The sequence below is a fragment of the Molossus molossus genome, unplaced genomic scaffold, assembly GCF_014108415.1.
Source record: "Molossus molossus isolate mMolMol1 unplaced genomic scaffold, mMolMol1.p scaffold_m16_p_22, whole genome shotgun sequence".
Classification (NCBI taxonomy): Eukaryota; Metazoa; Chordata; class Mammalia; order Chiroptera; family Molossidae; genus Molossus; species Molossus molossus.
In genome coordinates, this window is record NW_023425358.1 from 11,023,298 (window position 1) to 11,093,091 (window position 69,794).

The window sequence follows — 69,794 nt, forward strand, 5'->3', positions numbered from 1 at the left end:
AGAGGCAAGGCCTCTGCGCCTCTCAGGGTGCGCCCACAGACTCAGGGGCACCACGCTGGGGAAGGTCGCTTCCTCCTCCTCCTCCAGCTGCTGCGCTCACGCATTCCGCTCCATGCAGGTGTGCTACCTAATCACCGCCTGCGAGGAGGCCCAGCAGCAAGAGTGGCTTTTGCAGAGGACAGGAGACTGTCTGCGCGACCCCTCTCTGGGGGACAGTGAGAGGGAGACCAGAACACGCTGGGGAGGACGGCAGCTCCGTGCTTTGGCGGGATGTGCTGTGCCAGGGGTGCTGGTGCTGCTCTAATACCCGACGCCATTGTAGTAATTCATCAGCCTCCTAATTAATGGACAGAGTCTGACAAGGAGCAAACACTTGATAAATGCCCACCTCTCCCAATTCCTTTCAAGGGAAAAGAATATTCTTTTTTTTCTAGCCTTAGGTTGTAAGTCCCTGCCCTGTGAACTTAGTTTCAGAGAGTTAGGGTACAGGATGCTGGAGGGGGTCGGGATGAGGCGAGGTAGAGGGAGGAGTAATGGGAAAAGAAAACATCCCATCACACAGACCAAATGCCTAAGGTCACATAGTAAGCATTCAATAAGTGACAATTCCTCGCTCCAGATTCTTGCCAAGAAGCACACAGCCTGGCCCTCGTACCCCACCGAAGGCGCTGCCTCTCGCCTGTAAGTGGTGACGCCATGACAGGTGACACCATGACAGGCCACCGCACTGTCGACCCAGCTCTGCGTGTCAGGGCCCCACCGAGGCCCTTTCCAACCCTCCCGTCACTGCCTCCGCTGGTTCTTCCCCAGACTCTAGCAAGCCCCAGGCCCTGGTTCAGCCAGCAGGCGGGTGACACCTGGGTCTGAGGGAAAGGCACACATGCCAGGGCCAGGGTCTGATAGTGGGAAGACTCCGGGCTTGAAGTAAGAGGACAGAGTTTAGAAGTTAATAGCTCTGCCACTTACTAGTGCTCAGAGCTCTCTAAGTTCGGAGTCATCCACAAAGCTGCTGAAAGAACCCACCTCTACCTCAGGACGGTGTCCAGATTAAGTCACATGAATGTGTCCAGCTCGGTACTCGGCGCTATAAATAGCTTCTCCCACCGCCTCTGTCCGACCAGGAAAGTGCTTCGGGAATCAGAAAGCCCTATGATGCTCAGCTTAGTGACGGAAAACGGTCTGGTGTGGAGTCAGACACTTGTGGGTTGTGTGCATCCAAAAGTTACACAGCCCCGCTCAGCTGCGGTTTCTCCCCTGGGGACTGGCGGTGATAACATCTGTTCCATTAAAAGGATCAAAAGCGAGCAAAGGACTTGGCAGAGTCCACGCAAATCAAACATCCACGTGCCCACTGACCTTCCCGTGTTGCAGGACTGGTCTCACTTGTCCTGAAATTAGGGGTAGACCCTGGATCGTTGAGCGTCAGACACAGCCTGGGGAGCCCGCACTACAGAAGGCCCGGAGAGCCCTGCTTGAGGGAGGGCGCAGATCCCTCTCCGGGGAAATCCGGGGGTTTGGGAAAATGGGAATAATGGTCCTGCCTTTCCTATTCCCTATCCCTGCACTTGGAGCCCTCACTCCTGGTCTTTCTGAACAATTTGAAAGATGTTTAAAATGACAGAGGGAGGCATGCAGGAAGTGACCGGCCGCAAGAAGGCACAAACAGCAAGGCCACACAATCAGTTTGGCAAGACTTAAAAGAAAGCAAGATTAAGCTGATGATCTAAGGCTGATGGAGCTGGCCGCCCCACCCCAGCCTTCTACACCCCCTCCTGAGGGCAGGGCCACTTTCCAGGGGGACGATGCCCCCTCCCCACTGCCCTGGCCTCTCACCACTGAGGGGGCTTTGGGTTGGTGGGGGTGGGGGTGGGGGGCAGGAATCCTGCTCTAGTACCAGCACAGAGAGGTTCACAGCCTCGCAGACCTCTGGGGCCAGCTCCCCGGCCGGATCTCCTGGCTGAACTTTGGACCCACCCTAAAGCCTTCTGTTCCCACGGCCGAACAGGCTGGTTCCTGGTCCAAGCCAGTTGCTAGGGCACCAGGCGCCAGGCAGTGCCGCCCTGCCTTCCAGAGCCGGCGAGCTGGCGGGGGAATGGAGGAGGAAAAGAAGACAACTTACTTGTTGCGGTGGTAGCTTCCAAGTGCTACTGATGCTAACTTCTGGGGTGTCCCTTAGAGGCGGGGCAGGGGGCGCTCAGAGCCCTTCAGGGGACTCTGCAGCCCCAGCCATTACCTCAGCCTCAAACCCTGCCTAGAGCCTCTCCCTGTCGTAGGTCCTGTTGGCAGAAGCTTCCAAGCCATCCTGTCCCTGCCTGGCCAGCCCCTCAGTCACTCCCTTCCAACGAGGGCGACGGGGAGGCTGCTCTCCGCCCCCCCTCCTCCCTCTCCTCCTCCCTCCCCTCCGCCCTCCCTCCGCCCTTCTCTCTCCCTGTTCTCCTCCCCTCCTGCCCCCAGTACAAACGGTCTCTGAGTAATAATGTGTAATAACCGATTTAAAGGGCCACGGGCAAAGGCGGGGGGGTGGGGAGTGGAGGATGGGGACGGGGTTCCCACGTGATCAGGGGATACCGTCAGTTCGGAATGACTCGGATCCTGCAAGGTGGAGAGAGAACCCGCGGGGAGGGCGGGCGGATCAGCGCTCCCTCCCCGGGGCTCCCGCCAGCTCCCTCCGCGCTGGGCGGCGGTCCTGGGGGTGCCTCCCGCCCCGCACAGGCAGAGGCCAGAGGTCCCCGCGCGCGCGGGTGCAGGTGTGAGCGTGCGTGCATGAGTGCGCGCGCGTGGCTAGGGGTGCGGTGGAGCCGACCCAAAGAGGGAAGGAACCAGGCGGGCACAAATCTTGGGCCGGCCCTGGGAGGCGCTGCTCGGTCACTCCGCGTGCACGGGAAAAGGCTGGCAAATCTGAGTTGCCGGCGCCGAGCAGGTGGGGGAATTGCCTTGGGAAGTTGGGGCAGCCACAGTCTGGATGCTCTCCCTCCTGGGGGCGGAGGGAGGGTCTGGGGCGCCCCGGGCTGGAGGGGGCGGGTCGGGGACAGGGAACAGGTCTGCTGCTCCTGGGGCTCGGGCTCTCAGCGGACCCCCTGGCGGCTCTCTCCAGGGACATGTGGCCCGTGGCTGGGTTGGAATAGCGGGAAATGCTCCCTGCACTTAAATCTCTGCGCCGCGCAGGGGCAGAGCCCGCGCCGAAGGCACAGGGCGAGGGGGAGCCACTCCCTTCCCTTTCGGATTCTTGCCTGCCCAGAGGAAAGATGGTGGCATGCATTTATTCATCAATTCCAGGGGCTGGTAGGAAGGGCAGCTGCCCTCTCACAGCCCCAGCAATGAAGGGCTGCTGTCTGTGGGGGCTGCCAGGCTTCTCTGGGGCGCTCCCTTCACAGTGGCCTTCCTGGCTGGTAGTGTTCCCTAGAGCCCCTCTCTGTCTGTTGCCCAAACTTCTGGGTTCAACACCCCTGCCCTAGGCTCTGAGTGTGTCTCCCCTTGGGGGGTGGGGGCAGACACAGCTGACCCAGCCTGTGAGACCAGTGTCCACCGGACTGTAGGCTCCTCCAGGCAGGGACTATGACTGTCTCATTCTCTGCTGTGTCCCCAGAACCTAGCACAGGTGCTCACTGAATATTTATCAAGTGAACACTGTCAACAACATGAACAAGGTTTATTAAATTACAAGGGGACAATGTTTGTCGCCAGGACTGGGGTGCACCAAGCTTGTCATCTCCTGTAAGCACAGCAGCATGACAGCTACATGGAAACAGTCTCATGCAACCTGGGGACCCCTCTGACTTCGCAGACCAGTGTGGAGAAAAGGGGGCCACACACAAACCTGACAGGCTCAGGGGAGGCCTTTGTGGTGGGCCCTGCAAACTCAGAGACTGAAAATAGCCACGTAAACGGTCTGAACATAAAAATTCCTAACTGAAATCAGACCATGGCGGGTAGTCACGTCCTCGGCCTGTAGCTTCCTTGACAAAAGGTCAATCTGTACCTGAACTGAGCCTGTCTATTGTCCTTGTGCATCTCAGATGACAGACCTTTGGATTGTCAGAGAAATCCCCTTCCCGGACCCCTCAGGGCACAGCCGCTGGCCCAGAGCAGACCCACAGCCCCTCCCTGTCACTGTCCCCCGTGCCATCTCCACGGGCTGTGAATGTTCACCACTGCACCCCCAGTGTGAACGAGGCACGGCGGTCTCTGTCTGTGCTTTGCCTCGTTCTCTGAGCCCAGGGACTTCCCTGCTCTGCTTTCTCCTGCCCCCCAGTGCACCCCCGATGGATTCCGTGTCGCCCTCCTATGTCTCCTCCTTGGATTCTAATGTATAAAATAAGCTGCAAAACTGCCCTTCTCCACAGCGTGTTTTTGATCCGTTGAGATTTTGTTTTGTAGCAATTGTCAGTTTGGCTCAAATAAACTCACAAGAATTCTCTAAGCGTTTGGACACTTGGTCTGCTGACACCAGCCTGCACACAGCCCACAGCGCCCTCCCCAGGAACAGTGGCAGTGAGGCGGTGGGGTTTTGCCTCTTAGACCCCCCTGCCCTCTCTGTGGAGGGTTGGATTGTTCAGTGTGGCGCAGTTGGCCCTGGTTAACCAGGAAGTCTATTAGTCCCCTCAGGGGATTTGGCCTGTCTTCCTGCTCATCTGTCACAGGTTGATCCGGTTTCTTTTCTCCTAGTCCTTGGGACAGGCTGTGGCTGTGCAGCTCCCCCGTCTGGGAGACGCACACTGCACACATTTCTGGGCCTGTGACTTGGGCTTTAGCAAAGACCGCGGGATTTCTTCTGTCCTGATGGGGGCTGACTCTGAAGCAAAATGTCGGGTGGCCTGTAAATGTCATTTTGTAAATATTCTCTCAGTGATGGGACCTTGCACCGGGAGACAGAATACCTGGGTCCAGTTCTTGGCCTAGACCTGAAGAGTGAGAACTATGGAGGTTCTAGTCCTGACTGGTTTTTGCACATTTAGATGAGTCTAGCTTTTTCATGCTCAAGTTTCCCAAAGAGCACAGGTGACATCTGAGGGTAAGGGACATGGTGAAGAACTACTTGGGGCTTGGAGGATGCGCCTCATCCTTCACTGTCAGGAAATTGACAGGCGGTGCTGAAAAGCACAGAGGATTTGTGGGTTCTCGTGTCAGTTACAGCACAGAGCCCGGGCTCCGCCCATCTCGCCTGCTTCCCTTCCCTTCCTTCACCAAGCACGACATGAATTCACAATTAAGTTTCCTCTGTAGCAGGACACATAGGGAATCATTTTCTCCTATTTATAGAAATTCCATTTGCATTTATGAGGCTAGTAAGGTCTCATAAATATTTTCAGCCGGATAAAATATTAATTAAAAGAGTTTGTTGAGTTATACTCTGAAGTCCTAACTAAAGCTCTTCAAAGACAAATAGTTTAAGTATGTTCTCTCCCTGTCAGGAGGGTTCCTCATCCATTACTTGTGTATGTTAATAAGTCTAGGTGCAAACAGCAGATGTGAGTCAATTAATAAATAGTAATTTGCAACATTTAAGAACCCAAAAAGATGTGAGAACAGTATAACAAATAATCACTCAGCTTGAAAAACACACCACGCCATTGAGCACCGGGGACTCCACCCCGGATCACCTCCTCTTCTTCAAGAGAAAATCGGTAAGTTACCTGAATTTGATGTTTCTCTTTTTCATGATTTCTTTATACTAAAACCACACACACACACACACACACACACACACACTCCCATTCATTCAGTGAAAATTGACCATGTGTAAGTATTCTTATGTTCACAAACTCTTTTCATCGAGGAATGAGGCCCGCTATATTTGAGACACTTTGATAGGCGCCGTGAGAAAAACTAATGAGTATAACGGGCTTTGATCTCAGATGCCTTGCACCTAGCTGGGGGGTCAGCCTGTGAGCAGGAAGAGTGAGCCGACAAAGTCACAACTTGGGGTTTTGTTCTGTAGGTGGTAATTGAACGCCTGATGGTGTGGAACCGATAACTATGCCAACAGAGTTTGGCGAGTAGGAGCTGGGGGCTGGCATCCGACTACAGAGAGAAGGCATCTGGAGTGAGCCAGGATGGAGTATGAGGGGTTGGTGTGTGAGGAGAAGCCCGGAGAGGCGAGGCCCAAGTGCATTCAGGAGCTGGAAGTGAAGAGCTTGGCGCTGGGAGCAAGGGCAGGGGAAGTGCTGGTAGGCGGCTCTGATGAGCTGAGGGCCTACTGTGTGCTGAGCTCTGCTAAGTGCTTTGCATAAGGGAAGGCTTGTCCTCTTCCCAAGAACCTGGAGAGGGCGGTGGTATTATCACGGTGTCTCAGATAAGGAAACCGAGGCTCACACGAGTAAAGAATCCTCTCACTAGCACATAGTGCATTTCAGAACCCAGTTCTGTTAGATGCCAGTTATATTTCTAATTGTTGTAGGCTGAACGGTGTCTCCACCCCCACCTCCAGCCACTCCTTACATTCGTATGTCGGAGCCTTAATTGCTGTAGCTGGGACTATAGTTGTATTTAGAGACGGGGCCTTTAAAGAGGCGATTAAGTTAAAACATGGCTGTTCCGATAGGCCCTCAACCAATTTGACTGGTGTTTGTTTTTAAGAAAAAGAAATTTGGACACAGAAAGACATGGGGGATGTGTGTACATAGAGGAAAGACCACGTCAAGACACAGTGGGAAGGTGGCCGAGGAGAGAGGTCTCAGGAGAAACTAGACTTGCCAACACCTTGATCTTGGACTTGTAGCCGTTACAACTGCCAGAAATAAATGCCTGTAGTTTCAGGCCTCTGGTCTGTGGCGTTTTGTGAGGACAGCCTAGCAGACCAGTGCACTGACCGTGACGGACACACCTTTGCCCCGGAAGGACCTTTCTTCCCAGGCCACCGAATGTGAACTTGACTTTGCACGTGGGCAGTGCCTACTGAGGATTTATGAGTTGGGAGAATTTTGAAAGTCCTTTTTGTGAAGGTTTCCTTGGAGGAGGTTTGTGTATTCTTTATTTCAATGAATAATTACTGAGCATCAATGTTGCGACCTCTGCAGCTGTAGGAACCGTGTTTGTGCTGTTCGTGTCTGGACACCACTCACTCCCAGTGCTGAGAGCAGTTTTCGGACATAGTAGTTGATCAGTAAATATTGACAAACGGAGGAAAAGTCGTGGGCTAGAGGCAACGGCAGGACAGACAGAGGCTGCCTTTAAGGAGCGAGGGTAGTCAGTGTAGAAGTAATCCACAAAGTAGTCAGTTTAAGTGGAGCAGAGATTAAGCAATGCCATCCAAGAGAATGTTTGCAGTGCAGGACAGGTTCTATATCCGTTTTGTGTTGTGTGTCATGTGTAGCTATTGAACATGCAACATGCGACTACAGAGAATAAAAAAGTTAATTTTAAATCTTATTTTATGTTTTAAATCCTCACCTGATATTTTTAAATTTATGTTAGAGAGAGGAGGAGAGAGAGAAACACCGATCAGTTGCCTCCTGTATGCGCCCCAACCAGGGATCGGAACCTAGGCATGTGCCCTGACTGGGAATTGAACCCAAGACCCTTCAGTGCCAGGGATGATGCTCCAATCAACTGAGCGACAGCAGCCAGGTCTAGATCTTATCTCATTTTAATTTAATTAGGCACGGTGGTTGGTGGCTATCGTATTGCACCGTCCAGGGTTAGAGGCTGGGGCTGCACTTGTGGGCGACACACTGGCGCTGGCCTGAGCGGATGACAGGGCAGTGAAGACAGAACCTCACGACTCACAGTGTGGCCACGGTCCAGCAGCATCAGCACCAGCCCCTGGGTTCTTGTAAGAAAGAATCTGAGGCCCTGCCCTAATCCTTGTCAAAGGGAAGCTTCATTTTAACAAGATCCCTAAGTGAGCCCCATGCACACTGGGTTTGAGAGGTAGCACGATGTAGAAGACTCAACTGAGAAAGGCTCAATGGGGCCGAGAGGAGGACCGGCCGGCTTGCTGTTGAAGTGCACTGAGCTCCCAGGAAAAGGAGTGTCCATGTTGTCCCTTCCGCGTCCTCCCAGTCAGCTCTGGTCCCTGGGTACTGGGGGTTCCATTACCTGCCCCTCTACCTGCAACCTACAAGTTCCTTGAGGGTGGAATCCTGTTTTTAAAAATGCTTGAATTCCCAGTGTCTGCGATCATGCCTTTGATCCTACAATGCTTACTGACTGCACGCGTGCCTACTGGCAGAAATAAGAAAATCTGAAGGAGCGGTAGCTTGGAAAGGGCGATGCAGAATTTGATTTTAGACACGGTGCACCACCTAAAAGGAGTTGTCTGAGCAGAGGAGGGGATGGATGTCTGGAGTTGAGGGGAGCAGGGTAGATTTGGGAATGCCGTCTAGTGGGAGGAGAAGCCTGAGACAGGCTAGTTTAGATATCTGGAGGGTGGTGGAGAGGGAAGGGGGGCCAGGGCTGGGCCATGCTTACCTCCGGGGCTTGGCGGGAGGATCCAGAATGGGACGCAGAGTTGTGATCAGAATGGCCGGAGGATGGCCTGGCCCGTGTGGTGGGCTCACGATGGAAGGACAAAAGTGACAGGAAATCAGAGCGGTCAGCGGACCGGACTCGTTCATTAATAAATCTCGTTCAGTAGTAGTACTTACCTAGATGGAGACTTGTCTCATGAGCCCACAGTTCCTGCCGATCGCATCCAGACCAGTCACAGGGTAGAGCTCAGGAGAACACCCGAGGCACTGAGCAGGCTATCCGGAGGCCAGTGGTGATTGCCAGACGACTTAAACACGCCTGCGCCTCTGCTTCCCCAGTAGATAAGCATTGTCGCTTGAGGGTCCCCAAACCACTTGTCACTTAATTTCATTGATTTCTGGCATTGCCACCAACAAAAGCTTTGGCTTTCCTAAGACGTGCTTTCTATTCCTGCATTTCCTCGATTCCTGACTCCAGGCCCGGGTGCCCGAGAGAGACATTTACCGCGACCGACCGGCTGCGCAATCGATTTCCTGGAGTCAACAGCTGCTTGGAGAAGGCGGGGCCCTGCATTTTTGTCTCAGAGAGTTGAGCTTTCAATGACTGCACCACTAGGGGCAAATGATTTTTAATTCCCACTCCATGAAGAAAGACATTTATTAAAAAATAAACACCTTTATTCCTTCCTAACTTTATTGATAAAAATCGCATTTTTTTTCTGTTCTGTAGAACACTCCCTAGAAAGGCGGACCTGCCAGCAGGGGCCCTGCCCCGGCAGTTTCCACACGTGGCCAATAGCACCATCTAGTGGTTGAGATTTCTCATTAGGTAAATTGCTTTACAGGCGTTGGCAAAAGTAGGTTTACACTTGTGCTACAAATAAAGAATACAGTAATTAATAAATAATAATACAAGGATAAACTCTCTTTTTTGTGTACTCACAACGGTAAACCCCCTTTTCCCCACTCTTGTATTTATTCATTCATTTGTTTGTATCTTTAGTTTTGTTTTATTAAAGTAATGTATACATATATTCAAAGCATCACATTATTCTAACTAGTTTGATAGGAAAACAGGCCTCCTCTTTCCCCCCCTCCCAATCTCCAGGTCCACCACTTTCATCTCTTTGGGTTATTTTTTCCTCGTGGTTTTACCATTTATCTCTAAATGCCATGCTTGTAGTAATACATCTAGATGCTTCCGTTTTAGAGACTACTACTGAAGATGGGAACTTAGCTCTCCCCCCTCCCCACCACACAAGCCCCCTTCCCATTTCTCACTCTCCCAGTGGAGTTATGTCATCATTTTATAGGATAAATATTCAGGTTTAATATTATTTTGTCTACAAAATTCTACTCAAAGCTGATCCAGGTGGTAAACCAGACTACTTTTTCTGTCCTGCACAACTTTGTGTTTTCCCTGGAGTCACTCATTATCTTGGTTTTCTTTTCTTTGTTTTCTTTGCTCTCATCACCAACCTCAACAAAAGTTTTCTGACTGTTTCAAGGTCCTCTCAAGATGTCCACGTATGTCAGGTGTCCTATTCACTTCATGTCTTGGAGGAATTGCCCCTGGAACCTTCTGCTCCCTTTGGTCTGGAGAGGTGGCCCTCTCTGCTGGGGCACGGTCAGCCTCTCCTTCCCTTCTCCTCTCTCCTGTACTACATCCTGTTTCAGGTGTCTCCCGTGTGTTTCTTTCTTGGTTTACTCCCTCCCTTTGGAGGAACACATCGATAATTGTTTCTTGGAAAGGAGAGCATGCGAGGTAAATATTTTGAGACTTTGCATATCTGAAAACATCTCTATTCTACTTGATTGACAGCTTGGCTGGGTATAGAATTCTAAATTGGACACCATTTTCCTTCAGAGTGTTAAAGGGATGACCTCATTCCCCCCCACCCCACCTTTTGGAAGTGCTAGAGATGTCCAAAAGCCAGTTTTATTCCTCGCCATTTTATATGTCCTCTTTTTGTTTTCTGAAAATGAGCAGGATCTCATTGTTTTTGCCTGCAGTATTCTGGAATGTCATAGTGACGTGACTTTGTGAGGACTGTGTACGTCCCATCATTGCCTTTCATTCTGGAAAATTTTCTCACCATGTTTCTTTGATGATTTCCTTCCTCTTATTTTTCTCCCTTTGCTCGTTCTGGAATTCCCGTGACTTAGATGTTGAACCTCAGAAACCTCTCATTTTTTTACCTTGTTTCTCCCAGTTTCATCTCTTTTTGTTTTTGCTCTGTGTTCTGGAAGATTTTCTCAACTTTTCCTTTCATTTCTTCCATTGAAATGTTTGGTTTTGCTATTTATTTTAATTGCCAGAACCCCCATTTTTATTCCCTTAAAGTTCAATTATTATGAGTTTTGGAAACATTTTTTTCTATTTTAAGTTTTCATCTCCCTGCACGGCCTGTTTCCTCCAAGACACTTCTTCAAGTCTGTTTGTGTTAGCTGCTCAAATATTTGGTAACCTGCAAAGAGAGTGTTCTGGGCCAGAGGATGGGGCTTGGCAAATGTCAGGCCCCCTGGAGGATCCTCTGAGCCATTTCATTGCAGGAACCCCCAAGAGCAGTCTCTCCTTTTGGGGAGATAGTCAGATTCTCAGGAACACGTCTTTGAACTTCCTGCTTGGAGGGTCAAGTCCTGACTGCTCATCTCTGGAATCAAGTTGTGGAAGAGAATTCTGGTATGGATATGTTTACTTTGTCTTCCATTAGGAGGACTTAAAGGATAAGCTAATCCTTAATTGTGTCGTGTGTCCCTCCATCCAGAGGTCCTTTGCTGTATCCTTACCAGAGAATACATTTCCAGTCCTGCGCTATGAAGGGCCAGGAGAAGAGTCTTGCCTGGGCTGAGTCGAGAAGGGGGTCTGGAAATGGAACTACTGTCTTTCCCAAACAGACTCTCCGAACCCGCCTTCCTTCAGGTGCTCCGTTCAGCTCCGCTCGCAGAGGCGCACGGTCTGCAGACAGCCGAGCCCGTGGGCATTCTGAGGTGTAAACTGTGCTGGCCCCGGTTTTGTTTTTTCCTGTGCAAATGTAGACTTGATCTTCTGATTTTAAAAAACATTATTGTCTTGCCTGACCGGTGTGGCTCAGTGGTTGAGCGTCGACCCATGCACCGAGAGGTCACCAGTTTGATTCCCGGTCAGGGCACATGCCCAGGTTGTGGGCCAAATCCCCAGTGGGGGGCATGCAGGAGGCGGCCAGTCGATGTTCTCTCTCATCGATGTGTCTATCTCTCTTTTGCTCTCCCTTCCTCTTTCTCTAAAAATCGATAAAGAAAACAAAAACAAAAACAAAAAACCCACATTATTGTCTCCAGTCCAGTTCTTCTTACCTTGGATGGTTAATGCCTTTTTAAAAATGGTTATTTTACTGGGATTTCAGATGAGAGCAAAAGTAGAGGCATTTCTTTAATTCGTCCTCTTTCTACTCAAGTCATTCATTTTTAATCATCCATCTGCAGACGCGTGTTGACCCCTTGCTATGAGTAGGCTCTGTGCCAGATTCTAGATGTGCAGTGATGAATAAAACTGTGATCTCAGCTTGCAAGGACGCCTACCCTTGTGGCAGCAGTTAAATAAGCTTATCTAGAAAGGGCACGTAGCTAATGGTGATGCTAAGGTGTCTCCATTGAGGTCAAATCAGCTGTCTTTCAAGAGACCCCATGAAGGTGACACAGCCTAGAACATTTGCCAAGGTCCTCTTTGCAAATTCAGTCACCTGATTTCAAGCACTGATTCCCAAGAGCATGCATTAAAGTCTAGCTTCCTAACATCTGGAGTCGACTGCTAACTCGTTCATTTATAGTGAGCCCTGCGCCTGAGCTGAGAACCGGAATTCCCATGATGACATGGTCAGCATATTTCTCCCCATAGGGAGGGAGCTGGATGGGAAGTCATAGCATGATTAGAACATGGCTAGGTGAACCTGGAATCCAGCAAAGGGCATTAATTGTAGGTTGACTGGGTGGTTATTGGTCTTGGCGATTGAACAGAAGGAAGGTCATGTTCAATGGACTGAAATATTAGTCTGTCGAATGAGGCTTGCTTCTCCCTAGAAAGTGCCTGATTCACAGGGCGCCTGGGGCCATGTTTCCCTTCGGGTGCATCAGTTCAGTCTTTGAGTGGGGACCCAGAGGGGTTGGGTTTTGTCTAGAGAGAGTTCAGACTCTCTCCTCCCTGCCCACAGCCACCAATCCCTCCCCTGACACTTTGGCAATGTGAGATTTCACCGGGGCAAGGGATGGTGGGTTCTGAATGAGAGGCCCCAAATTTGTCTGGTGGTGAGCACGCCTGCTGGGGGAGGGGATTATCTGTGGTCTGTGGAGCTCTAGAGGGTTACAGGAAAAGACCACCTGCTTCCTGTGGTAGGACCATTAGAACATACTCACTGGGCTGTTGTCCCCGGAGAATAACCTTCCCCTGTCTCCAGAGAACCTGGCAGTCACTTGCCCCAGTGTCAAGAAATTGAGCCCCAGAACTGCTGGTGGAGTGGCCGGCTGGGTTTTCTCCTCTGCTGAGGCTGTGTGGTCACAGCTGGAGTGGACACAGGGACAGGCACTGGGGGCTGCAGCTGAGTGAGCCGAGCGGATGGGCAAGGGCAGGAGGGCAGCGAGGGCGCACAGACAGGGTGGGAGCAGGAACAGCCCATGCCCGGATCACTTCGGTTCTGATCACAGGGCAGCTGGGGTACTGAGGACAAGAATGAAGACCTGACCCAGAGTCGCGAGGCCAGGGCCATCACTAGCCCTTCTCTGCAGCTACTTGCTCTTGTTTAAATGACCTCATAAGAAAATGTTCATAAACGTGTTTTGCAAAGGATGAGGCAGGTAAAGGGAACTGTGATGGTTGTTTTATAAGCAACGCCAAGACCCCTTTGAAGAGGAGCTCTTGCTATCGGGGTTCTCTTGCCCGAGGTGGGCACAGCCCTGCCTCATAGCACCCAAGCCTACCTCAGGCCCCGTTGGTGCTCTCCAGTCTCCAAAGAGCACCCCAGCCACCCAACACCTCTGTATCCACATCCCCTGCGGTCCACTGGAGACAACTGTCTCTACTCCACCCCATGTCACAGTTGAGGAGAGCACGGCATGGCCTCTGCTGGGTATATCTGACCCTGGTATTACAATCCTCATCCTCATCCTCATCACCACCATCGTCACCCTCAGCAGCAGCAGCAGCAGCAGCAGCAGCAGCAGCAGCAGCAGCATCGTGGTGTTGGAATAGCACTTGGCAACAAGGCGATGCACACAGTGTGGTGTAAGGAGAATCTGATGGGTCCTTTCTCGGATGAGGAAGCTGAACCTCAGAGACGTCGTGTAACCACCGCAGCTGTAAAGTGGCAAAGGTGACCTCAAACCTAGATTTTCTGATTCCAAGTTCTGTATTTTTCCTACTACCCAAGGCTGTCACCTTCAAATTTGGGGCTCTTATTCAGGATCAGTTTCCTCCCCCAAATGAAATCCTCATTACCTAGCACCCAAAGTCACAGTAGGGTCCAAGAGACAAGTGGGGGTGTTGGCTGGGAGACCAGTGCTCTTTGGAACCCACATTTTCGATGTTCTGGTTTATCCTCTAGGGACTGTGGACCCTGCAGACTGTCCCACAGCATTAGGTCAGGGGGTCTTTGAGCAGCGTAGTGACATGCGAGGCTGGTCGCCAGGAAGCGGAAAGACCGTCCACATCAGTCAGTGAGGCTGAAAAGGCATCAAGTCCAAGGTCACCGCACTGGCCCAGGTACTAAGCTTTGTCATTGCAGAAGCTGGCAATTTCCAGAGCTGGGGTTTGGGTGCCCGAGTTGAGAAGTTGACCCTTGTAAATATGTGAGCCTGGGCCAAAGTCCCTGCCAAGTACCCACACGGGGAGGGGGGACTTGTTACCTGCCACCTCCCCCCTCGTCCCTTGAGTATTCAATGAGCACAGAGGGTGCCCAGGTGGGAACGTGGGAACATATTTGTCCTGACTTCTGATGTTGTGGGGACATGTGCGAGCAGCACACATCTAGGACGAAGTGTGTGAGGCACTGAGGTGAGAAACCCTGGCAACCCGCCGGCCAGGTGCTGGACGAAGAACAGGAGTCCGCAGGCCCTCCCTCCAGCTCTCCCGGGGCTCCCAGCAGGACTCTGGGCCTCCGCCCTGCCATGTCCCCCCTGTCCCCACCCCAGACCCGCCCCCCAACAGACCACCGTGAAGAGCAGTGCCCCTGACCATCCCTACCTCCTCTCTCAGCTGTCCTGTCTGTAACTGTATGCTCTGCAGGGTTCCGGGGGGTCGAGCATGACTGAGAGAGTGTGAGTCCCCGTTCCCCAAGGGAAGGAGTGTCCGGACTCTGCGACCAGGGCCGCCCTTGGTCTTCGGAGTGGAGGCAGGGTTTCGAGCCCCATGGTGGGGGCGCTCAGCACTGACCTCAGCCCAGGCCTCCGTGCACGTGTGTGTGCTGCTGGCAAGCTGTCTGGGTAACCTTCCAGCAAACAGAACCCCCCCTAAAGGAAAAGCACTTTGCAGGGCCGCAGGCACCCCTCTGAGCCGGCTGGGGAGGCAAAGGAGAGGGGAAACTTCCCTTCAGTCGTGTATTAGCTGGACAGGGAATCAGCTTTGTAGCTTTAGAGCTGGAGGAATTCCGGAGGAAGAGAAACTTATCTCCCGGGGCCTGGACTCAGCCAGGGCGAGAGCAATGCTCACGGGTACAGTAGGCAACAACGTGCCAACCAGCACTGCCAGCGTTAGGGGACAGAGACGTGGCTGCCGCTCGGGGGTCTGGGGTTCCCGGGGAGCAGCCCAGGCAGACAGCCTCGTGGAGGCAGCTCCACCGAGACCGGCCAGGAGGCAGTGAGGTGGAGACTTCGGAATGAACAGCAGGATTTCCGCGTGCAGCCACCCCTGGGGCTCTGTGTGTTCATCACTTCAGTCTCCCGGCCGCCCAGTCCGAAGTGCTAAGGTGACCTACATGTATTGTACCCTTTTCCAAAGATTTATTGTTATATATTTATGTGTTTTAAGTTTATAGTAAGTTACCCACGTTTGCTTTTTTGCAGGAGTTCTCAGGTTATAAAAAAAGCAAACATCTCGCCCTGGCCGGTTTGGCTCAGCGGTTAGAGCATGGGCCCGAGGACCAAAGAGTCGCGGGTTCGAGTGCAGTCAAGGGCACGGACTTCGGCTGCGGTTCGTCCTTGGCCCCGGTGGGGGTCGTGCGGGAGGCAACCAGTCGATGTGTCCCTCTCACGTCGATCTTTCTTTCCCCTGACTACTCTAAAGATAAATAGAAAAATATCCTCGGGTGAGGACTTTTTAAAAAGCAAACATTTCAAAGAGAGGAGATATGCAAAAAAATTAAAAAAATTTTTTAATGACCTACGCTTGTAATTTCCCTGCCCAGAGCCCTCACCCCCAGCACTGTGCAGAGACCTTGGGTCCTCCCTGAGGTTCACCAAGTTCCCTGCTCCGTTCCTGGATGTTCACAGGCCAGAAACGGTATTGGAGGCATTGTTTGTCTTTGAGATTTTCTCAATTGTTTACTCCTGTGTAGCAAAGTGGAACGGAGTCTGGGAGCTGAGTTCTGGGTCCTCTACTTACTACCTACGTGGCCTTGGGCAGGTCAGCTGAAAACAAGCCCTTGGTAGTGCAGACTGGGAGACAGATGGATTGTTTAACACTTGTAAACAAAACAAAAGTCACCTCCAGCTCCCTAAGAGTTCTAAGGGGGCATTAATAAAAGCATTATGTCTAGCCCTGGCCGGTTTGGCTCAGTGGTTGGAGCGTCGGCCTGCGGACCACAGAGTCCTGGGTTCGGCTCCCGCTAGGGGCACATACCAAAAAAAAAAAAAAAAGCATTATGTTTAGAATGAAAGAGGTGATGGTCCTGTTCCACTTTGGCTGGTTGGCGAGCACCTCGGAAGTACTGGGCTCCAAAGGCTGGGGTTCTAAGAAGGCTGGAGGCAGTCTGAAGTGTTTGGGTGGATAATATTAAGGGGGAAAGCACAGAAAATGTGGGCAGGGGTTCTGTGACTCTCTCTATCCATTCCTGGGGAGATGGGGGTACAGTGCTCCTCAGATTTCTGGTTTGGTATTTAGGGATCAGATACGCTGGTACAGCCGAGTTCACAGAGTACGTGAGCCCAGGCTCAACCCAGGCCTAACCGCCAACACCAGGGTTCCCAGGAAGGGCGTTCAGGCCCTGCAGGAATAGATCTGGCCAACTCTCTGTGTCCTCATCTCTAAAATGAAAATACACCTCTGCTCACGACCTTCACAGAGACACAGACGAAACAGCGAAGTGCCTGTGAACTGCGGAGCTGCGAAGAGATGCTGGTTTCTGCCTCGGACCTCACCTCCGTTCTCCCTCCTCTGTTTGTCACGAGTGAACCCCTCAGGGAGCAGCCCCAGCAGCAGAGGAGAGACCCAGGAGTCCGGACCCAGTTCCTTCTGAAAGAGCGCGTTCTTGTTTGTCACGAGTGAACCCCTCAGGGAGCGGCCCCAGCAGCAGAGGAGAGACCCAGGAGTCCGGACCCAGTCCCTTCTGAAAGAGCGCGTTCTTGCTGACAGCAGGCATCTGAGAACCCCCGGGGTTAAAAGTCCACAGGACAGGGGAGGGTTTTGTTCTGGGGGCGACATCAAAGCCAGTCCCGCTCCCTAACAGAGTCCCCGGGGGAAGCAGCCGCAGCGACCCTGCTGATCTCTCCGGAGGGATGTGGGAAGCTGACGCCTAGTACAGATGTAGCATTTGCTTCGGGGAACTGACTGACATCTGTTCAGTCTTCCAAGCACTTCTGAGCGTCAAGAAGGCCTCGGGCACTGCCGAAGGGCGGGGTCTCGTTCTATTTTTTTTAAATGTATTTATTTATTTTTGTACATGCTCCTAGCGGGAACCGAACCCGGGACTCTCTGGTCCGCAGGCCAGTGCTCCAACCGCTGAGCCAAACTGGCCAGGGCAGACGGGGTCTCTTTCTAGAAAAGCTGGCAGGACGAGGAATGGGCCCAGGTCTGCAGCCTCCTGGCACCTCGTCTTACCGGCACCCTGACTGGCACGCGTACCAGGGCTCCAGAGGCCACGCACGCATGTCTGCACGTGAGATCTGGGTTTACAGGACCTGCCCCCACAGGGTCAGAAACATGCCCACAATGGCAAAGTATGTAATAATATATGCAAATATGAAAATTGGGGGTAAACATGGCAAAATTCTTCCATATAGAAAATGCAAAAGAAAAACTGTCAGCATCATTCCAAGCGTCTGTCCCCTCCCCCAGAAGCATGTTAGTCCCACAGCTGGAGCAGATTAAAGAGCAGAACCCCACGCACAGCATGGCCTTCTACGGTGCTGCTTCTACCTACCTGTCTCCTGCCTCCTCCACCAACATGTCTTCCCTCAAACCAATGTGTTTTCCCTCGAGTATTTCCCATATCCCAAAGCTCTCCGGCCTTCAAGCCATTTCTCTCCTTCATCCACTCCCCACCTTCCAAAGCCACCCGGTGAAATTCTGCCCTTCTAATGAGCAACATTTCCAGGAAGCTTCCCAATTCTCCAGTTAGAAATAGCCTTTTCTGCAGTGAAGTCTTGCCTTTTGAGACAACATGGATGGGCTAAGAAGGTATCATGCTAAGTGAAATGAGTCAGACAGAGAAAGACAAATACGGTCTGATGTCACTTATATGTGGATCCTAAAGAACAGCATAAACAAACAAAATAGAAACAGACTCATCGGTACAAAGAACAGACTGTTGGTTGCCAGAGGGGAGGAGGGTTGGGGGCTGGGTGGAACAGGTGGAAAGGTTAAGGAGCACAAATTGGTCGTTACAAAATAGTCACAGAGATGTAAATTACTGCGTAGGGGATATAGTCAATAGTATTGTGATGACTGTGTGGGGCCAGGTGGTACTTGATATATTGGGGGACCACTCTGTAAAGTACAAGATTGTCTAACCACGATGCTGTACACCTGAAACTAAAACAGAAGAATACTGAATGCAAATTGTAATTGAAAAAAAGGAAATAACCTCTTCTATTTATAACACTTCCCAAACGTTTATGCCTTTTTGTACTTGAGATGGTCTTTTCCTCTACAAAATGTTAATCTTGCAGGGAGGGGCACGGGCCATGTTCTATTCTTGTCTGTAACTCCCTGAATGCCTGGCACGGAGCCTTTTATTTAGGAAGACCCACAACAAGCTTTCAATGAATTACACGGAATCATCAAAATCTCCCCTTTGTTCATTTCTACTGCTTTTCTCATAAAGCGCCTTGAGTTCTTTTCGGCCGGAACCTCCATCTTCCAGTAATTCGCGGAAATGACGAACACAGAGGGAAAGAGGAGAGGCGCTTGCTGTATGTGCTGTAGGCCTTTTAGAAAACATGGGGTTGTTCCTTTGGCTACATGCGAATCTGCAAGAAAGGTGATATTGTGGACATAAAGGGAATGGGCACTGTTCAAAAAGGAATGCCCCACCAATGTTACCAGGGCAAAACTGGAAGAGTCTACAATGTCACCCAGCATGCAGTGGGCCTTGTTGTGAACAAACAAGTCAAGGGCAAGATTCTTGCCAAGAGAATTAATGTGCGGATTGAGCATATTAAGCACGCGAAGAGCTGAGATAGCTTCCCGCAACGTGTGAAGGAAAATGATCAGAAAAAGAAGGAAGCCAAAGAGAAAGGGACCTGGGTTCCGCCTGCTCCACCCAGAGAAGCTCACTCTGTGAGCACCGGTGGGAAGGAGCCGGAGCTGCTGGAACCCATCCCTGTGAAGTCATGGCGTGATAAGTGTAAAGAGAAGACCTCTGGACTGATAAAAAAGGTTTCTCTTAATTGGGTAGAAGTGTGATGTCCCTTCCCCCCCAAAAATAAAGAAAACTTGGGGTCCTAAAAATAAATAATAAATAAATAAATAAATAAATAAATAAATAAAGCGCCTTGAGCTGGCGTCTCTCACAGGGCGGTCTGTTTCTCCTCGGGGCGCCGCCACGGAGGTTCCAGGGAAACAGCAGGACAGTGAAGATTCTGGGGAGCAGCAGGACAGCGGAGGTCCTGGGGAGCAGCAGGACAGCGGAGGTCCCGGGGAGCAGCAGGACAGCGGAGGTCCCGGGGAGCGGCAGGACAGCGGAGGTCCCGGGGACGACAGGACAGCGGAGGTCCCGGGGAGCAGCAGGACAGCAGAGGTCCCGGGGAACAGCACAGCCGCGGAGGTTCCGGGGGACAGCAGGACAGCAGAGGTCCCGGGGAGCAACAGGACAGCGGAGGTCCCGGGGAGCAGCAGGACAGCGGAGGTCCCGGGGAGCAGCAGGACAGCGGAGGTTCCGGGGAGCAGCAGGACAGCGGAGGTCCCGGGGAGCGGCAGGACAGCGGAGGTCCCGGGGAGCAGCAGGACAGCGGAGGTTCCGGGGAACAGCACAGCCGCGGAGGTCCCGGGGGACAGCAGGACAGCGGAGGTCCCGGGGAGCAGCAGGACAGCAAAGGTCCCGGGGAGCAGCAGGACAGCGGAGGTCCCGGGGAGCAGCACAGCCGCGGAGGTCCCGGGGGACAGCAGGACAGCAGAGGTCCTGGGGAACAGCACAGCCGCGGAGGTTCCGGGGGACAGCAGGACAGCGGAGGTCCCGGGGAGCAGCAGGACAGCGGAGGTCCCGGGGAGCAGCAGGACAGCGGAGGTCCCGGGGAGCAGCAGGACAGCGGAGGTTCCGGGGAACAGCACAGCCGCGGAGGTTCCGGGGGACAGCAGGACAGCGGAGGTCCCGGGGGAACAGTAGGACAGCGGAGGTCCCGGGGGAACAGCAGGACAGCGGAGGTCCCAGGGGAACAGTAGGACAGCGGAGGTCCCGGGGGAACAGCAGGACAGCGGAGGTCCCGGGGGAACAGCAGGGCAGCGGAGGTCCCAGGGGAACAGCAGGACAGCGGAGGTCCCGGGGAACAGCAGGACAGCGGAGGTTCCGGGGAACAGCACAGCCGCGGAGGTTCCGGGGGACAGCAGGACAGCGGAGGTTCTGGGGAACAGCACAGCCGCGGAGGTTCCGGGGGACAGCAGGACAGCGGAGGTCCCGGGGGAACAGCAGGATAGCGGAGGTCCCGGGGGAACAGCAGGACAGCGGAGGTCCCGGGGGAACAGCAGGACAGCGGAGGTCCCGGGGGAACAGCAGGGCAGCGGAGGTCCCGGGGGAACAGTAGGACAGCGGAGGTCCCGGGGGAACAGCAGGACAGCGGAGGTCCCGGGGGGACGGCAGGACAGCGGAGGCTCCGAGGAACGGCACGGCCGTGGAGGTTCCGGTGGACGGCACCGCGCGGCTGGCCCGCAGCCTCCCTGGTGGAAGCCACGCTACAGCGCTCTCTCCTTTCAGGCGCCCAGTGCGATTGTCCAGTTCTCCTGTGGAAGCAGGCAGGCTTACTACTCCTGGCCAGAGGAGGAGACCTCGCTCCTTGTCTTCTTAAAGGGAAGACTTCACTCAAGAGGCAACGTGGAGCAAAGCCAGCAAGAATTTACCGTCTGCAGCAGAAACGCACTCAGGACAGTGGAAGGAGGAAGGGCACAGGAGAAGCAGCAGGGGAGCCCGGGCTGGGCTGCTCTGGCCCCCTGGGAAGTCAGAGAAAAGGGGCCTTGGGGACATGTTCAGGGGTCAGCCTGGGACAAGCTGCCACCGCCCACTGCTACCCTGGTTGCAAGTCTCCTGGGGTCCCCTAAAGGGAAGAAGGGGGAAGGGACGGCAGGGTTGTGATCTGCTGGGGGAGAGTGCATCCTGGGTCCTTTGTGTTGAGGGTATTTATCTCTCTCTTGCAGGTGGGAATCTTTGGGGAGGTCCCAGGAGAGGGTCTTAACAGAATATTCATCGGCTTTCTAGGTGTGCTCTTTCAGGGCCGTGGTCTCCGATTGCTCGAGCCAGGGCAGGGGTCATTGGTCAATGCAGCTGGTCCGGAGGCAGCCATAGCTTCACTTGTCTGCTTTTGCTGCTGTTCTGGGCCTGGAGCTGAAATACAACTGAGGCCCAGATGTTACCTGTAGGGAGGAAAGGTCAGGGGGTCTGAGTCACATGCCCAGCGATAAGCTAAGGGAGGAAAGGTTCCCCGGGGGGTGAGGTTCTTGTTTCCCCAGTTTTGCCCCTTGCTAGCCATCCCGGGCTTTCTGCCCTGGTGAGTTCCTGCGCCTGGCCCATTGCCCTCGCTCTGCCCGTGTCTGTCTAACTGCCTGTCACGTTACTGTCACTCTTTCCCCAGACACGATGTCTCAAGACCATCAAGGCCCAGAGATGAAAGAGCATATTCCAGCCGAGAGCCCCTGTCCCGTCTCACTCAGGAGCTGAGGGGTGGTGTGTTTTGCTTGGAGAAGAATTACCATTGCTGCCCTTCCCGAGTGAAAGAGGGGCTGTCCTGGGAGTCACCATCGGAGGAGGGCAGTGGCCAGGGACCCAGGAAACCTCTGCCCTTCCCGACAGAAGGGAGACACCTGTGGGTTTGTGGCAAGAGAAGTAAAACTTCCACCTCCGTCTTCCTGCGTTTGAGGAACATGTGGAGGTATTTGTTTGGCCAAGAGCACTCGATTTCGGTGGTGAAGTCGCGTATCAGTAGGTCTTGAAGTGGCCACTGCTCGGCCCTTCCTGTCTGGGTGGGACACACAGGACTGCCAAGAGTGTTGTCCATGTGGCCAAACAGGACCCGCAGTCAGAGCCGGAGTCCAGGAGCGGGCAGTATGGCCCGGCAGGAATGAATCCCAACCATGTGGCCGGGATCTGGAGGGGTCCTCAGGCAGCGTCGAGAGGCACTGCGAACGAGAAGAGGCCATGGGGCCTCCAGGCCCACGTGCTGAGACAGTCCATGGAAGGTTCGGCCTCCTTTTCTTCCGCCCGAAAGATGCGAACACACCCGAGTTACAGGAGCCGCTTTCAGACCCTGCAGCTTTGATGAGAGATGTTCTCACGTGTGCCTCCTCTTTCCCGGTGAAGGGGTTACATGCTCACTGACGTCCTCATCTGGAAGGCGAGGAGTCGGCTCTCCCACACCCCGCTTCCCCTGCACACGCCCCCTCTCCGCCCTCTTTGCGAAGTTATATCAAAAGGTCATCACCTCAAACTCCACGTGTAGGTCATACGACTCTCTCTGCATCGCTCACAGCTGAGCCAAGTACTGTGTTATACATACATTGTCTCTCCCTTAGAAATGTTTGTGTAGCGGAGTTAGCAATTTTCTCATTTACCTGGTTCGCTAGACACCTATCACTGAATTCATTTTGAAACTCTCCTTCAGAACCGTAAAACGTATGCTTCTTAGCAAACATTGGGTGACTCTCCCATCCTCTCTGAGTGGTAGCCCCCCCCCCCCCCGGCCTGGCTGTTCTGGGGGCTGCCGGGCAGGTGTCCCGCAGGCTGCCTGTCACCATCACCCGGCATCTTCACGACTCCCTGTGCTCAGGCTCCGTGTCTGTGACTTCTTGCATCCCTCTCTCTGGGTTTTCTTCCTCTCTCTTGGCAAATGCGTCTTAGAGAGGGGTCCATGCGAAGCAGTGTTTGAACCTCGCCTCTCCGAACTGTCGTTTTGCTGCAGATCAGATGAGGCCTAGAATCATTTCCCCGACAGTTTAGCTGGGAGGTGCCCCACTGTTTGGCAGCAGCCTGTGTTGCTATTAGGCAACCTGGTGCCATTTGGTTCAAAAACATTCAGAATCATTTATATGTAATACATATTTCTTTATCTCTGACGTTTTGAAATTCCATAAAATCGTCTTGGTGTGGGTGTTTTTACATTTTATGCTCTGGGTTCTTTTTTTTTTTTTTTTTATCCTCACCCGAGGACATTTTTCCATTTTTTGTTCAGGTAGAGTGGGAGGGAGAGAGAGGAACAGAGAGAGAGAAACATAGATGTGAAAGGAACACATCGAGTGGCTGCCACCCACACAACCGACCAGGGCCGGGGACAAACTGCAACCGAGGTACATGCCCTCAGCGGGAACTGAACCCGGGTCTCTCAGGACCGCAGGCCGACGCTCCAACCGCTGAGCCAAACCGGCCAGGGCGTGCTCTGGGTTCTTAATGGACCCTTTCAACCTGGAGGTGTGTGGTCTTTAATTCTGAGAATTTAATAAAATATATCTTGATTTTATAATTTCTCCCCTCTATTTTTTTTTTTCCAGTTCTTTCTTTCTAGAATGTTTATGTGCTTGTCCGAGTTCCGAGAAGCAGAAGCCAGGACAGGATTAAACACTTTATGCTTTTGTTAAGGAAGATGCCCTTGGGAAACGGGAGGGGAGGGGAGAGAAGGCTGGGAGGCACATCCGAGCTCTGGTGCAGGGCCAGGGAGGGGAGGATGGAGGGGCCAGGGCCTAGACTGCTGTCCTGCAGCCGAAGCCCCCATCAGAGCAGCCCCACCTCTTCCAGGGACGACCTGCCTTGGTGCCCAGCCTCACTCAGTCATTGGGTGGAGCAGGCTGTGGGGCGAAGCCTGGGACAGAGGCCCTGATGGATTCCAGCAGGCGCAGGCCCGTGCCTCAGCCGGCTCCCAGGCTGGAGCTGGAGGGGCTGGGTCGGGCCTCAGGCTGCAGCACCCTCGCTGGGGATGCTGTCTCCCGTGCTGATGCTCTGCTTTTCTTACCTTTTCTCTCCTATCCTTAACCCTTAAAAAGGATCCTGGAGGTTTTTTGAACTTTGTTTTCCAATTACTTTATCTGCTCTAATATTTTCAATTTCCAAGTGCTTTTTCTTGTTCTTAGAACCTTTTCTTCTAGCTTCCTGTTCTTATTTAACATCTGCAATATCGACTTTTCTCTCCGGAGATAAGTGTGGCTTTTCCCATGTACTCTGCTCCCTACTTTGTCTCTGTGACTCCAGATTCCCTTTATGTTTTGTCCCGATCGGCCCCTTTGTGTGGGATCCTTCCTTGCTGTCTGAGGGCCCGAGGCTGCCTGTTGGCATGGGGCTCTGAGGAGATGCTGGCAAGCTCCTTGGAAGCTGTGAGGCTGGTCTGCAAGAGGGTGATGCCCAGGCGGCCTCTCCCCTCAGCCTTTGGGTTTCCTCCAGAGAACCCCACCCTTCTCCTGCCCGGCTGCTCTCAGGCACCTGGGTGCTGTGGAGGAGGGGGTCTGGGTCTCCCATTCGGGGTGCAGATTTGCACACAACCCCTTTCTGTGTCCAGCACAGAGCTTCACCTCTGCCCTCAGCTTCGTCCGCAGCCACACTCCCTTCTCCAGAGTAAACCTCAAACCCCAGGCTGGAGAATGTGTTTCCGACAAAGACTTTCAGCCAGTTTCCCTTGTTCCGGCCCCACACATCAGCCCTGCCTTCAGAGGTACCTGGGCTCCCCACCTGGGCTCCCCGCCCGGCTCTGAGAGCTTGCAGCCGGCTTCTCGCTGGCTCCTGGGCAGGCGCTTGGGCCCAGCGCTCGGCTCTGCCCCGTGAGAACCCCTTGGCCGCTCCTGTCTCCCTTCCTGGGCCACCACATCCGATGCCTTCACTTGCGCATTATAAGTGAGATCATGCAACTGGAAGGAAGAACGCATCAGCCCTGCCCTCCCGTTGCTTAGCAACGGCCTCTTTCTCTTTCCCGGCAGGTACCCAGGGGCTGTTGGAAGGTGGGGGCAAAGGGCAGGACTGAGGTAAGATAACTATCTGGTCTGCATAATAATTGGATGCTTGGCCCTGTTGTGCGGCGGGTCCTTGCCTGGCAAATGAATGAGGCACTTAGGAAAACACTAATTTTCCTCATCTGAGGTTTTTTCTGTACATCTCGGAGAATTAATGTTTACCTACGAGAGGTGTGTTTTCAGTCCCCTGGAGGATAACAGGGAGAATGAAAGGTGTACCCTCAATTCAAATGCAGAAGTCGGCCTTCTTGGGTCCCTTCTCTGGAAATTGCCTTGTGCGACCCCAGTCTCTCCTGCTGAAGCTCTCTGACAGCCCCCACCCGGCCGGAACTGCCCGGTGCCAGTCCAGGGCCTGGAGGAAGCAGACACCAAGATGGGGTTAGCAGTGCATAGACGGGTGAGGGGAAGGAGGGCAGGAGCGAGGAGAGGAAGGGGGGCGGTTGGCACATCCTGGCCTTCCCTGGTGTTCAAGGGGGTTCCACAGAGCCACGCAGAGCTCTCCAGCCAAAGACGCTCTCCAGGGAGCTCGCTCTGCCTAGCAGTGGCCTCTGGGTGCTGGTGCCTTGCTCAGCCACGTCGGAGGGCAGCAGCCGGGGCCCCGTGCTCGGGCACTCAGGGCAGGGCACGTTCCCAAGTCCCCGCACCCAGCTCCGGGAGATGCTCACAGCTGGGCCGGGGGAACCTGGGGGTGGGAGGCTGTCTTACGGGGGAGGCGGAACACTGGAAAGGTGGTAGAGGACCACACAGTGACCATGGAACAGGTACTTTGGAGACAGGGCTGAGTCCAGGGACAGGGGAGCAAGGGTGGGGACCTTCTGTGAAGGGGAAAAGTCTTGCTTAGCACAAACTTGAGTCTCTCCTCTTGCTTGCTTTCCCCTGTGGTCCTGCTGCCCCCTAGATTAGCCCTCTCATAATCTAACTCCAATGGGAAATCTACTATAAGCTGTTTTACATACAAGTACTCTATTCTTTTTCCTTTACTATAACATCTGATTATACTTATGAGTGTTTGAAAACAAAATTTCCTGCATCATGATTACCAGAGGGGAAGGGGGTGGGGGAGGTAACAGAGGGTAAAGGGGGAGTAAATGGTGATGGAAGGAGATTGAATTGGGGTGGTGAACACATAATACAATGTACGGATGATGTATCATAGAATCGTATGCCTGAAACCTATATACAATTATTAACCAATGTCATCCCGATAAATTCAATAAAAAAACAAACAAACAAAACACTTCTATTCACAATAACATCAAAAAGAACAGAATGCTCAGGAATAACTAACAAAGTTAGCGCAAGATTTATATACTGAAAAACATTTTAAAACAGTTTCTTTCTTTTAAAAGTATTTTCATTGAGTTTTTGAGAGAGACAGAAACATCCATGAGAGAGAAACATCGCTTGGCGCCCCCTACTGGGGATGGAGCCTGCAACCCAGGCATGTGCCCTGACTGGGAATCCAACCAGCGACCTCTTGGTGCGTGGGCCGACACTCAACTACTGAGCCATACCGGCCAGGCTCTACAATAAAAACTTTAAAAAAATTTCCTTTCCCATGCAATTAGGCATCTGTTTCCATTTTCTCTTCTCTCTGAATTCCCGATGCCTCGAGTCTGCGCAGCTGGGTGATGTCAGCGTCACTGGCCTGCGGCCTCCCAGCTCCGGTGCGCGTTGCAGCTTCTCCTGATCTTTCACTCTCGTGGGCTCAGGTACAGTGTGGTACTAATACCGGCTTGTGTCGTGCTCAGTGGAGAAGGGGACAGTGAAGAGATGTGTGGTCTCTCTGTATCCACCCCCTGCTACTCCATGGAAACAGTACGACCGAGTGCCCTCAGTGTCCCCCGATCTGTCTCTTGCTTCAACAGTGTTTGGATGGAATAGACCCAGGGACGCCCCCGCTTCCCACCTCCCAACCTCTTTTCCAAGCACCACCTTCGGATCCGCCTCTGCCTCCCAGACCGTCCAACACCGTGTTCTGACCTAACGCCTAACTGCGGAACAACCGTGAGCTCCCAGATTCGTCAGAACTATGCCACCGAGGTGGCGGCTGCAGTCAACCGCCTGGCCAGCCTGCCCGCAGCCTCCTGCACCCGCCTCTCTCTGGGCTTCTATTTCGACCGCCTGGCCAACCTGCCCGCAGCCTCCTGCACCCGCCTCTCTCTGGGCTTCTATTTCGACGTGGCGATGTGGCTTGGGGGGCCTGGGCCACTTCCTCCGGGAGCTGGCGGAGAAGCAGCGCGGGGCGCTGAGCATCTTAGAGCTGCAACACCAGCGCGGTGGCCGCGTCCTCTTCCGGGACGTGAAGCCTTCCCATGACCAACGGGGCGAAACTCAGGACGCCCCGGAAGCCGCTTTGGCCTTGGAGAAGGACCTGAACCAAGCCCCTTTGTTCTGCAGGCCCTGGCTTCTACCTGTGCAGACCCTCAGCTCTGTGACTTCCTGAGAACCACTTCCTGGAGGAGGAGGTGACACTCATCAAGAAGATGGGCAGCCACCCGACTCACCTGCGCAGGCTGGCTGGCCCCCAGGCTGGGCTGGGTGAGTATCTCTTCAAAAGGCTCACCCCCAAGCACGACTAGGAGCCTGTGGAGCCCAGAGGCCTCTGAGGGCCCTTCTGCATCCCCCGCGTATCGGGCTTTTGCCTGAGCCTCTCCCCGAAACCGCTGGCCATTCCTTTAACCACCCTGGAGCCCTCTCCCATGCCTTGGACCAATGGAAACAATAAAACTTTTTGCAGCAAAAAAAGAAAGAAAGAAAACAGTACACCAGGTTTCTAAGGAGACTGTTTTCTGATGCTCTGGTGGTAGCCGGTGATGGTCAGGGGAGAACACCATCACAGGGAAAGACACAGAAAAGACAGCAACTCAAGAGGGTGTGAAATAAGACTTCCTCTCCCTCAATGGGAACGAGAGAGAAGGAGAGATAGAGAGAGAGAGAGAGAGAGAGAGAGAGAGAGAGAGAGAACACCAGGGGACTGGGGTGGGAAGGAGGAAAGAAAGCTGATACTTGGGGTATGTTGATTTTCATGGGTGTTTACTCAATGCCAAGTGTGTGCCAAGTGCATTACCTATATTATCTCGTTCCCCACTGCAGTCCTCCGAGGGTGAGAAGCTGGGGACTTGCCCCCAGGTGACACCATTGGTGTCGCTTTCCCCGCAATGTGCTGGGACTAAGGAGACAGATGAATGGCCAAGGGACTGTCCGGTCAGCCTGAGCCAAGGCCACTGAATGAGTCACTGAGCAGGAGAAACTTTGGAGGGGCTCCTTGCGGACCCCCAGTGTCCCCACCTGGGAGCATCTAGCCTAGAGGCACGTGTGCTCAGCCTCACGCATCTGTCAGGGACACTGTCAGCTTGAGCGAACTGGCCTTCCGGTTCCAAGTCAGGGCTCCATAAACAATATTCCTCATTAGCCCTGGTAGCTCAGCACCTCTGGTGCCTCCAGCCCATTTTACTGCCACGCCTACACTTGTTGGATCCGGTTCTAAAGTAAACTATGCTCTTTGAGAGAGAGCTGCTGCATACAGATGAGTAGGCGGCCAGTCTGAGCTGACCCACACTCATAAAAACCAACGGGGCCTCGGGCACCCTCACCCAGGACACCCAATCTCTTGGATCAAGGACTCACTCCCATCAAGGATCCAGTTGCTTTCTTGGGGACCAAGACATTGAGTGTTTGTCTCAATATTCACTCTAGCAGTCCATGAGGTAAGGGGGAAAAGTGCCTCAATGCGTCTTTGTAGAAGAAAAGGAGGTAATGCTGGTGGAAATAGAGCCCTCTTTCCCCACCTCGAATCTAAGCAGAGTGTCCATCACTTCCCGGGGTTCAAAGTGTAGTTTTAATCGCTCACTTGGTGCTCTTGATGTTCAGGTCACGTATGGATGATGAGCTGTGGGCTTCATCCTGCCTTCCCTCGGCCATTTCACAGCGCTGAGCTGAAGGGCCATGAAAGGTTCTGGTCTCCTCGTGCCCGGTACCAGGCTCTGCTCTTCTGGGTGGTAGACAGGTGTGTAGAGCTTCTGTGTCTGATGGCATCTTCCAATGCTCCATTGCTGCAAGACCTTGTATAATAGCAGCACCTCTCTCCAGCCTTTTCCATCGTTAAGGTAGAAGATATAGATGCCAGTGAGGTCTAGCATGGAAAAGCCTTAAGACACACCTGGGTGAAAGGTGTTAGTAAGGCATTTAACTTACTGTCATCAAAATGCCTTTCCTTCATGTAATGTGGTGTTGCATGGTTCCCAGGGAGTGCATTCGGGTTTGTCAACATTGTTCAGCTCCCTGAATCCCTCTGTGCTCCTGAGCTCTGCTTTGTACGTCAAGAGGGAGCAGGCACGGAGCCCCCTTCTCCAAACATTGCTGTAGATTCTGGTACGGTCATTCCAAAGAAGTCTGTCTATTGCAATTGGCGAGCTCAAGGGGAAAATGTGAAGTTTTTTGTTTTCTTTTTTTCCCTTTAGTGGGGCATACAAAATGGAGTGAAACATAATGACTGTGATAAGGAGGCCGTGGTAGATGAGGAGTGAGCCAGCCTGGCAGTGGGGGCCCTTCAGTCATGAGCCCACTTGGATTGTCTTATGCTACCTTCTTCTGTGAAAATGCAGTCACACTAGGTCAACTCAGTTTTCCCAAGAAGGATGGGGTAGGGGGATCTGGGAAGGGATGAGCTATCAGCAGAGCTTTGATTTGGTGTATGAGTGTGTGTGTGTGGGGGGGGGGAGGGGGTTGAGGGAGTGCAGAGCTGAACTTGCAAAGAAGCACAGTGAGTGAATCTCTAGTGAATTGTTCTCGGAGCTTTTGTTGGTGGCATTTGGTTTCTCTCTAGTTTTTGAAAATATGTGATGCGCTGTGACTGGCAAGCATGCTCTGCTCTGCAGAGCTGAGACTCAGGGTTTCTCATGCACGTCCGTCTCCTTTTCTCAGCGATTCATTCTCCTTTGCTGCGTTGCAAGTCTACCCTGGACCTTTTCGCAGCTCGGTGGTTTCCCAAGGGTTCCGCTCTGGCTCCAGCGCTTTGCTTTGTCCCCGTCCTGTGGCCTCCGTGGGTCGCAGGGTTTCTAACTCCTCAGAGTTCTCTCGGGACTGCTCATGTGTCTCAGCAGCTTGATTCTGAGTTTGACCCAACTTTCACTCCTCCTGGTTTTACCATGTACGGTGCTAATGATGACTATTGTCTTTCTTCTTTCATTAGTGCCCTTCTCATTAATGCTCTTATTCTATATACAGGCCTTTTCCTTTTGACAAACTTACAATGTGCACCCACTGTGTTTGGGACCTGCGCTAGGTCCTGGGGGTTCTCCTGGAGCTTGGAGCTGAGGGGGTGTGTCCATGGAAACAGGCTCCGAGGCCATGATGAGCAGGACAGCAGGAGGCCTGCAATGCAGCCGTGATAGCATTGTGGACATCCGACGTGGCCCACAGAGCACCTCATGGAAGTGTGATCCTGAACTCTTGAAATAGGCAGGATGGGGTCTGGCAGGGGCAGGAGGAAGGGCATTTCAGAACAAGCAAAGGGCATTTACAAAAATACGAAGACACGAGAGTATGACGTACACAAGGAACGCCAAGCCGTCACGGCTAGGGGTGGGTGGCACGGGGAGGGGTGAGGAAAGATGGGACAAGAGGAGCTGCAGAGCGAGGCCACCTGATGAAGGACCTTGTGTGCAACGCTAAGGGGGTTGGGCAGTGTCTTGATGGTAGTGGGAAACCATGTAAGGTCCTATTTTTAAAAGGTTGTTTTGTGTGCAAATGACAAGGCAGACCATTGCTGGGGAAGCTGGGTAGGAGGTTGCCAAGACGCAGAACACACAGGATCTAGTGGCGGACTGGCTGCTGGGACAAAGTGTTCTCTGAAGGAAGAGCCCGAGAGCTGACTGATCTCATTCAGGAAACTTCTCCGAAGTCCAAGTGATGAACACATTTTGAACGGAAAAGAGTGTTTTCTTTACATTAACTCCCACCCCCATATCCACCAGGGCCTCTTGGCCACAGCGATGAGTTGATGGCCCCCAGATGTTACGGGAGCCGGGGCCTGTGTGGGGCAGCCGGCTGGCTTTCAGCTGCGGGGACTCGGGAGGAGCGTTTGCAGCACAGGGCGCATGCATCTCTGCCCCCTGAGTGCCCATGTCTCAGATGAGGCCGAGGGGCTCCGGTCTCGGTACCCACACGGGCAGAAAGTGGCAGAGCTGGGCGCAGACTTGCCTCTGTCGGACTCCCGTGCCCTCCACGCATCCCTCCTCCTTCCCCTCGGCAGGTGTGGGAAGACATCTTAAAATATGAAGTGAGGTCACGCAGTTCAGAATCTCTGGCGAGATCAGCACTTTGGGGTTTAATTCCTGACCGAGTCCAGACGGGCCGCGTGGGTGCCTGCAGCCCTCTGCACGGCCCAGGAGAAGGAGCCGGAATCCGCCGTGTGCGTCCCGCTCCTCACCACTCGCGCGTTTATTGGCACAAAAAGCAAACTTTGCCCAATAACTACCCGAGGAGAGGTGACTACAGTCACTTGTTTGAACGACTTCTGTTTGCCACCTTCTCTTTCCCCACTTCCGTTGGGCACTTTCGAAAGTGGGGGTGATGGTCAGCGTGAGAAGGGGGGGAGGGAAAGCCGAGGCCACCATCTGCACACGCTCTGGGGTCACGAAGACCAGTCCGATTTTACGGGTTGAGAAGAGAAAGTACAGGTGACCGAGTGTAGAGACGAAAAGGAGAAGGCCCGAGACTTGCCCAGGCTGCTGTCTCCTGGAATAGTCACGATTCACGAATGACGTCAGCTCTGCTCTAGAGGCAAGGGGTGGGCTTGATTATGTAGTTCATAATCTTCCCGAGAAAGCAGTGTGGAAGTTGGGAAAACAGAACAGAATGCAAACAAATACCTTCCACACACAGAAAAAGAAGGGAAAATTAGAGTGGAGATATATAAGAGAGAGAGATGCCTAGAAAAATAAGCCATAAACAAAATACAGCCTTAAAGTCAAAGGGGTAACTGGAGCTTGTTCCCTGCTCGGATGGGATGATCCTAAGCATCCTCACTGGGTTTATTACGGAGCGTGAATGCTGCCGTCCTGGCCATTGCCTGTGGGAATCCGTGAGCAAACACGGGGCGCGATGCCCAGACACATGAAGCTCCCTGGTTCTGTTTGAAGAAGAGGAGAGAGAAACCGAGAACAATGCAGACAACGGGCCACCTCGAGACTACTGGGAATCCAAAGATGCTACACCTCCGGCAGTTGCTTCCCAAAAACTCTTACAAAGGGCTCTAGCCCTGGCCGGTCTGGCTCAGTGGTTGGAGCGTCGGCCTGCGGACCAGAGAGTCCCGGGTTTGGTTCCTGCTAAGGGCATGTACCAAAAACAAAAACAAAAACAAAACCGCAAAGGGCTCTAGCTGTTAATATAAAACCCGATCCAGCATCAGCCCATTAAAAAACGGAAATTAGTTTTAAGCAATCATTCTAAGGGCTTATCAAATCCAGCTCAACCATTGCACAGGTGGAGAAACTGAGGCCCAGATGAGTGCAATGACTTGCTCAAAGTCCCCAGGAAAAATATAAACCTGAATTCACCCAGCGTCACTTAGAATCAATCATTTTCTCACTCAAAAAAGCCTGTTATTTTCCTAAATTCGTTCCCCAGTGTGCAACAGACTCTGTGTGTGTGTGTGTGTGTGTGTGTGTGTGTGTCTGCCCCATGCTGCATCCTGCAGTTATCAAGCCTTGTAAACTTTGCATTTACATTCCAGTTGGACTCATGTCACCCACCTCTGCTTCTAAAAGAAGATGCTTTTTGAATGCTCTGTGAAAGTACAAGCCTCAAACTTCCATTCTTTTACATTTTCCCAACGTCCTTGACCCTCCCTCTCTTCCAACTGCACAAACACCAATATTTCTTGGCTTGGATTCAGGAATTGTGTCTACCAGGGTGTATCAACATGCCACATGTCCCCAGGGAGCAGATTTAAATGTGCAACACAACACAGTTGAAAGCAACAGGTTAATACGGCCTCTGCAGTTAGAACAACCAACGCTCTCTCAGGTGACTGCCCCTAGGGGAAGACTCATGCTTCGCTGCCCTTGATTAAATTCTTGGGAGCTTTCTGGCTCTATCCAGACCTGCCATTTGTCCTTGAAGAGTTCGACAGAACTGGGAAACTAGGAGTAACTGTTGTTAGCTCCTTACAGGAAAAGACTCCCTGAAACTTGGCCCCTGGGAGGCCGAGCCCAGTGATTCCCGTCCTGTGCTAGCAGGTGCATTGGGCCACCGCAGGGCCCCGTGCTCCGATGCTGCAGTAAGGTGGGCCGCTGATGAATATGCAGCGTACAGAGGGCTCGACCGGGATTCAGAGATAAATCACAGGGATGGTCAGGGGGTCACTTAGAAAGCCTGCAGGGAAGACCAGGCTGTGCTCAAGTGTGAAGACACAGTTTCCACCCCACAGAAGTTTCCATCTCACTGAGAGGACAGGCTTGGGTGACAGGTACATCCTACCTGATGGGTGTCTCTGACCCAGCCTGCTTCTCGGGAGCCCCCGTGGGACAGGGTGGCTGAGGAGAGAAGGCCCCCCAACCACTCCTTCCCTTTAGCTGGACAGGACAAGGGGCTCTGAGAGAGCGAAGGCTTACCTTGGACCAGGTCTGCGGACCTTTGTCCAGACGCCCTGCGTGAGCGCCCCAGGTCTCCCTCCGCAGCCAGGCGGACGCTCGCCACCACCCAGACTCGGTGGACGGCGAAGCCTGCTGGGAGGGGAGCGGAGAAGTGGACAGAACTGTGGACAGGATTTGGACTTTATTCCCCTTCCTGTTAATACACACGTCCCTTTGGCTGGTGTTTTGCAGCCTATGGTGGCTTTTCACAGACCAAGATGCTTCTTTCAGTGTCTTGTGGCCCTGAGGGAAGGGGTGGGCAGAGAGGGGATGTGGCCCAGCCCAGGCTGGCCTTGGAGCAACCTGACTGGGGAGATCTGAGAAGTGGGCCAGTTCCTCCTGCAGTCTGACCGCAGGGACAGCAAAGTGAACTGGGAAACAGGTCATTTGAGATCGACCGAGGGTCGTGAGCCAAAATTGCTTTCAAACGTCGGAAGGGACTGGCTTTCTCATAGCTACTGAAGACAGAGGACAGTAGAATCTAACCTGAGCATAAGGGTCTGGGCAGGGAGAAGCTGGGTCTGCGGGGGTGCTGAGAGGCAGGGGGTGACAGAGCTACTGGGCCACGTTCTCTGCAGAGACAGGGAACCTGCGTCCATCTCTCTGGAAGGTGGTTGAGGGCACTGGCCTGCAGGCAGGGCATGGCGTGGTGCCCTCGGAAGTCTTTCCCCACCCCGGGTCCTGGAAGGGCTTAGCCTGAGCCCCTCACTCCTGGTCTTGTGTTCTTGTGCCACAAGGGGAGGTGGGGGGGTTCCCAGTGACCCCACTCTCTCTAAAGCTCAAAGGAGCAGAGATATTGTGAAGGACACTCCGTTTAAGCTCAGTCCCAGGACAGCCACTGCTGGCTAGCTGTCCTGGCTAAGCCTTTCTCCAGGCTGCCTTGCAGGTTCTTTCTGTCTGAGGCCCCAGAGACCCCAGGGTACCGTGAACCCCAGGCAGCCAGTAGGCAAGGCTTTCCCCTCCCCCCTCCCGGCCCTGCCCCCTGTTTGCCCTGGGGCTCTAAGCTCTTGCCTCCTCACCCCTGCAGTCTCCTGTGCTGTTCTAAAGGCTCCAGCCCGCTTCTCTACAGGAGCAATCGGACGACCCCACCCCACCCCTTCCGGCCACCTGCATCCACCCTCCGTCCCCAGGAACAATCTGAGTGAGCCTGCCTCAGGAACAGGCCTCTGCAGTCCCCTCGTGGCACTTCAGCCAGAAAGGGGCTGTGGGAGGCTCCTGTCTTTGCCTGGTGGCGGGGTGAGGGCCCCCAGGGACTCTGTCAGCCGTGCAGTCACCGTGGTGATCGGAGGCCAGATGCGGAGCCTCTGCGAGGGCTTGCCTGTGACCGGCGATGAGATGCGGGCAGGACAGTGACCAAGGAGGCTGGTTTTGCCTGACACGGTCGACTCTCCCTGCCCCAGCGTTAGCAGAAATAACCCAGACCTTGTGCATAGCATGTTTTTGCTTTTCAAACGATTCTAGGCAGGCCCCAGAGAGGGATATGCCTGCACCAGGGGAGGGGCTGTGACGGGCTGGGGCCATGCACTGGTCAGTGGAGAGCCGGCCAGCAGGCTGTTAGACTGGAGGCAGAGTCTGAGCTTGTCCCCAGCCGGCCTGAGAACCTGTCCTCTCTCATCTTGGCATTGCTACCCACACCATCTTTGGCACCCAGTGCCCTTCTCCCTACTGATATTTTTCAAGGTCACCCTAGTTACTGTGGCTTTCTTAGCCCTTATCACAATCTATAATTACCATGTTTATTTGGTTCCTTTTTTATCATCTGTCTAGCTTTGTCCATTTCCCTGAAATCAGTCTTGTTAATGCCGTGTCCCCAGCTCCTAGCACAGAGCCCAGCATGCGGCAGACTCTCAGTAAATACTTATTGATGGAAAGACAGCAAGGAAAGGAAGAAAGAAGCAGAACTGGGGGCCTGTCCCTTCCCTCAGCCTTACCGCTTCTCCTCCCCTCCCTTAGACCGGAGTTCACCCATCCACAGGCCCGAATCCTTAGAGCCTCGTGGATGAAGGACCCAGGATCGCTTGGGTTCCCGTCCCAGCTGTGCCTCATAGAAGGTTTTTCATCTCTCTAAGCCTCAGTTCCCTCCCTTGTAAACAGAGATCATCATATTTACTTCGTGGGATCGCCATAAGGATTAACTGAAAGTCAGCAAAGCCCCTACCAGAGTATCTGGCACAGGGCAGACATTCAATGTCTGCTCCTTTTCCCCTGCAGGTATTTCAGCCCTTCCGCCCCAACCCCGTAAAGCAAAATCCCAAACCCTGCTGCGTGCCTGCGACCCCTGGTGACAGGCGGGCTTGGCGGGTGTCAGCACCTTCAGAGACCACAGCGCCAGCTTCCATCTGTCCAGAGCAAGTCACTTGGCAAGGGGTTCATTTCATGAGTTCCTTCCAGCAATTACACTGAGGCGGACACGCCTGGTACCAGATGTGTGCACTCTCACTGTCCAGCTCTGTGAACTCGGGTCAGTAACGTGGCTGCGCTGGTCTAGGTTTCCTCCTCTGTACACTGCGAGTAACAGTGACGTTGTCTCCGTCACTGAGCGCCCGAAACACAGTAAGATTCACAGATGTTATCGTTGATCCACGGGTTGGGAAAAAGCACTCTCAGGCTAACTTCCCTCAAGAAAATTCTGTGGAACGTTCATGAACGGCCAGTTACTTTTATACACCGTGTCTCTTTTCATCTTCAAATAACGGGGACAGATACACGCCCCTCCCACTCTTCACTCGTCCATCGAGCACTCATTCATCCATTCACTCATTCATTGATTCACTGGTTCATCCATTCACTCATTCACCCATTCACTCGTCCATCCATTCACTCGTCCATCCATTCACTCGTCCATCGATCACTCGTCCATCGATTCACTCGTTCAACTCAGGGTGACTGGGCGGGTCAGCCACTTGCGCTCTTAGCCCAGCTGACCGTCAGTAAAATAAGGCGGCGTGCGCTCTCTGCCTCTTCCAGTTCAGGGCCCACCACCGCACTGCGTACTTCCATGCAGAGTGGGGTTCTCTGGTTACTTCCTCTGGTCATAGTGGCCGTGGGTCCTGCCTCGTCTCCAGCTGCTCTCTGTGGGCCCCCCACCCCGACACGGGGCCTCACTCGGTCTCATGCTCTGCGTGCTCTCGCTAGGAATCTATTTCACCCACACGTGCCTCGGTTTCTCCCAGCGTTGGCACGTGGTTACCTGCTTTTGCACTTTGAAAGACTGTTAAACCCTTTAGTAATTGTTATTTATTTATTTTTCTTTATTGATTTTAAAGAGAGAGGAAGAGAGGGAGAGAGATAGAAACATCGATGAAAGAGAACAGCTACCTCCTGCACGCCCCCTACTGGGGATCGAGCCCACAACCCGGGCATGTACCCTGACAGGGAATCGAACTGGCGACCTCTTGGTGCATGGGTCGACACTCAACCACTGAGCCATACCGGCCGAGCCCCTTTAATAATTATTGAGTAAAGACTGAAAATGGGTAGTTTTTTGATTATGTGAACAAGTGGTCAGAAGCACATACATTTATCAGATAGATTTGCAAACACCATATTGAAACATAAGGTGTCCCCCCAAAATGTATATACACTTTGAATAATTATAAATTCCAATGGGTTAAATCTGTAAACAGCAATAGAGCTATCAGCTTTAAGGTGTGTATACATTTTTGGGGACACCCTGTGTATGAGGTGTATGTGCCACTACAAATTGTAGAAAATCCGAGCTTAGCAAGAGGAGGGAAAACGCCCACAGACGCACGCGATACTTACAAGCCTGATGCACCCAGGAGCTTACCCGGTCCAGTTCTCAGACCATCACTGGGTGCATACTTGGTTGTTCGTTGGGTAAGCAAATAACAGACATATTCAGCTGCAACGTAAAGAGAAATAGCATCCCTCTGTCCTCCTCCCTCTTTAGAGACTGACCGAGGCCTAACGGGCACTGTTGGCTGTGAAGCGGCGGACAGATCAGACCAAGTCTGCACACTTGCGAAACCTGCAGCCAGAGGGCGGCTGGGAAGTTTTACTGAATCAAAAACTATTTGTCGGACTTCTACTGAGGATTCAGAGGAAGCCAGGGGCCGGCTGAGCTGGAGTGTACCGTCCAGCTGCAGGAAGAAGCGAACGCAGTAAACAGGTAAACGGACCCAAGATGACAGCGGGTACGAGTCGGGCGGAAGCTAAAAGGGAACGGAGTGCAGGGCTGGCAGAGGTGGGGGCACTATCTCAGACTGGATGCTGAGAGGAGGTGGTGAGGGGCTGGGCACAGGGAGACCTGGAGCAGGGCGGTCCCCAGCGAGGAACAGGAAGTGTCCAGGGCAGAAACAGCGGGGCACATTGGAGCAGCAGAGCTGGTGGAAACACAGTGAAATGGGGGAAGGGGGCCCGGCGGTGAGGCTCAGTGGTTGAGCGTGGACCCATGCACCAAGAAGTCTCCAGTTTGATTCTCGGTCAGGGCATATGCCCAGGTTGTGGGCTCGATCCCCAGTAGGGGGCGTGCAGGAGGGTCCAATCGATGTTCTCTCTCATCGATGTTTCTATCTCTCCCTTTCCCTTCCTTTCTCTCTAAATATCAATAATGAAAAAAATTTTTTTTAAGAGAAATGGGGGGAGGGGGCCTGGGACTGTGGCAGAGCCCAGGTTATATAGGGCCTCAAGGTCACAAGGGCAAGTGGGAAGCCAAGAGAGGTTTTACAGGTTGGAACCCGACTGACGTGGGCAGTGTTTGGTAGGGAGGAGAGAGGCAGCACAGAGGTCAATAAGTAGGTGGTTTCTGTCACCAAAGCAACAATCCCTATGTTATGGACAAAGGTGACAGAGCAGAGAGGGCAGATGGGTTCTGAATCTATTTGTAGAAAGAACAGACAAGATTTACTGATGGTTGAGTGTCGGGGTGCGAGAGAGAAAAGTATCAGGATTGAATCAAGGTTTTACTTGAAGTAGTGGGTGGTTGTGGCCCGTACAGAGCTGAGGACGGCCTGAATTCAACACAATAAAGATACAATCGTTGCATTAAGTGCTAAGAAGGAAAAGAAGAGGGTGCTATGAAAAAATCTGAGAGAAGACATTTCAACCCAAGACGTGCTTCCCCGGTATGCAGGGGTGGGGGCGCACCTCTCACACCTGTGAAGAGATCCTGGGACCTGAACCCCGACGCGCAGCTCTTACAGAAAGATGGTGCCAGCGTCGGTCACCAGCCCTGGGCTCCAGCTGCCCCTGGAACTGGCCGGCAGGTCATGCTGACCTCAGAGGAAATTCAATTGGTCTGGCACAATTGGATCTTTGTGGCATAATCTAATCTCATCGTTTAATGAGCAATCTTCTCTCTGATCCTCCTCGTTAATTTCTCCCTGCAGCAGATAAACAAAGATTTCTCTCTCCTGGCTTCATGTGTACCAAAAATAATCCTTCCACTTCAGCGCTGCCCAGAGCCCCTGTCTCCCACATCCCAGAGGTTCTGGTGGGAGAGCCTTCTGATGAGCCAGGGGGGACAGGGGTAAGGAGGCAGAGGATGCTTTCCAAGGCCTGGCATCTGCCCAGGCAGGACTATATGCCCTTCCCTGCATTTCCTCTGCCGCTCAGGAAGGCACTTCCGAGGTGTCCTTGGGTCTGGTGGGAACGCCAGATGCCTGCTCAAATCCAGACCTTAGAATTAAAATCATTCCCCAAATGCCAACTCATCCTTTGGCTGTCTCTCCATCCGGGCTCCTCAGCCCTGCTAAGCAAGAAAGGACGCTGGCCACCTGAGGTTTCCCTGTGCTGGATGAGCCTCTGGTGGGTGTCCTCACTCCTCAGGGCTGGGAAGCAGGCATTCTGATCTCGTTTTCCATCGTGATGGGCAACAGTCGGGTTCAGGGAAACAAAGCTGGCCAGTGGAAGGAGTTGAGTGCAAAGCCAGGTCTCTATCACTTCATGGCCTACCCCATCTTGACCCTCAGGACACCTGTGAAGCCCCAGCTCTGCTCTGCCAACCCCGCCGCCGGCCTTTGCTGGTGATGTTCTCTGGTCAGTGCTGCCCACAGCGCGGACCTCACCCCCCAGTGCTCGGGAGCCAGCCTTCTAGTCGGTGCTCAGGCCAACGGTCCGGGTCTTCACAATTCCTGGCGGTCTTCCTTCTTTCTTCTCTTCTTCATAAGGCTTCCTGCAGCCCAAGAGGGGCCACGCCTCAGGGATGGGGGACAAACCCACCGCTGAAAATGGGTACAGTTATTGGGTGTATGGAAAGACAAAAAGAACATTTAGGTCTGGGCAGAGCAGTGAGTCAGATACATCCCCCCTCCACCCCAACCCCCATTCCCCACCCCCGTCCCCCAGAGGCAAACAAACAACTTACAGTGCACTCCAGGGTCTTTATTGCTTCATTAGCTTTTCCTTGTGACTTTTATTTTATTCTGTTTTCCAGGTTCGGCGATTACACTGGGAAATTGGCTCCATAGAGACGCAGGCGGTCGGCTCAGACGCGCACCAGCCAGGGCAGAGCTGGGACCACGTGCTGAAGGCCAGGCCCTGGGGCGCCTGCGCACACTTCCAGGTAGATGAGCTGCTTCCTCTGGGAGGAACTCGCTCGCAGAGGGACAGGGCTCCGCTTTCCTTTCTGCCCCCAAACCATTCGCTCTTTGCGATGCTCGGTAAGATCCGGGTCTGGTCGCGATGGTGTGCCATCACACAGTCGTTCTAACTTAGATCAATCCAGGTGAGGCTTTTTGTAAAAGGTGGGCAACTGCAAACAGAGATGAGGTGGCTTGCTCTGGACAGTGACCCCTGTTCAGGAAGCCCCCAAGACCTGCCTTTGACAAGGACCAGCCTCTGGGAACACACAGTGGGTGGTTTTCTTTCATCCCCTGAGAGGCCCTGACTGTGGACTCCACACAGCCCCCTGCCCAGCAGTTACCTATGCAAGCAGTCCTGACCTGTCGGCCATGCTTCCTGTCCCCCATTGCTCCACTTTGTGTGGGACAGAGGGGGGGTGACGGGGGGAAGGCGGGCACCGGGCTGTCTGACATGGTCCTAGGGACTCTGGCTTACCTTCAGGTGCTGCGGACACTCCAGAGAGGTCTGTTTAAATACGAATTGGATGATTAATGTCACTGGCCCCAGGAATAGAGCAAGGGCTATAGGCAAGGAACAAAATGCTAGAAAAAATAAAAATTAAAACCTGTACTGAGGGGAGGAGAGAGAGCGAAACTGAGCTCCCAGGAGAGGATGAGCGAAGATGGGAGGTCTTGGGAGGCCGAGTCTGGGGTTCAGCAGGGTGGTCCGAGGCCAGGTGAACTCCCCCCTGCCCCACCTCTGGGCATCTCATCATATAGCCCCTGAGCCTATGGGCCTGCCATGCTTTGGGGAACTGCTGACTTGGCTCCCAAGCACACGGCTTTAGCCGGCCCTGGGTGGTGTGAGGGGTGAGTGGGCGGAGCTGAGATGGGGCTTCGCCCTGGAGCTGGGAGCTCAGTCATGGAGTGCGTGGTCCTCACTCCGATGGAGCTCTGTGAGGGTGGGTGGGTGGGAAGGTCCACGCTCTGCTCACTGGCTCCACCCCGGCACCACCTGGACAGGTGCGGAAGAATTTCTCCCATGGATGCTGAGAAAGAGATGTGTTTCCATATGCTAGCAAAGCTTCTGTTTAAGAGTGAGGATAAGAGCCCTGGCCGGTTTGGCTCAGTGGTTAGAGCGTCGGCCTGCGGTCCTGAGAGACCCAGGTTCGGTTCCCGCTAAGGGCATGTACCTCGGTTGCAGTTTGTCCCCGGCCCTGGTCAGTCGTGCGGGTGGCAGCCACTCGATGTGTTCCTTTCACGTCGATGTTTCTCTCTCTCTCTCCCTTCCTCTCTCTCCCTCCCACTCTACCTGAACAAAAAATGGAAAAATGTCCTCGGTTGAGGATAAAAAAAAAAAAGAGTGAGGATAAGAAAAGAAGAAAAAAAAAATGCTTTCTGTACACCCCAGGCTTTTGTGACCAAGAAAACAATTTTGATGGTGGTACCTAGAATCACAGTGGCCTCTTGCTACAGGAGGGAGGTGCCCAGTTCAGCTGAGGCCCCAACGAGGGCCTCGGGTTGTGCTTCTGCCTGGTGCTGGAGGAAGAAATAGAAAGAGAGGAGGAGGAAATGAATAGTGAGGAATGAAGAGGGATGAGGCTGCGAGGGAGAGTTAGCTGACCCCCTTCTATGCAACAGATAACTTTACACGTATATTTTTTTCCGTACCAGCTTTATTGAGGTATAATTCCCACGTCATACAATCTACCCATGTAAATGCACAATACTGACTTTTTAGTATATTCACAAAGTTGCACAATCATCATCACAATCAATATTAGAATATTTGCATCACCTAGAAAAGAAACATCCATACCCATTGGCAGTCATTCCGGATGTGGCTCCTTCCCCCATACGTTGGCAACTACCAATTTACCTTTCTTTCTTTGTAGATTTGCCTATTACAGATATTTGTACTAATGGGATAATACACTATCCGGCTTCTTGCACTTAGCACAATGTTTTCAAGGTCTTCCATGTTGAGCATGACTCAGTACTCCCCTTTTCATGGCCAAATAATATTCCATTGTATCTATATGCCACATTTGATTTCTTGGCTTATCAGTTGATTGACATTTGGGTTGTTTCCACTTCTTGGCTATCACTGTATGAATGAATGATGCTGCTATAGACATTTGTGTCTAAGTTTTTGCGTGACCATGTGCATTTTCCATTTAATCCTCATCACAAATAGGCCTTATAATCACCTATTTATTATGAAACACTGCAGCTCAGAGAGGCTGAGTCACGTTTCTGAGACAGAAGAGCTTCTTTGGATTTGACGATGACAGAGGGAGAACGAGGGGAAATGAAGCGGAATGTAACCGCACCTGTGCCAGGCCATTACGCACAGCACGGAGTGAAAAGAAACGAAAGGAATGGAGAACGTGCGTCAGCGGGCCTGCGGTCGGCTCCACTGGCCTTCTCTCGGGGGCTGGGTCTCAGCGGAGGCCTGCATGGGCCCTGCCCTGGTGCGGCTCTGAGGTCCGGGGGGTGCCCCTCGTCCGGCTCAGTCTCCTCGTTTCATTGCAGACAAGGGAACTGGTAAAGAGCAGCTAAGACAGCTGCTGGAGGAGCTGGCCAGCCGTGCGGGGAGCCCGGCCAGAAGTCTGCAACTGTGCCCCATTCGGAGAGGGCATCCCGGGTGAGCTCTGCCCGGTGACAAGAAGTGCCCCTTATAAGAGGAATCCAGTTGGGGCCCAAGGGTGGCTCTGCGGCGGGGAGCAACAGGGTCACCGAGACTCCTGGCTCCGCTGCCCTCTGCCTCCAGGGCTTTCTCAGAAAGCCGTTGGACATGGGAGAGTGGGTGACGTGCCGCCCCATTAATGCAACTGTGACGGCTCGGCAGAACCCAAGCCAAAGCTGGTAATCATTGACCCTCAGAAGCTCCCCAGGGCAGAGCAACAGAACCAGCAGGAACACGGGCTCGCCAGCTGACCCACCGCCCGTGCTTTATGCCTGAGACTTGCCCTTCTCGGGTCTTTCTGGGAGCATGATCCTACTGCAGCCCGGGCGCAGAGCAGCCCAGAATTCCGGGCACTGCAGAGAGTGATGTGTTTGGATCTGTCGTTCAATGCACGGCTGGAACTTGAAGGAGAAATCAGAACTGGAGGTGGTATTACGGAAGGTGTTACTTGCTCACTCTCCCTGTACAAGCATTGTCCAAACCCTTTCTGCCCATCTGTAAGTTAGAAGTGAATGTTCCCATCTTCCAGATAAACAAATGGGCTCAGCGAGAGGTTATATAGCACCCAGTTAGAGCTAGTGATTGGCTGACTCCAGATTCGACCCCCACGTACCCACTTCTTCACTCCTGGCAGGCCACCTGAGGCCGCTGTGACAAGGACACTTCAAACATAAGCTAGAATGTGGGGCTGACCAGAGGGTATCAGAACCCCTCCAAACGCATGAATCTGGTGTTCTGTGCGTATACTTTGCACATCTACCAAAGCTGGGCTACCCTGTCACAGCTGTGGGTACTACATCGTGAACCCGAGTTCCTCAATGCCTACTTTAAGGCATCAGCTCAATTATTCCCCGACTTTGTAAGTTGCCAAGGTCTAAGGTTCTATATGCTTTCTTAAAAACAAGTGTACTTATTGCAGACACACAGGAAAAAGTGTACCCAGGATCCTTCAGTCCACATGGAATTCATTCCTTTCTGGGCTGAAAAAACTGAGTTGATGTAATAACAACCCAAACCACAGAGAACTAGAAGGGTCATACTAATACCAGGATCTCTGCACACATAATAAATACAGCTTCCTGTAAGGATTTAAATTCTTAAACTCCAGTGCCATTTGAGATGGGTGGTTCAATAGATGAGATTTCAGAATCGTTTCATTACAGATGTGTCCAGTTTTCAGAAAAAACAAACTCTTCCCCCAACACGCATACTTGAAGCAAGTGAGAGGATAATGATTTTATTTGCAAAAATTATTCTTACTTTATAAAAGGATTCCATTAACTGTCTAACATCCTAATGTAAGATGACTTCCTCTGCACAAGCAATTTCTGTTGACATGCCAATATATGAGAACACTATACACTGTTTGCAGTATAAGATTATATATCTAGACACATGCAATGATATTTTCAATGCAATGGAGTTGTTTGTAAGTATTAATGAGAACAAAGGCAATGAGGTTAGAAGAACCTTTGGATCATTGTGTTAACTTAAGTTGCAGTCATAGTTGATCAGAAACTAGAACTCACCAGTTAAGATAGTGGCGCTCAGGAGGTCTGGCCCGAGTGAACATAAAGGTCCGGGAACTTGAGTTAAAGTCAGAATCCACTGGAGACAGAACTCACCTTTTAAAGAATGCTTTCTACATGGATGGGTCCATTTGTTCCTGGACTGAAATATCCCCCAGGATTCTCTAGGGACCTGTCCTCTCCCTCCAGAGAGTAACCACATTTGTTGTGTCACCCAATCTGAGTCCTGACCAAGGCGATTTGGCAATTTCCAAGCCCAGGAAGGGGCATTCCAAACCCAGCAGCTGCTGTTGGCCATGTCAAGTTGCACTCATACACGGAGCTTTGAGCATCATCTCCTGCGCCTCTCCACGCAAAGGCAAGTGGCTTGATGTTCACGTGGATTTCCCAGTAAACAAGCCAGTGACCTTAGGAGGCTACAAAGAAGCCAGATAAAGGTTAGGTGATGAGGAGCCCAAGGCCACAAGACCACTTAGGCAAAGTGTCCGTGACCCACTTTTCTGTGAGTGCTCAGAGACCAAGTCCCACCGTTGGAGAGTGGTGGTAGCCTCCCTTACCCTCTCCACAGCCCCTTCTGCAAAGCAAGCACGTTGGGACATTCACATCTTACTGCCTTTACTTCTTTATTTTACAAATATTTATTGAGCATCAACTCTGTGCCCTGAGCGAGGTGGGCACTGGAGAAGGAGCAGTGGAGGAGAAGGGTGGGGCCGCTTCCCCAGACCAGAGCAAAAGTAAGTTTATACACTACAAATCCCTGTAAATACTGCAAAGAAACAGTACAATACAATATTGTAGGAGGGGAAGAAACTTGACTTAAATGGGGAAGGGAGTTTCTCTTTGAGAAACTGACATTTAAGTTTCTTTCTGAGAAATGACATTTAAGTTGAAACCAAGAAGTCAGCCTGGCGGAGAGACTCGAGGGCCAGGAGTTTGCAGCAGGGGAAGTAGCATGTGAGGCAGGCTCAGAAAGGTTGAACCACTTGCCCAAGTTTCTGTTGTTGGTATGAAGCGGGGCTGGGCCAATGAGCATCCTCTCATCTCTGTAGCCCCAGTCTGTTGCCTAGGCTTGACCTTGGCTCTTAATGAATATTGCCGAGTGGACTGACTCCAGGCCAGGATGCTTTGTCCTCTGCTATGGCCGCAAGTTTTCAGGGTTCAGTAGATGCACCTCATCCACCGCAGGGAAGCTCCCCATCATCCCACACTAGCCATCACCATCACTTCGGTCTGTGGAAGATGCAGTAACTGTACCGTACATACCTATAGATGCCTCCAATGGAGGATGGCGTTCCCAGCCCTTCAGACCATTGCCTGCAATGAGCTCAAGCCCGGATGGTCTCTAGAAGCTTCCAAAGCAAGCACGGTGCTCAACAGAACAACATCTTTAGCTGCCCCTCAGTTGCTTCCTAATTACTTGAGCATCACCATTTGTGAACTCTGCCTGGCATCGGGAGGCCCTTCTCATGCCATCAGGGCCTGTGACCTTCTCCTCCAACATGCACCCTTGGATCTAATCCAGTTGATTCTGTGTCCTCTCGATGGGGTCCTCACCCTTCTATATACTAGCCCCTCCCCCCCCCGGTGCTTTTGCTCATGCTCTTCATTTGCTATGGAAACCTGTCTACGCTCCACTAATCTAGACCTTCTCTCTCCTTTCAGGTTCAGTATCTAAAAGAGGTCTGGTCTTTTGTTGGTTCTTGTCCTCTATGTGATCTCTCTATTGAGGAAGGAAATATTTGGAAAGTCACCATTCCTGGTGCATAGTAAGTAGGTTCTGAGTAAATGTTTGCCTTCCCTCTGCATTGTTTGTTAACTATTTTGAGTATGCCATAGGGCTTAAAAGCAAGAGCTTCTCAGGACGATTTTGTTTCTTCTAGATCTTTTGCTCTTTTGGCTTCCTCCTTTGTGACCTTCTGAAAATTGCTGAACTTCTCTGAATCTCAGTCCCCCACCTCCTAGGGTTACTGTGAGAATTAAATATGTCAACGCATGTAAGAGATTCTGCACTTGTGTTTGGCCCACACTAGAGGGTTTCAGGGCTGGGTCATTTCACAGCTCCAGGGGATACCATTTGCACTGTGCTCTAGGGGGCGCTGTTCGCACAGAATGGACCGGTCTCCTGCAGCTGGGAGCCCGGCACTGAAGCTCTCTGTGGCTGCGTTCATGGCCGTTTCACACACTCCAGAGGCTTTTATCAGCCACGGTCTTTCTCTTCATTCACACTGAGCTGTGTGTCTTCACTTCTGCCTTCTCTTACCCTAACCCGAGCTCAGCCTGATGCAGAACTCCTGAAGAATTTACCAGAGAAGAGAAGAATTCTTAGGAAGTCTCTAGACTAGAGGCCAAGCAGCTCCAACTCTGAGTTTCTCTTGGCGTCTAGGGCTCTCAAACTTGCTGCCCCACCCCAAGGACATGTTGTTCTCTCTTGAAAACTCTCAATCAGGCAGAAATGAAGTCTCCCTTTTTGGTCCTTGTTTGCATAGCTGAGACACGGTAGCATTTCCGAAATATTTTTAGAAACAATGATAAAAAACAATAAGAAAACAATAAGTGTCAGCTTCTAAGGCATAGGTTTCTGACTCCACAGCAAATGCGTGCTGCCTTCAGAGGCTGGTAAGACTCTGCAGACGCCTAGCTCAAGCCCAGCTTCACTAGCTCCCAGGCTGGCTGGACTGGTGGGGACATCATACCTCCTGATTCTTCCTGTTGGGATTCAGTACAGGGGCCCGGAAGAGATACAGGGCTCTGTGGTGAGAGTACACTTATCTCAGGATGACCAAGGACCCTGGTAACAATTAGCTAGATGGAATTTAAGACCTGAACTTGAAAATTTTAACTCATTTTAATGACTTTTTGTATTTAAATTTGGTTGTTTCCTTGATTCTTTGCATCCTGATACAAAAGCAAATGTATGTACAAAGTATGTGTGTGCCTGTGCATGTGCTTGTGTGTGTGTCTTCTGGAAATAATAGAATGAAATTGGTTCTCACCAACTGGCTTGTAAAATGGCTCTGAGGACCCATGGGAACTTCCCTGAGAGAGTGTGAGAAAGGCCTGAAATAGGATTTGGGCTGGTTTTAGGTGACTTGGGGAACATTTAAGGAAGCAATACTTTGCTCTGGGTTAGATGTCAGGAAGTAGGGGTAATTCTATGATTATATTAATACAGCTCATCATCTAAGAGGAGAGAAGACTGGTATGAAGCCATAGCCATTCATGTTAAAGACACGCTGGTCCACTCATTATAGCCAGGATGGGGAATACGTGTTTGTTTTTGTGGTTTGGACAATGTTCATGTTTTGCCTGTGTTCAGACATGATTACGGAGTGGCCTTGTCTGATGTTGCTATTTTGTAAAACTGTTCAACTGGAGAACACCAAGACCTAGCTGGGGGTGCCAGTCAGCTCCCTGATGCCAGGGCTGCTTTTCTTCCTTTCAGTGGGCATATGTACGTTATCAGTGATGGCACCAAGTTCTAGTCAGTGTCTGTGTAGGAGAGCGAAGCTTTGCCCCGGGTACCATGCCTCTGTTCAGCCTTGCCAACGATAATTCTCTCCCTCTCTCCTTATCTCTCCAAGACAAGGCTACTGCCCTGATTAGAGACAAATCATTTATAAAAACACATTTGCCGTTCCCAGGTCTTCTGTTCCACATTGGGAAGATGGGCTCTGATGCCGGTGTGGTTCATAGACGCTGATGCATGATCAGAACCTTGGTCACTCCCTCGTAGAAGTCTTTCCTTCCCTGGGCTGTCTGTCACCTCCAACACAGCCCACTTGACTCTGCATACTGGATGCTAAATAGCCTGAGCCCGTGACTCCTGGTTAAACTGCTCCCCAAGCTTCATTCTCTGAATTAATAATAACAATCGCTATTATTTTTTGCATAATTACTGTGTTTTAGGAATGCTATGTATGGAATTGCATTTAAAACATACTGCAACCTGCGAAAATATTATAGCCACTTCTCAGGTGAGGACATGGAAGCTCAGCAAGGCGAAGTGGCTTGATCAGTTCACCTGGCCCTTACGGGACAGGACTGGGGTTCAAATCCATGCCTGTGCCTCCGTACGCTGCCGTTCCTTCCACTCGGCCACACTGCTTTAGGTTATGACTGTGCTGTGAGCACCCCAGACCAAGTCTCCCTGTAATGCACACCTCCGTGTGTACTCAGACAATGCTGCCGAACACGGTGTGCCTTGGGAGAGCACCGGCACCCGTACTCCTTGAGAATCCCCGGCTCATGTTTCCAAGCTCGCCTCTCCGGTCAGAGCCAGGTGCCCAGGAAGGCCTGTGTGGCCTTCCCACCCTGGACACAGCAGACTGAGGCCTCACAGGGGAGGAGGCCTGTGTAGACACTCACCCCACGGTTGGGATATTCCTAAAGTGATTCCCCAATCTAGCCTGGAAGAGTCCTGAGGTTCAGGTGCCCCTTTCCATGCCCACGAGGCCAGGAAAAATTGTTCCCCCTGGCCTTGCCGAGTTCTATTTAAGAACCTATGCTGACCCCAAGTGAGCTGCCTGATAGTACTAAAGACATCAGAAATAACTTCTCCTGGAATTACCGAACGAAGGGAAATGATACTTTCTGCCCAATAGGTTCCAGATATGAAAAGGGTGTTTGGGGAGCTAGATGACTTGAAGCTTCTTGGGGCTTTGAGGGTTTGCAAATCTAGCTGGGTGGCTATCATCCTCCAACAGCTTGAGACCGTTTTCATAGAAAACAGGAAGTCCTCTCAGTCAGGTGCACTTGTTTGAGCTACCAGCAAAGTTGGGTTGAAGAGTATCAGCTTGACACCTGGCCAACTGTTGGGTGTCCCCTTTGGTGGTGATTTAAAACCCTGTTCTCAACTCTGTCCTGCAGCTATTGAATCACTTAACGTGGGAGCAACTTGAGATCAGGGACTGGTACCTCTTCGGTTTCCTAGCCTAGTACCAGGTACACGCTAGAGATGTTGAATAGAGTGTTTGTTCAATTATATTGGTGAAGAAGGCAGAGACCATGTGCTGTACATAGTCCCACCCCATCCCTTGTGGTGGTTAGGTCCTCAAGAAATGTTTGTTGATTCAATTGGCTGTTCTGAAACAGAGCAGTCGGTTTTCATGGAAACTTGAATTTCTTCTCCACTACCAAGGCAAAGGGACGACAGAAGTCATTTTACTTCTGCTATCGGGCCCCATACTCATAGTTATACCTCTAACCTACAGTCTTGGCTCTCAGAACTGTCCCGAAAGGCACTGAGGCTGTGTATGAGCTTTGAGAAGTTTGACTAAAAGGCAGGTCACAACAAGTGTGTTTCCATGTTTATGGGGAAATGACAGCCTTTATAACACTAAAGAAGAGATAACAGAAGCAATGTGTCTGCCTTCCTCTCCGTCTATAGTGGCTGCTGAGCATGCTGGGCTCAGCAGGAAGCAGTGTGGTAAGTACTGTAGGAAACCCCAAACTCACAATGGCACATTCTCACAAGGAAGCCTGCAAAAGCACCGCGTCTGGACTGGTTTTTCTTTTTATCCTCACCCGAGGACATTTTTTTTTGCACTGATCTTCAGATAGAGTGGGAAAAAGAGAGGGAGGAAGAGACAGAGAAACATTGATGTGAGAGAGACGCATCGCATCCGCACGACCCCAACTGGGGCAGAGGTCAAACTGCAACCGAGGTACATGCCCTCAGTGGGAACTGAACCCAGGAATCTCTGGTCCACGGGCCGACACTCTAATTGCTGAGCCAAACTGGCCAGGGCAAGAGTGTGTTTTTATGGAGAAAAGGACATTCAGGAGGAAAATGTGTTTGTTTTCAACCATCTGAAGGGCTGTTAAATGGAAGAGACTTCAGAACATCAACCTATTTAGAACATCCACGAGATGTCTCTGAAGCCGAGGTAGACCAACGTTCTCTACCAGTTTCTCCTCCAGGTCTGCAACAGAATGACCCCCCGAGACGGACCAGGTGCTGAGTGCCTGGCCCTTGCTTGCCAAGGCCCCACACTGTTGTCTGTCCCCCACACTCGTGTCTGCTCCTCCACGCTGTCTTCCTTGCCGCTGCCCGGGTCGCCTCTAAAACAGCTCCGTGGGGAGCCGAGGAGGGACAGCAAACTCATGCATTTAAGCAGACATCGATGAACTTATTTATGTTCAGTCAACACATATTTATGGACTTCCTATTAAGTGTGTCTGTGATATCTCAGGCCCTGGCCTGGAAGGCACGTCTCTGCCCCTGGCTGCGGTGCTCCCCAGAGCACCCCCACTGTTTCCTATCCTGGCTGGCCTAACACAGAAGGGTTTTCAGCTCATTTCCATCTCCCACCCCCACACGAGAGTGGAAGCTTCGTCTCGGTGACGAGGACTGTGTCCATTGGTAAACACCTGCTTCCCCGGCATGTCGCGTACCAACATATGTGCTGGATAATAATAGACAAGTACCTTAATGGACACACAAAGGCGATGGGATTTTCGCCAGTGGAGGTGCTACACAGGACATGGATGCCCATCTAACAGAGATCTTTTAGAAAAGATGCTCCTGGGGTGATTATCCAAACCAGGCTGGTTGCAATTGCCGACTTTCGGGGCTCACTTCCCTATTCGACTGTGAGCCCCCTGAGAACAGGAACGAAGTCCTATTTGTCTCTGAAATCCTACCTAATAAGCATACACTCGGTGTCTGGGAAGCTTACAAAACATTCATTTTCTGAGAATGGACTGTTTACAGAACGATAACGCTGAATTCTTGAATCATTCACTTGCTTTGCCGGGCCACTCAGAATACCTTGGTAAATATTAGCTAATATATAGCCCTTTGCTTGCCATTAAGATTTACTGATTTCAACAGAAAGTAACCTAAAAACTATGTGTGTTACATAACCTGGACACCAAGGCCAATCTCGAATCACCCAGTTTAAAGAATGCATATTGGCTCTGTTGTCTGTGGTTGGGTTAAACGCCTCTGTCCCAGCGAGGCGGGCCATGTGCTGGGTGGAACGCATCTGCAGTGTCAATGACAGGTCTGGTCAGAGAGTGAATTTATCTGCAGTCTTGCTTTCTCTAGATAGATTCTTCGCACTCTTGGGATAAACCAAGCAACAGTGCATGTGAAAAGTACCTTCCGTAAATACCAGATTTCATCAAAGAAATCCAACAACAATGAAGGTTGCTTTTAAATGTCTGTTGCTTACATCACAGAGATTAACACGGTATCTTGTTTCTTCCTGGTGTGGCCTTCCTTTCATCTTACAAATATGTACTTAACCACGTCTGCGTTTCCACCAGTCTTCGTGCACACTTGGAGATCTCGTATCTCGGTGTGTGTCAGGGCCTGGGCCCGGAGACTGATGAGAACTAATTGTTTCTGGTGAAAGTCATCAGGCGGGACCCCGGAGAAACATCAGGAGAGCCGCAGAGCGTGGCGGGGAGAGGAGAGACGTTCTGGAACACAACAGGCTGCTCGGCCGGTGGTTTGTCATGTCTTAGCATGACGGTATTCAAGCCATGCGAGGTTGGAAAAGATAAAATACATACCCTGGCTGGGGCTCGGTCTGAGAACAAACAATTGCCTTGGTTTAAACCACACAACCCCACTATCCAATGAAGTGTTTTCAAGCTAATACAAATTAGCATCAGTCCACTGACCAAAGTCTAAAATATATTAAGCCGAGAGAAATCAGCTTGCATACAGAGGCCAACTCCCAACACCACTTCCTTGCTTTCCCTGCCATGGATGCTTCAGGTCCAAGTATGTTCAGCCGACTGGTAAGTGCAATCTTTCCGGGGAAAGCATTGTACGCTGGTTGCTTTTGTCTCAGCTCTTTGTAAGGCCAGGAAGATTTTATTTTATTAGTAAGATAGTCATGGGGTACTTATTCAGCAATAGTCTTTATCTTCAAAAGTAAAATGAATTTAAGAAAGACTGGTGGAGGAGCGTGGTAGGAAAAAAACAACACCTCAGAAGTTGGAATGTGAGGACCCATCTCTGGGCAAAGAGCATGTGGATTCGGCGGGTAAGGGTTGGCTTTAGAATGTATTATTTCACGTGAGGGCCGCTCTGTGAATAGCTTGTTAAACAGTATGAGCTTCCATGAACCTGAGAAAGGTAGAGAGTCCCGGTGAATGTAAGCAAGGTGAGAGGGTGTGTGTGCAGAGAAAGGGGAGACAGTGGGAAGAGGAGCCTATGTCTTCCTCCATGAGTCCAACTTGGGACCGCCACCTGACACTCAGGGACTTGAGGGCAATAAGGGCTGGGTGGGATGAGGGCAGGCGCTGCTGTTTGCTCTCCTAGTAGCATTTTTGCTTTAACATATTTAGAGCCTTGTGCTCAAGACCTCAAATCCCCAGCTGTGTTTTTCTCTTCACCACGTCTACTAGGTGTTGCCTTCTTGTGTTTTCACCTGGTTTAAGACCATGAGCAAGACGCTGCTGATTATCAATTTTGTTTAAAATTTATCACTAAGTGGGTTTCGCTTCCCAGTTTGTATGAATAAACACATTTTTGAAGGGGGATTTTGAAATCTATTTTTGAAATGTATTTGCATTTAATTCAAAATACCACGAGGCCATTGCCAACCATGGGGAGCACCTCAGAGTGGGGGTGTGCACACCTAAGGAAGGGGTAGTCCTGTTCATGACCCCTCGGTTTCCTCGTGAGCTGTTTAAGGGAAAATCCTTCCCTTTTTTGCTGTAGAATGGAAGTCAAAATAACGTCATCAATAAGAGACCATCGATCAGGTAGCATTTGAAGAGCTTCATTCATTCACTGGACTATTTCATTTATGCTTTTTAAATAAATACTGTTACATAGACTGTGTTGGAGCTGGGAACGAGGAGCGAATGAGCACGGTCCTACCCTCACAGAGCCCCCAGTCCTTCCGCTTGGGAGCAGGGAAGGAGTGTGACACATCGACAGTGACCACCGTTCTGCTTTTGGGGGAATCGTGGCATAACATGAAGAGAGAGTAGAGACTAGCTCGTAGATGCGCTGGAAAAACTTCTGAGATTACATGGTGGGACCTGACTAACTGTATTGAGGAACTTTGTCCTAGGCAGTGTCGAGCATTAAAGCAAAGAGGAAGTTGATTAGTACCTGTCTTAAAATGCTTCATGGAAATTTAGCTTTAGAAAAGAAAAGTTCATAACTGAGATGCAGTCGGGTAGAGAGTCCTCTGGACGGACAGCAGGGAACCTCACGGTCTCCTTGTCGTCCTGCCATGCATTGGGTACCTGACTTTGGATGTGCCATTGAAATGTTCTGAGTATCTGTTTCTTCATTTAATAAATGAGAGAACTGAACTGAATCATGATTTTTCTTCATATGTAAGTACTGATAGCAGTACACAAGGTGGTTTAGGTAGTACATTTGATGAGCTGTTTTTTTAATCCTCACCCGAGGATATTTTTTCTATTTATCTTCAGATAGAGAGGGTGAGAGGGAGGGAGAGAGAGAAACATCGATGTGAGAAACACACATCGAGTGATTGCCTCCTGCACGACCCCAAACAGGGCTGGGGACAAACCACAACTGAGGTACGTGCCCTTGACTGGAATCAAACCCGTGACTCATCGGTCCACAGACCGATGCTCTAACCGCTGAGCCAAACCAGCCAGGGCGATGAGCTGTTTGTTTTTTTTTTATAGTTATTTATTTTTATAGTTACAAAAAATGTAAATAGTGCACCAAGCTTCTGTTTTCACAATATTTTTACTTAACATACTGCTAAATTAATTTTTTAAAGGAGTACTTCTTTAAAGAATAATATCAAAAAATCATAGTCCAGGTCATAATGGTTATCACAAATATTTTTAAGGTGGTATGCGGTCAAGGTCAGGAATCCTCTTAGGTTCCTTTCATTTCTATCTCATTGGAATTCTTTTTTCTCTTATATTGAAACAATATGGCCTTCTGGTGGGAAGTTGCTATTGAAAATAGTATTGTGGTATCCAGAGTAAATGTGTCAGCTTGCCTAAATGGTCAGTTGGAATGTCTTTTCATACATAAGTGACTCTTTATATGCGTCACCTACATCACTGCTGCTGTAAATCCAAGTTTGTTTTTTGTTTTTCTCTGATGTGTTTTCAGATCAAGGTGTTGACAGAAAGAATGTTCAAACACCTTCGGAAATGGTTTGTCACTCACTTTTTTGGGCATCATCGGCGAAGAGCAAGGCTGGTTTCCAAAGATGGGAGGTGCAACATCGAGTTTGGCAATGTGGAGGCACAAACGAGGTTTATCTTCTTTGTGGACATCTGGACAACTGTACTTGACCTCAAATGGAGATACAAGATGACCATCTTCATCACAGCCTTCTTGGGGAGCTGGTTCCTCTTCGGTCTCCTGTGGTACGCCGTCGCCTATATTCACAAAGATCTCCCTGAGTTCCATCCGTCTGTCAACCACACCCCTTGTGTGGATAATATTAATGGTTTGACCTCAGCTTTCCTGTTTTCTCTGGAAACGCAAGTGACGATTGGCTATGGATTCAGGTGTGTGACAGAACAATGTGGCACGGCCATCTTTCTGCTTATCTTCCAGTCCATACTCGGAGTCATCATCAATTCTTTCATGTGTGGCGCCATCTTGGCCAAGATCTCCAGACCCAAAAAACGTGCGAAGACCATTACGTTCAGCAAGAATGCGGTGATCAGTAAGCGGGGTGGGAAGCTTTGTCTCCTAATCCGAGTGGCTAATCTTAGGAAGAGCCTCCTCATCGGCAGTCACATATATGGAAAGCTTCTAAAGACCACAGTCACTCCTGAAGGAGAGACCATTATTTTGGACCAGACCAATGTCAACTTTGTAGTTGATGCTGGAAATGAAAATTTATTCTTCATCTCCCCGCTGACAATTTACCATATCATTGACCACAACAGCCCTTTCTTTGACATGGCAGCAGAAACCCTTCCCCAGCAGGACTTTGAATTAGTGGTGTTTTTAGACGGCACAGTGGAATCAACCAGTGCTACCTGCCAAGTCCGGACATCCTATGTCCCAGAAGAGGTGCTTTGGGGCTACCGTTTTGCTCCCATAGTATCCAAGACCAAGGAAGGGAAATACCGAGTGGATTTCCACAACTTTAGCAAGACAGTGGCGGTGGATACCCCTCACTGTGCCATGTGCCTTTATAATGAGAGAGATGCGAGAGCCAAGATGAAGAGAGGCTATGACAACCCCAACTTCATTTTGTCAGAAGTCAATGAGACAGACGACACTAAAATGTAGCAGTGGCTTTTCAACACAAATAAAGCAGAATTATGAACATATGTAGCGACTAGAAGCATTATGAAGCAATCAACAATACGGAGCTATGAAAATAGACAAAAGCCTTCCTAGTCCACCAGCACAATGCCCCTGAACCCCATAACTGTGATTCTACAAGGCACATGGCTCTGCAAAGCTAGTGTTTTAGAACATGCATTGGATTTGTAGGAAGCTGGGATATAGAAGTTATGAGGACTCCTTTGGAATCTTGAACATGGTTATTTAAAATCATGCAATGTTGATAGGAAAAGACAGCATCATCAAAAGTCTCATAAGATCAAATGAGATCTTTTAAAAGTCTCCTTCAAGAAATAAGCTTTACATAGGATCAGGGGGAAAACATATTCTCATTTTGATTCTACTGATAAGAAATAAGTTGCCCTGGCCAGTTTGGCTCAGCAGTTAGAGCATCAGCCTGCAGACCAGAGAGACCCAGGTTCGGTTCCTGCTAAGGGCATGTACCTCGGTTGTAGTTTGTCCCCGACCCCAGTTGGGGTAGTGTGGGTGGCAGCCACTTGATGTGTCTCTCTCACATCGATGTTTCTCTCTCTCTTTTTCTCCCTCTCTCCCTTCTGCTCTATCTGAAGATAAATGCAAAAAGTCCTCTGGTGAGGATAAAAAAATAAGTCACTTGTATTTATTGGTTTTTTAAATTAATTTTAATGTTTATTGAATTTTGGGGGTGACATTGGTAAATAAAATTATATAGGTTTTGGATGTACACTTCTACAATGCATCACCTGTATATTGTATTGTGTGTTCACCACCCCAAGTCAAGTCTCCTCCCATCACCATTTATCTCCACTTTACCCTCTTCTACCTGCCCCACCCCCATTTCCTTCTGGTAATGACCATATTGCTGTCTGTGTCTACGAGTTTGTTTGTTTGTTGCTTAATCTCTTCACCTTTCCACTCAGACCCCAAACCCGCTCCTCTCTGACAGCTGTCAGTTCGTTCTCTGTATCTGAGTCTGTTTATATCTGGTTTGTTAGTTTCTTTTGCTCATTAAATTCCACATCTAAGGGAAATCATATGGTACTTGTCTTTCTCTGACTGGCTTATTTTCCTTAGCATAATATTCTCCAGGTCCATCCATGGGTCACAAAAGTTAAGACTTCCTTCGTTTTTATGGCTGAGGAGTATTCCATTGTGTGAACGTATCACAGCAATTTTGTCCACTCATCTACTGATGGGCACTGGGCTGCTTCCAGATCTTGGAATTATAAATAATGCTGCAATAAACATAGGGGTACATATATTCTTTTAAATTAGTGTTTTGGGTTTCTTTGGATATTCCCAGAAGTGGAATTTCTGGGTCATAAGGCAGTATTATTTTTAATTTTTCAAGGTGACTCCATATTGCTTTCCACAGTGGCTGCACCAGTCTGCATTCCCACCAGCAGTGCACTAGAGTCCCCTTTTCTCCACACCCTCACCAACACTTGTTGTTTGTTGATTTGTTGATGATAGCCATTCTGACAGGTGTGAGGTGATATCTTATTGTGGTTTTAATTTGCATTTCTCTGATAATTAGTGATGTTGAGCATCTTTTCATATGGCTATTGGCCATCTGTATGTCCTCTTTGGAGAATTGTTGAGTTTCATAAGTTTTTTTTATAAATTTTGGATATTAACTCCTTACCAGATATGTCATTGGTGAATATGTTCTCCCATTCAGTTGGTTGTCTTTTTATTTTGTTGATGGTTTCCTTTGATGTGCAAAAACGTTTTAGTTTGATGTAGTCCCATTTGTTTATTTTTTTTTCTTTAAAATATGTTTTTATTGCTTTTTACATAGTGGGGAAGGGAGAGGGAGAGAGAGATAAAAACATCAATGAGAGAGAAACATTGATCCGCTGCCTCCTGCACGCCCCCTATTGGGGACTGAGCCTGCAACCCCGGCATGTGCCTGGACTGGGAATCAAACCAGCAACTTCCTGGTGCATGGGATGATGCCCAATCCACTGAACCACACTGGCTGGGCTATTTTTTCTTTTGTTTCCCTTTCCTAAAGAGATATATCAGAAAAAACATTGCTGCAAGTAATGTCTGAGATTTTATTGCCTATGTTTTCTTCTAGGATTTTTATGGTTTTGAGTCTAACATTTGAGTCTTTAATCTATTTTCAGTTTATGCTTGTGTATGGTGTAAAAAGGTGGTCTAGTTTCATTTTCTTGCACATATCTGTCCAATTTTTCCAACACTATTTATTGAATACACTACCTTCACCCCATTTTTCTTGCCACCTTTTTCAAATATTAATTGATCATAAAGGAGTGGATTTATTCTGGGCTTTCTATTCTGTTCCATTGATCAATGTGTCTGTTTTTATGCCAATACCATGCTGTTTTTATTACTATGGCCATGTATAGTACAGTTTGATATTGGGTAGCGCGATTCTTACAATTTTGTTCTTCTTTTTCAAGATTGCTATGGCTATCCATATAAATTTTTGGAATATTGGTTCTAGTTCTGTGAAATATGCCATTGATACCTTGATAAGAATTGTGTTGAATCTATAGATTGCTTTGGGTAGTATAGACATTTTAATGAAGTGAATTCTTCCTATCCATGGACACGGTATATGCTTTCACTTATTTGAATTTTCCTCAGTTTCCTTCTTCAGTGTCTTATAGTTTTCTGAGTACAGGTTTTTTACATCCTTGGTTAAATTTATTTCTAGGTAATTTATTATTACTTTTTGATGCAATTGTAAATGTGATTGTTTTCTTAGTTTCCCTTTCTGATTGTTCATTATTGATGTATCAAAATGCGACTGATTTCTGGATATTTATTTTGTATCCTGCTACTTTACTAAATTTATTTATCATCTCTAGTAGTTATTTTGGTGGAATCTTTAGGGTTCTCTATATACAGTATCATGTCACCTGCAAGTCACTTTTATTTTAACATTGGCTTTTATCAAAGGAAGATTGTCTCCTGAGTTGGGATAACTGAATGGCTCAAAGACAATAAGAAAAGACTGTGACACGAAGCACACCTGTGAGGCGCTGACCTTGGGATCCCTGGTGGTTGGAGCTCTCATCTCGATCTGGGTCACACTGTGCTTCGGGAGGGGAAGGACGGCTTAGTCCACAGACTCTGTGTCTCTCTGCAGCCAACGTGGAGAGGAGCACCGAGCCCAACCTGCCTGTGCTGCCCAAGCTGGGTTTGGCCCAAATGATCTCCTGGGGTGTATTTAGACAGAAGCGAGATCACCGCTCCGGAATATCAATGAACACTTTCCTGCAAGAAGACTGCTTGGTTTGGAAACAGTGGCGGTATCTCTTTCAGTTTGTATTTGTGGGATAAAGGGCTACAAATACATTAAAAGGGTATCTTCTGACCTCCCAAGAAGGCAATGAGGGGTTTGACGGGGGCAAGTCAGTTCAGAAGGAACGGTACCTGGAACACGCCTGAGAAGAACTGTATTTGTGTTTTCCTGCCTGGGGTTTGATTGAAAGGCTGTTTCCAAAGGAGCGGTGTGAAAGGGAAAGGGTGTGGGCCCCCCAGTGAGGAAAGTGCTAGGTCTTCCTTCCTCGAAGGGCCAATCCCACATCTTCCTAAAGGACCAACGGAATGTAAGGGTTGCTCTTCAGGGGAAGGTTTTACTGTGAATGTCTTACTTAGTTCCCTAGGTATGTATTTTGAATGTATTTGAGAAAGGATGGTACTCCAAGCTGCTGAGGAATCAAAATATTTTCAGTGTGTTGATTAATATATTAAACCTCTGAAACTGCACATTCTTTCTCCAAGTGTCAGTTATTGCGGACAGGGTCACAGCTCAATTTATGGAAGTCCTTTTGCAGAGGCTGGACTTTCTCCTGGGAGAGCGGGAGGGTGGGGGATGGTACGCAGGATGCAAATGTCTGGGATCCGGCTTCCCCAGGAGGAAGTGACCTCAGCCGCAGACGCGCCCTGGGTGTGCAGCTCCAGCACATCCCTCCAGTGTGAGTCTTGGCACAGAGAGTGGCAGCTGCCAGCCGTTGTGGGTAGGGATGGCTTTGTTTGCCCGGGCCTGGGGTTGCATTTGTACAGATCCATCCGCACAGCCGGATCCTTCAACCAAGACCAGGGGGAAATCTGATGCGTCCAGGGTTGCACAATGAGTGGCTGTAAAAGTAGACGCAGCTGGCCTACGAGGGACATTACTCTGTGCCTGTGTGTTGGCATCGCAGTTTAATCTACTGATAAAACGAAAGGAAATCAGGTATCTCAAGCTTGAGGGAGCTGGAATTCCCTGCTGGCCGCTGTCATGAGGCCGTAGGACTCCGCTCGCTGTGTAAACTGGGGAGAAAATGTATAGACTCGGGTCCTTCCCATCAGAACACATTCCTTCTGGTCTGTTCTCGTTAACAGCGTGCTTGGGGCTGCTGGAGGTAAAACGATCCGAAACAATCTGTTTCTTTTGATGGTTAAGAATGCTGAATGACAACTGGAGGCTTTGTGCTTGGCATTTGTTTCTGGGTCATTTGATGGAAACTCCTCTGCTTCCAAATACCCCTTTATTAGAATTAAGGCAGCTCTGCCACTTGGAGTCTCCTTTTTAATGTAAATTTCATTGACCCTCCAGCAACCCCTAATAGACATCCAAACACCGCCCTGGGGAGTGCCCTCCCCCAGGTACTGCTGACAGTCCTAAGGGGAGGCTCGGACCCAAAGCAGCCTAAAAACTCTGGACCTTTGGAGAGAGGGCTACCCAGGGCCTACCGGCTCAGTGAGTGAACAAAATACGGGAAACAGAAGGTTCCAGAAGGCCAACTTGGCAGTGCAAAACACAGGCTTTTTATCCTAATGTGGTCCCATTGTTCCCAGTGGGACCTGACTGCATCAGCAGTTCTTGCTCCAGGTGTGCCATATGATCAAATTGGCCGATTTATCCATTTTCCAAGGAATCCAGCAATTCTTATTCCTTAAAAAACCCCAAAGCTGCACCCCATGAAGCATGATCGGAGTCAGAGTTTTCCCCGGTACCGATTTTACTTCACTTGCCCAATCCTTGTTGCTATGGGGATTGACTTGGAGAGTTTGGTCCTGGTTGATCTTCCTGGATTTCGGTTGACTCCAGCTCCAATATTCAGAGTTAAGAAGTGGGGGGACGGTCGCACAGTCGCTTCCTCAAGAGGCAAAGGTGAGGAAGAGAGCCTCTGCCTGTTGCCAGAACTAAAAAGTGAGATGATGGGCCATGGGCGTGCACCAGGCCAGCAAAGAGCCTGGGGGACTGTGTGGACAGGTAGGGGGCGCCTTTCTTGCAGACGTGTCACAAAATGGGAGCTGGGTCCTAAATAAAGGTGGTTCTGTGACTCGCTTGGGGGATCTTCCCCCCGATTGGAACAAACAAGCTGAAAACCCCTGAAGCCAAGAATGCAAATGCCCCCCGGCCCCGCCCCGGCCGTTGTCGTCTGCCATTACAGGAAGTGTGTGTCAATCAAAGCTTGACAGGGGAGATAGAGCGTTTTATTTTGGAAGCCAGAAGTTGGAGAACAATGACTGGAATTTCCTCTTTCTGTCCAGCAAGGGCTGTTTGTCACTGGGGAGATAAAAGTCCAGGGGCAGGGAATAAAGGTTATCGGGAACTGCGCAACGCGGAGCCTTGGGGAGGGGGGCGCCGGGGGAGGGGTTACGGAGGAAATCTATTTCAATGCCTGTCATTAAGTTTCCATTAAAAGAACATTCGGTTAGGAATTCAAAAATAATTTAATCTCCCCAGCCAGATGCACCCAGCTGGACTCCTTGGAGCGGAGCCCTGCGGAGGGAGCTGCGCCCCGGCCGGTGGGAGCTGGTGGGCCCCTGGGCTTCCCCACCCAGGCCATCCGCCTGCATTGGGTGCTCAGAACATGCACGCATCTTTCAGGGGAGGGAGGAAACCCAAGACTTGGGATAGCAGGAGACACATGCTCTAGGGGCTACTTACTGAGTTCCTCCTAGGTGTTAAGTTCTGTTTTAAGTACTTTGTATACATGAACTCATTTAATTTTCCCAGAAATCCTATGAGATAGTAACATCACACTTATTTTTGACTTGCGGCAGCTCAGGTAAGGAACTGTCCAGAGTCATTAGCTAGCAAGCATAGGATGCAAACCCAGATCTATCTGTCTTGAAAGTCCATGAGTTGCCCTGGCCGGTTTGGCTCAGCGGTTAGAGCGCCTGCAGACTGGAGAGACCCAGGTTCGGTTCCTGCTAAGGGCACATACCTCGGTTGCAGTTTGTTCCCCGCCCTGGTTGGGGTCGTGTGGGTGGCAACCACTCCATGCGTCTCTCTTGCATTGATGTTTCTCTTTCTCTCTTGCCCCTTTCTCTCTTCCCCCTCTCCCTCCTGCTCTATCTGAAGAAACCGAAGATAAAAGAAAAAGAAAGCCCACGAGTTTAAAAATCACTCAAGTCTACATCCTAACGTGGCCCACCCATGAGAGCACTCTGGGGGTATCAGCCATTTACCTGGGACCCAGGGCTGGTTAGCACATGTTCTAGTCTTACTCTGGGGGAGAAGCCCCTCATCTCTGAGCATGGGGAGAGCCGGGGCCAGTGCTGAGCAAACACCTCTGGACGTGTTCTGGGAAGAGGCCGTGTTGGGCCAGGGCCTCTGGATAATCTGCCCTTTGGCATCTGGAAGGATGGTGGGTTTCCCAAAGATTTGCCAGCCTGCTGGAGTAAGCTACCCTCCTGTCTCTACATATAAGCTAAACATATTCTAATTATATAGGTGTTTTATTTCAGTCTGAGTAATCCTTCGAACGAGAGGCATATTATTCTCATTTTGACTGATGGGAAACCGGAGTCTCAGTGTCTATACTGAACAACGTCTATATTCTCTATTCGCTTCTGTGCCCTTAGCACCAACACAGTGCCTCACAGAGTCAACTAATGGTTTTCGAGACAGTGAATGAAAGTCTTAATAAACAATTTGCTTAAGCTAACATGGTTAGTAATGGATTTGAATCCGTACCTGTCCTGAGAACTTTTCACTGAGCGACATCATTCACTAACAGTAGGGCCTTAACAAGCAACTTCATCATTTCTCAGTTTGTTTATTTGTAAAACAGAGCCTTAAAATAGGGTTAAGGGGAGGAGTAAATGAAATAATCGATGTAAACACCCCTTTGTAAAATGTAAATGACTAGCTCTGGCTGGTAGCTCAGTTGGTTAGAACATTGCCCTGATACACCAAGGTTGCAGGTTCGATCTCTGGTCAGGACACATGCAAGAAGCAACCAATGAATGCATGAAGAAGTGGAACAACAAATCCATGTTTCTCTCTCTCTCTCTCTCTTCCCTTGCCTCTCTCTCTCTGTTTCTCTCTCAAATCAATTGTTAAAAAAAGCAAATGACTATTGACATGGCAGAATGGGGTAGGAGCATGGGTTTGAAGCTGAGGGGCAGAGGGGAGAGTTCTGGTCCACAGGGTAGACAGAGGCCAAGAAAGCAGAGTCCTGTGACCAAGATCAGAGGAGGCCTCCGGTAAGAAGCAGTAGGCCTCAGAGACCTGCTGGATATCGCATAGGCTGGCCGGGGGATTTGAGTAACATCCTGGTGCCTTGAACTTCACTTCAACCCAACAGGTGCTCATTGAGGGCCTACAATGAACCGGGCCCTGGAGACACAAGGACAGGGAAGCCAAACTGATTCCTGCCACTGTGATACAGGATCCCGGGGGCTTAAACCAGTCTGAAGGACCAGAGCTCAACTGGAAAACTGCTGATTGCGGAGGAAGTAATTTTTGCCTTACGCATCATGCTTATTCCAAAAAAAAAAAAGAGATATTGACATTACTGCTAACAATAAACTATTGAGGGTAGTTTTAAAATTACTTGGGATTTTCAAAAGTCTGTGCGGTGTATCCTACTAGGGACATGCAGTCAGCCACGTGTTCGAAAATCACCGCAGCAGTTCTTAGCTCTGTGTGATTACGCACCGACGTGACACAGAGTTAGGTTCACTTGTTTCAGTTTATTTCCAGTTACTAGAGCTTGTTCATTGTTTTTCCTGTTTTCTTTTATTAATTATGCAGAGAATTTATATAGTTTCAAAGTCATAGAATAGAGTTTAGAAAACTCTTGTCTATTCCCATGCCCCCTCCATCCCCTCCCTCTTACATAAACGTAACCATTCTTACTGGTTTTGTCATGCCGCTGTTTCTTTTTGAAAAATATAAGTAATACATATTTAGTTCTATCCTCCGGTTTTTATGCAAAAGGTAGCTTTTCAGAAACACAGATCTGCAGGGTTTTGAGCACCTCGGCGTATATCCTGCAGATAGATCACTACACGGTGAGCGCGGACAGTGCCGACATCTGATGTACCAAGGGTTTCCCCCTCCCAGACCCCTCCTCTCTCCTTTGCTGAGACCTTGCTCCAGACGCCCTGCCCTGCTGCTTGAGCAGGAGAGCTTGTGGAGGTGCCTGTTCTGCCTTCCCGAAGGCCCGCCTCCCTTTGCAGAGCGCCTGCCCCACCTGCCGGGCTCTCTGTGCCCTCTGAGCTTGGGAAGGAGCTGGGTTCTCACAAGCAGTGTTCTCCGTGGGAGACTATCCGCCAGGGACTAGCAGCTCTTTAAGGGTCAAAGTTCATGGACTTGAAGTCAAAACAAGTGTCCTCAAGAGAACCACCTTCACTCTAGTACACGGTCCATGATCTCTGCCAGGAAGAGGAGGGTTCAGTTCTCATGGTATTCTGATAACCACCTTTGATTAGGGTCCAGAGCCCACTATTGTATGCGGAATTTTGTGCACAAGGATTAAAATGAAAAGTAATTAAATAGATCAATAAAGTGCTACAATTGAAGTAAGATAAAAGCCGTGAGGGAGACAGAGATAGGGTCAGTCTTCTTGGCAGCTAACAGGCTTAATGGATAGGGAGCATTTGGAAGATGGGAGGGGAAGGGGTAAAGAGGTGGGTGACCAGGTGGGCACATGTCCCAGACTAACAGAAGAACAGGATGTGCGAATGCATAGGGCTGCTGGGAGACAGTGTGCTGGGAGGTGATGGGCTGGGAGGCGGTGGGCTGGGAGGCGGTGGGCTGGGAGGTGATGGGCTGGGAGGTGGTGGGCTGAGAGGCGGTGGGCTGGGAGGCAGTGGGCTGGGAGGCGGTGGGCTGGGAGGCGGTGGGCTGGGAGGCGGTGGGCTGGGAGGTGGTGGGCTGGGAGGTGATGGGCTGGGAGGCGGTGGGCTGGGAGGCGGTGGGCTGAGAGGTGGTGGGCTGGGAGGCAGTGGGCTGGGAGGCGGTGGGCTGGGAGGTGGTGGGCTGGGAGGCGATGGGCTGGGAGGCAGTGGGCTGGGAGGCGGTGGGCTGGGAGTCAATGGGCATTAACACACAGGGGGAAGTAGCACTATGTGGTCAAAGGAGTCGGAGGTTTGATGTCAGACCTGAGGGGATCCTGGCTCTATCAGTAACCACCAGAGTCTTGGAGGGGCAATGACATGATCAAGCAAGTATTTTACGGATATATCTCTGGTGTTGGTGTGTAGGATGGATTGGAGAAGCAATTAGAGGTGCATACAAGCTTTCTGGGGAGGGAGAGAAAGTATTACCTCTTCCAGGCTCAGAGACCATGACCTGCCCAGGTCACCTAGCTGAGTGTGTCAGCAGGGGCCAGAGCCCCTCCTTAGTTCAGTGCTCTTCCCTGGGGCCACCCACAAACCTCATGCCGGGGGGTCACTGTCCCGAAAGAAAGCTCCCCAGAAGGGTGGCAGCCAAGGCCAGGGACTTGCTTGCCAGGACCAGAGGGCTGGAGTCTAGGGAATAAAGAAGGCACCACAACCTCAAACTGTCTCCTGGGGGACCCAGAGGCCATGTGTGTCTCCCTTTGCACCTGGCATCCAGGAGTCTGGGAAGAAGGTGACAGGCTGGTCTCCAGGGTCACAGAGGTGACTTCATCTATACCCGTGAAGAGAAAAGTAAGTGATTCTCTGATTAGTGGGCTGTTTGGATCACTGGCAAGTTGGTTTCAGTTAAAATAAAAGTGGTGGTTAAAGACCATAATTATTCTGATGGCTCTCTCAGTTCCCCTCATCCTGGTGGTGGCCGGATGCGGACTGAGCCTGGCAGCATCTCTGAGGGGCACCCCCTGTTGAAAGCATGACAGGAAAGCATGGATCACAAAGGAGGAGAGTGGGGGGCAGGAGCACAGTGCTAATGGATTTGATGTCAGACTTGGTCAAACTCAGATTCCCATTGACAAGCTGTGTTATCTAAGACTAGTTCTTAACCTTTCTGAACGTTTTCCCCCAGGTGTAAATAACATAATACCTATCTTAAAGGGGTGCTGTAAGGACAATGAAATAATATGTACTGAAATAATTCCATGAAGCACTCAGTGCAGAGCCTGACACGGGCACGGTGGCTTGAGGGATGATGACGTTGAAATGACAATTCTGGTGGTGATGGGCGACGGCAGAGTGGAGCTGAGCCTGACCATGCGGCTTGTCCCACAAGGTGCCCGATTCCCCCTCCCGAACATCACCATTTCCCTCTCTCTAGATCCTGCCTTTGCTTTCTGTTCCCAGCCTTGACCTTAACCTGAGACAAAATCTCTCACCTTCCTCTCATCCCTGCTTCTGCTGCCACTGCAGAGGCACAGACTCCCACTGTTACTGTCCAAGTGGAGGCCCTGAGGGCCCAGAGGGCAATGGCTCGTCCAGTGTGTCTTAGTGGAGCTCAGAATGCGTCGACTGCAGACCCGGCCTGTGCTTCAGACGTTCCACCAGGTGACCGGGAGAGTGGAAACAGGTGACAGGCACTGAGCTGACTGGAGAGGACGGTGTGAGGGAGGGGAACCTCCCAAAGTCACCTGTATCAGAAGCAAGTTGGCGCTGTCCATCAGTGCAGTGTGCCTCTGGCCAGCAGGTGGCGCCATACACTTCCAGATCACAAAAGTGAAAGTTGTGATTGGAAAGGAACCAGCCTCCCTCCTCCCACAGCGAGGTGCTCCAGAGAGGGCCCTGGATTCCCAGAAAGCTCTGCAATCGCCATTATGATGGTTAGAATGTTTAACAGAGACATGCAATGTCTGGGTCACCTAGTCACTGCTGGGCTGATAAAATAACTGTGAAGGGCTGAAAAGTTACATTGATATAAATGCAGAGGTTTATATCGCTAGAAATTAGAGTGGTAGAAGAGAAAGTTGTTACAATTTATTAAGAGTCCAGGTGCTTTACATTTTCTTTACAAAAAAAGCTGAAATAATATGATTATCCCCCTCTTACAGAAAAGAAGACTGAGACTCAGAAAGATTAAGATACTTGCCCAAGGTCCCTATGTGGTTAGCGAGGGCAGAGCTGTTTATACATCTGTGTATTAAACGTTTATATACATTTACTTATTTAATCCTCATAACAACCTTAGGAGCAGGAACAACCCACCCCTACAAGCACAGTATCGAAGTTCACGGGCCTGGGTTCCAGCCGTGACTCTTCCTTTCTTACTCTTGGCCAGTCACTTAAGGTCTCCGAGTTTTAGCTTTCTCATCTGGAAGGTGAGATAACAGCAGTCAAGGTTGTGGGGAAGGTCAGTTGGGAAACCGTGTTCATTATAAAGCCAGATTCTATTTTATGGAGTTACTTTTACTACAGACACCTGATAGCTTAATTCACGTAAAGACACACACAGAGCTGTTTGCCAGGGTTATTTGCAGCGATGAAACACCGAAGCGTACCGCAGTCGGGAAATGGGTGAATGCAGTTTGGACCATGATAAGGCAAGTGCTGTGCCACTTTCAGCGAGTATTTGGGCCCTCAGCAAAGTCCTGGGGACACGCGGGCGAAGACCACACCAGGAGCTCCGCGGGGCTCATGTCCCAGGAGCAGCTGACAGGAAACACAGTTGTCAAAGGGGAGACAGGGTGCAAGGGGTCCTAACCTAGTGTGGGGCACAACAGAGAGCCTGCCTGAGGAACAGGAGGCAAGGGTGTACGAAAGAGTCAGCCAGATGATGGGGGCACGGAAGGTGAGGGTCAGGAGAGGAGGTGCTCCAGGGAGAGGAAACATATATCCAGAGTCCAGGACACGAGAGCACACATATTGCAAATCACATTTAAAACACAGGTAATGGGCCCTGCTGCCGTGGCTCGGTGCACCAAGAGGTCGCAGGTTTGATTCCTGCTCAGGGCACATGGCCAGGTTGTGGGCCTGATCCCCAGGAGGGGGCGTGCAGGAGGTGGCTAGTCGATGTTTTTCTCTCACATCTATGTTTCTATCTCTCGCTCTCTAAAAATCAATTAAAAAAATTAAACGCTGTTTAGAAACCAAACACTGCCCTTTTCTGTGGGTTCGAGGCACCTTTTGGTTATGCGATTACTTTCTTAAAATACCTTGGCAGGTTTAGGAGGTTGTGGCATTGTAGAAAGAAGACTTGACTAAAAGTCAGAGACTTTGGTTTTCTGTTTTTCCTTAGACTCTCTTTAGCATCTCAGTCAAAGTGCCTAGCCTTTCTGATCTCCATGCTTTTTATACATATATTTTTTTTAACCCACAAAAATGAGATGATCTTTAAATATCTTGTAGACTGTGAACTTTGATGACAGTATAAGATCCAGAAAATGGTAAAATAGTAATAGTAAGCCTCTAGATTAATTTAAAATTAAAATGACACGTTCTAAATGTTTCCTTAAATTGTGCATAATCAGGTTTTGTCAAAACTTCCTTACTGCAATTCTATTTTTTTTTGGTACATGCCCCTAGTGGGAACCGAACCCAGGACTCTCTGGTCCGCAGGCCATTGCTCCAACCGCTGAGCCAAACTGGCCAAGGCTGCAATTCTATTTTTTAAAAATAAGGTGTAGAGAAAAGAAATGTATTTCAGCAGTGTGGAATGTATGACTTTAGAAATATTCTCCAAAATACTTAAATAAGGCTAACAGAAAAAATCTTCAAGAACAATTATCAGCATTACTGTCTTTAGAAGTAATCATTAAGAGAAAATCCAGAAAATAGCAAAGAATTTTAATTTTTGACAAATTCTAAGTCATAATACATTAAAGATCCAATCAAGTCCAGACAAGCAAATACTAAAAAGCAGTATAAGAGTGATATAAGCCTCTGTCCTACAGGTTACACTAGTAAAACCCCTTTACCATTGACCCAGCTACACTGAATTCTGTACTTCAGTGAATGAACATCCAGAAGCAATAATCATGAATGCATTTTGTGAACAGATAAACACATTTTGTTGCCCTTTCAAATAATTCATATTATTGTAATAAAAGAGGAAACCGCTCAAAAATATTAAATACTATTTTTAATAAAAAATTCTTTAAAATTTAAATTTGAAGTATTTTTTAAAACATATAATTTTGTTGCATGCATATGTTTATATCCACATGAAGAAGAACAAAGAAGTAACCACAAATTCATTCATTCATTCATTCATTCATTCATTCATTCATCAATGTGTTTTGAGGGCCTTTGGGTCTGGAACTGTTAAGGGTAGTAGGGATATAGCTACTAGAAAGATCGTGAAGGGCCCCACCTGTATGGACTTACTTTCTAACAGAGGGAGATGGAAAATAAACAAATACGTGCATACATTTAAGACAATTTTGAATAATGAGGCCACACGGAACATTAGAGAGGGAGAGATAGAGAATGACCGGGTGGAGGGAGCTGCTTTGGAGAAGGTGGTGGGGAAAGGCTGCCTGAGAAGCTAACTCTGAGAACTGACCAATGGGAGGAGCCAGCTATGCAATGTTATGGGAGCGGAATATTCTAGGCTTGTGTTCCTCAATCTTGGGCATACTTTGGCATCATCTGGGGGCCCCATAAAATGCTGATGCTTGCTGTCTCCAACCCCAAAATTCTGATTTAATTCCTTGGGGTAGGGTTACAACCTGGGCACTGGAATTTCTCGATCCTTCATAGGGACTTTTACAAGCTTTCCTGGTGGCACTAACATACAGTGAGTCTGAGAACCACTGGTCAAGGTGGAAGCATGTATAAGTGTTTACAGTGACTATCCGATCATCTCAGAGTTGTAGCATTATGATCATTTTCATTGTCAGTACTTTATAGATTTTCTTTTATAGTCACACATTTCTTTTTTTCTTTTTTCTTTTTGTTGATAATCCTCACCTGTGCATATTTTTACATTTTTCCTTTTTTAGATAGAGTGGCAGGGAGGGAGGGGGGAGGGGGAGAGAGATTTGTGCCTTTGACTGGGAATCAAACCCTTGACGCTTCAGTCTGAGTGCTGATGCTCTAACTGCTGAGCCAAACCAGCCAGAGCCAGTT

At 50.4% G+C, this 69,794-nt stretch overlaps 1 protein-coding gene across 2 annotated transcripts; it reads left to right on the forward strand.

Moving 5' to 3' along the window:
* Positions 1–28,468: 28,468 nt before the first annotated feature.
* Positions 28,469–55,948, forward strand: KCNJ1 (potassium inwardly rectifying channel subfamily J member 1). 2 transcript variants are annotated; one of them, XM_036276988.1, is made up of 2 exons: positions 28,469–28,658; positions 54,399–55,948. In XM_036276988.1, the coding sequence occupies exon 2, from the start codon at positions 54,420–54,422 to the stop codon at positions 55,536–55,538; it is 1,119 nt and encodes a 372-aa protein (XP_036132881.1). In that variant the 5' UTR covers positions 28,469–28,658; positions 54,399–54,419; the 3' UTR covers positions 55,539–55,948. The 2 variants fall into 2 exon arrangements, with proteins under 2 accessions (XP_036132881.1, XP_036132880.1); XM_036276987.1 differs by lacking the exon at positions 28,469–28,658 and adding an exon at positions 52,043–52,078 and having other exon boundaries at positions 54,399–55,566.
* Positions 55,949–69,794: the final 13,846 nt, after the last annotated feature.

Excerpts from the sequence above, each read along its gene's own strand:
- KCNJ1 (XM_036276987.1), top strand. The coding sequence starts at position 52,043 with ATGGATGCTTCAGGTCCAAGTATGTTCAGCCGACTG. Across the intron at positions 52,079-54,398 it reads CAAGTATGTTCAGCCGACTG|ATCAAGGTGTTGACAGAAAG; the intron begins GTAAGTGCAATC and ends ATGTGTTTTCAG.